This window comes from Juglans microcarpa x Juglans regia, chromosome 8D (genome assembly GCF_004785595.1).
Source record: "Juglans microcarpa x Juglans regia isolate MS1-56 chromosome 8D, Jm3101_v1.0, whole genome shotgun sequence".
Taxonomy (NCBI): Eukaryota; Viridiplantae; Streptophyta; class Magnoliopsida; order Fagales; family Juglandaceae; genus Juglans; species Juglans microcarpa x Juglans regia.
The window spans coordinates 1,149,374-1,210,321 of record NC_054608.1 but is presented as its reverse complement, the minus strand read 5'-3'; the positions used below and the strand labels follow the sequence as shown (position 1 = coordinate 1,210,321).

Genomic DNA, 60,948 nt, shown 5'->3' with positions numbered 1-60,948 from the left:
ACTTGAGATTATCTATAATTTAGTAACAACTAATTACTATAAGATGTATTGGCAAAATATATATTTTTTACTGGGTTAAAAAATTTTCGAGCCATAGACATTGAATGTGGACCACAAAATGCAGATATACATGCAAAATTCGTGCAAAAAAGGGGTAGATTTCACAACTGCACAGCTAGAAATTAGTCTACAAACAAAAAGCTTTTAATTTTGTAAAGAAACACGCGCGCAAAATCGATTCATTAAAAATCCACTTCTGAGTTGCAGCCATACCTGTGGTGACAGAAGGACCCACGCTATCCCTCAACTGAATCTCAACCAACCTCAGTTGGAAGCAACTGACCCAAATCCCACATATTCAAAGAGAGGAATCGAACGGTACAGTATGGCTTCGGAGATTCTGTCTCGACCGTAGCTTCCTCGGGAGGAAAATGTGGTAAAGGTGAAACCTTTGGGCAGTCGCATGAAAATGGAGATGAAATCATTCGGGGGACCTGGGTGGAGTAGCAGCTAATCTCTCGGAAAGGCAAATGGAAACAGAATGGAGAATTACAGAGAGTAGTGGAGGAGGAAAGAAATCGGGGGGAAAAATAAAATATTTTTAGAGGATTTGGCGCCCAGACCTAATTACAGCGATTTTGAGCGTTGCAACAGGTGTTTTATTTTTTCGGCAAAATAAATCGATGTAAAAACACTTATATTCGCTGCAACTAATTAAAATAAGGGGCCCACTTCCTACTGAATTGGCTTTCTCAACAAAATTATGTGTCGATCGAAAACTCGAGGCAAACACTAATCTACCATGACGATTCTTTTTGTAACACTATAAAAATCGCTAGAAAAACCCTTTTTTCTTGTAGTGGATTTTTGTAACCAATTGAATAATCATTACAAATTTCTTTTTACAACAAATTGAAAAATTGTTGCAAATATAATTATGCAACGAATTGAAAAATCGTTGCAAATTTCTTTTTCAATGAATTGAGAAATCGTTGCAAATAAATTTATGCAATGATTATAATAATTTCATTGCAAATATTATTAATTGCAATGGAAATATAAACACATTGCATGTCATGTGTCGTTCATTTCCAATGAAATAGAAAACTCATTGGAAATAAATTGTCTCAAGAAAATATGATTAATTGCAAAAAATTACTAAACTCTTTGCAAAGTATTTTCTGCAACAATTGCAACTGGTTTTTCATTTGCAACGAATTAGAGAACTCATTGCAAAATTATGAACTACAACATGTTTCCAACGAATTATAAACTCTTTTCAACTACGAATAGATCACTAATTTCTTTTTGCATTCAAACGGGCTCTGCAATTGTTGTTTGTAATTTTCTTACATACGCGCAAATGCTAATATTGATCTTGCCAATAAGCCCTAATTGCACTACTAGTACTAATTAGGATAAAACTATATGCCAATTTACAAGAATTCCGATAGGCACAAGAATTGCATCTATATAATGCAATAACATGTATTGCAATATATTTTGTATATACATCTAACACTACAGTACATGTTATTTTTACATGTACTACAAAAATAGTACAGTTGGAAGAAAACAATCTTAAATGATCACAATATTCCTCCAAAACTTATAAACTTAATTAATACATTTGTGCACAAGGACATCAATTTAGTCGCAACCGTCATGATCAACATACATTGCAATGCAATTGCACCATCAATCACTCCAAACATATGAACTTGAATACATGTACTGCACATCCAAACATTAATCCTTCTTAGCCCAATTATTTCTCTAGTCCAAACATCAAAAGCCTTCATTTAATAACAATAAAATCAAGCCCACATAAATCCAACAATAAAATAAAATGTCAATATGTACATACCACAAAATGTTGAAAGTTACAAACCCAATTCTTGTCTGTTTATCGAAACGTGGAGAATAACGCTCAATTTTTTTTTTTTTTTTTTTTTTTGAATATCTATTATCAAGTGTAAATGCAAGATTTTGGCTAGGACTATGTGACTAGATGGACAAAGTTTATTTGATGTTTATTGAATGTAAATCACCTTGAATTTATCTATAAACATATGACGTATATCTAGAAATCATCAGATAATGTTTTAGATAAATCAAGAGTGTATGTATCCAAATAATAAGGAGTGTAACACCCCGCATTTTAGTGTATTTTTACTAAAGGATTATTTTTATTTATTTAAAAATTTATTCTCTCATTTTAAAATTGGTTGGATTTTTAATGAGTTTATTTCTATGATTTTAATTTGGTGAAAATTATTTTTATGTGCTTTCTTAATATTTATTTATTGTTATGCATTTAAATTTATTTTCATATTTAATTAATTACTGTGAGACTTAATTATTTTAATTTCACTTTACCATTACGTTTAAATTATTTTATTTAACTTGTGATTTTGAAATCGTTTCCATTGGATCATTTTCGTGACCCAAGTTATGAGGATTGGACCTCATTTCTTCCCTATATTTTTTCCTTTTCTCTTTTTTCTTTTCTCCTTTTTCTTTTTTCTTTTTTCTTTCTTTTCTTTTCTTTTTTTCTTCCACTCCTGGCCATCTCCCGCGCGCGACACTCTCTCCCTCTCTCTTCCGTCCGTTCCTTTTTCACCACCCAGCGCCGCCGTGCATCGGCGGTGGTCGACACCGCCCAGCCCCCTAGCTTCCCCAGCCGCTGGCGACCTTACCCCACCAACCTCACCTCCATTCGCGCCGCCGTTAGCCACCACGAGCCCATTGAAGCCGCGGCACTCTTTCCGCCGCTGCGCCGCCGTCGCACCACCATTCGCCATCATGTTCTCACCACATCATCCTCGACCTCTTGGCAACCCGTTGGACCCAACCCCAGCTCCGATCCGCCAACGGTGAAGCTCCACCATCTACATTTCCGATTTGAGTGTTTTGGTCTTCTACCGCCCATTGCGCCGCCACCCACGGCCAACCTTCACCACCACTAGCTTCACCGACCTCCCTAGGCCCTACCCTATCAATCTCGGGTCTTCGTTTGCACCCATTGAAAAGTGGGTATTTGAGACCCATGGCCACAGTGCATTTTGCACTGTTGCGTTGCTCAGACGTCACTTCTTGCAGCTTCGTGATCCTTCGAAAATTGCTATATAGCGCTGTAAGTATTTTTCCAAAGAACTTTCGTAATTTAAATGTATTTTTACACTAATCCATTTCACTGTATTTTTGGCATGCCGGACTGAGTCCGAGGAGTTCGGGGGTCGGATGGATTTGTGATTGGAGTTGTTTGGTTGGTTTGGTTTATTTGGTTTGGTTGTTGATGAGTTGTTTTGATTGGATTTATTGGGATTGGTTCTGGATGGATGTTGGATCAGTGTTGGTGTATGTTCATATCATTATTTCATGCATGATCATGTTTGTAAAGAAAACTGGGTTTTCGTGTATTGCATTCATGTTCATGTGTTTATGAAAACTGGGTTTTCATGTGAGAATGGATTTTGGGTGCGTGTATAACACGACCCCAAGCCGAGATGGGGTATTATCTCGGTGGAGCTCCTCTGGTTACTCGGGAGCGGAATATACTGAGTAACGTCTCCTGGATTGTCGCCGGGCGACAATGGGATCGGACGAGATGGTCTCGTGCAGACTCCGTGGTCCTTCTGCTGGCGGGGACTAGAGGATGTCTGGCCACGTACGTGCTGGGCATGGAACTGGGCATCGCTCGTTGCGTAGTGTGGGTGCTTGGCCATGTACGCGCCGGGCGCGGAACTGAGCACCGCTACGAAACTAGGACGTGCGGATGGTCCATAGGGGAGGCCATGGTGCATATGGAATTAATGCATGGTGCATATGGAATTAATGCACTATTTTCTGGGAAAATAGTGCGAGTTGGTTTTCTGGGTAAATCATTTTTTGGCAAAATGTTTTATAGATATTTTGGGCCAAAATGGGATTTTGGCGTGTGTTGAAATAATTATTTTCGGGGAAAATAATGTGTTGAGTAAAATGCATATTTTTTCATGTGCATGCATGTTAGTTGCATTTAATGCATTTTATATTACGTTGTTATTTTGGGTCATACTTACCTGCGATACCATTTTGTGGTAACGCAGATTTTGATGTAGATGAGGAGGAGGAGGGTGAGCCTGAGGAGACGGCTCCGCCTCAGGAGTGATCTGGGATCACTCGTTTGTTTATTTGAAAACTATTGTAATATATTTTATGGATGACTGTATAACTGCTATTTAAATTTTTACTGATGTTTGATTGTAAATAAATTCTGGTACTTAGATGACTATCCGCTGCGTTATTTTATTTGTACACTGTTGCATGTACACACACTGGCACTTCGTTGGGATGTGTGACCGTGTTGTCACCATCCTGGTGTCTCAATCCCTGTGTATTTATATAAGGGGGATTGGGGGCGCCACAGGTGGTATCAGAGCAGTTCGACTCTGGGTAAAACCACATGTTCCTTAGGATAGTACCAGAAAATTATTTTTATTATTATTTTAAAATAATAAAATTTTTGTTTAAGTGGTGTAAGTTAAGTTATTTATTTTATATTATGAGTTTATTGCTATTTTATTTTATGTTAATTGATGTTATTTGATTTATTTGATTTTATTGCTTTAATTAGTGTTTACCTTTGGTTGAGTATGGTTTTATTGGCTTTATTTATTTTATTGTATGTCATTTTAATTTAATTGTTTTATTTTATGGCGGATTATTTTATTGTTTTATTTATTTTATTGTGAACTACTTCATTGGTTTTATGCATTTTGTCGTATGTTATTTTATTTATGGAATTTTATTTTATTTTGTTTTGTTCGAAATTGAAAGGCGGGTTAAGGGTTATGTTATGACAGGAAGATGGTACGACTGAAAAGGCCATTGTTAGGCTTAAACATTGGTGTAGTAGGCCTGAACTCTTGGTGATTGGTTGTTTTAATATCAAGGCTCGAACATCAGGGTCTGGGTGAACTCTTTGGATTAGGTACTCAAGTTGCTGCTAAGGAGGGGGATAGTTTTTAATTGCTTAGAATAATTGGGGTTTTAGGTTCTGTAGAATTTATGTAGTGAGTCTATGGGTAGGTGTTGTAAGATCAACGAATTTCAAGGCTAGATTTATGAGGAATTCATCTAAGGTTTGAGGCCCCATAGTTTTTAGAAAATAAGTTATGGGATTTAAGCTGGTAGGTTCAACAAGTAATTAAGGGATTACTTAGATTAAAAGTTTTTGATCTTGCCGACCTCGATAAGCAATTTGATAACATTTGGGGTTTTAGAATTTACAAGTTTTATAAGGCGAATGTTTTAGATTTAAGATCATCGATCTTGAGGATTTCAGGAAATGATTTATATCTGGGTTAAGGTTTTAGAATTACAGAGTTGAAGGGCTGAATTAAAATAGGATTGATGAGAGTTGAGTTACTGATATGAGAATATTTTTTCAGGCTAGAATTTTCTTGGAGATGGAAGGTAATGATCTAGTTTGTTTATTTTCTGAGGATTGAAGATGTTGATCTAATTTGGTTAAATAATTATTTTTAGCTTGGTGTTACAGTGACAGGTTAATGATTTAATCTATATTAAATTTTAAGGAAAATAGATGGTGCGGATTTAGGAAATGATTTTTGCTGATTTCGAGGATATAGGTCTAGTAATGGAAATGGTAAGGATGGTCACTTGCACGTTTGTAGGATTATTGGTTTTGGCTGAGGTGCATGAGATTGATGCGTAGAAATGGTGTGTACGCATTTCGGAGGGTATAGGTTCTAGTCTTATTTTGGTTTGGAGAAAGTAACTTTGGTAAGTGTTGAAGACGAGTCGACACAATAGTATTAAATTCAAGAGATTTTGGTTTGGAGTTTTTGGTGAGTCAATCGGAGTGTGCAGTCGAAACGGATTACTCAATGGAATGACGGTTGACAATAATTATTGTGATTATCTATAGGAATTAATTGTGACTTGAGGTTACCTAGGAATTTAAATTTTTCAGGCTATACTTTCTTTTGGAGTTTGAACATCTAGTTGGTTGAATGAAGGACATTGTTATTTAACTTGAAGAGAGATTGATGGGTCGTCATATGTGGTATATGATAAGATCTTGAAAGTTGAAGTTTAGACATTAGCGATGAATAATATGATCAAGTATGTGGGTTAATACAGCATTAGGATCCTTGGGTGTTGTGCAATGGCTTTTGGTGGATTGAATATTTGAGCAGTATGGCTTGCTTTGAGGTTTAATAGTGATGTGCAATTGAAGGAACTAGTTGTGTTAATACTAGCTTATTGGAGTAGAAATAGGTGGGCGAGTTACCAAGATGGTTTCGATAATGTTTTGGTGTACTCAATGGTGGTTCGTAGTGAGTTTAGTCACCGCTAGATCAGATGTTCAAAATGTAGATGATGAGCTTTCGGGTTTAGGTTGTTAGGTAGAAGTCTCTAGGCGCTCTTTTTGATTCGCTAGGTTGGAATTGAGTCTTTTAAAGTATGTTTCTTATCTTAGATGAGATGAGTGTATTTTGGGTTGAGGTTGCTTATTTCCAATTTGGGATGCTAAGGTTGTTTGATATTGGGTTTCTGTTTATGATCATGGATGTATTTTATGGAAATTGATTTTGATCAAGGCAGCAGGAGTTAATTGAGGAATTTGAGTTATAACTCGTGGTTTTGGGAGGGAGAGTATTTTTCTACCAATTGTGATAAGAGTTTTGGTTAGTAGGAATGGAGCCACCTTGTACTCGATGGTGTTAGTTTCATGAGGACGTAAGTTTTATGCATGTGGCGAATATCAGAGTGCGCAGCAGAAGCGTGATATTTTTGTTGTAGTCAGGAGTTTAAATTGTGCTGATTTGAAGAATTAATGGTGACTTGAATTTTGAGAAGATACTTGTGATTGGAGATTAATCATTTGGTTGTGCAAAAATCTGTTACTGATGGTTAACATTGGAAGCGGCTATTAGGTTTCCAATAGTAGAATTCAATGAAGGTTTAGAAGTTGGAGCATAGGAGTTGATTGCAGTTGGCACATATTATTGTAAGGGCTTTTGATCATTGGAATTTATTGGATGTTGTATTAAGGTTCTCGAGGAAATGAGATTTTTGGATAGCAGTCACTCTAGGAATACTGGTCGTGATGTGTCATTGGGGGACTAAAATGAATATGTTGGATAGTGCCATGTTCATTGAGGAATGTGCCACGTGCCGTCAAGTTAAGGCTGAGCATCAAAAGACCCACTGGTAGACTTCAACCTCTCCCTATTCCTGAGTGGAAGTGGGATAATATTTCTATGAATTTTGTTGTGGGTTTGCCGAGGACTCCTAGTGGGAAGAACTCAATTTGGGCGATTGTTGATTGGTTGATCAAGAGTGCTCATTTCTTGCTCATTAATAATACTGACTCTTTGGGTAAGTTGACTCGGACATATGTCAAGGAGATAGTGCGTTTGCATGGAGTACCAAGAGCATTGGGTCGGATCGGGACCCGCAGTTCATGTCCCATTTTTTTTGGAAGAGTTTACAGGCAGCCTTAGGCACTAAGTTGAAGTTTAGTACTGCATATCACCCCAAACGGACGGCCAATCAGAGCGTACTATTCAGACTCTGGAGGATATGTTGCGGTCTTGTATCATGGAATTCCAAGGAAGTTGGGAGAATCACTTACCGCTTATTGAGTTCTCTTATAATAACAGTTTTCATTCCTCCATTCAGATGGCTCCGTATGAAGCTTTGTATCGAAGGAAGTGTAGATCGCCTTTATGTTGGGATGAAGTTGGCGAGAACAAATTGTTTGGGCCTGAGATAATTCAAGAAATGAAGGATCAAGTTCAGTTTATAAGGACTAAAATGGCGGAAGCGCAAAGTTGCCAGAAGAGTTACACGGATACAAGAAGAATAGACTTATCCTTTGATGTAGGTGATTGGGTTTATCTTAAAGTCTCTCCTATGAAAGGCGTTAAGCGCTTTGGTAAGAAAGGAAAGCTTAATCCAAGATATGTCGGCCATTTTCAGATCGTAGAGAAAGTTGGGTTTGTTGCTTATAGAGTGGCCTTGCCAGACTATTTTGGTGGTATGTTCTTAGTCTGCTCTTAGTTGAATCTTATTCCTGTCTTAGTCTTAATGTTGACCTTGCCAATTTCGAGGACGAAATTTTATTTAAGAGGGGGAGGATGTAACACCCCGCATTTTAGTGTATTTTTACTAAAGGATTATTTTTATTTATTTAAAAATTTATTCTCTTATTTTAAAATTGGTTGGATTTTTAATGAGTTTATTTCTATGATTTTAATTTGGTAAAAATTATTTTTATGTGCTTTCTTAATATTTATTTATTGTTATGCATTTAAATTTATTTTCATATTTAATTAATTACTGTGAGATTTAATTATTTTAATTCACTTTACCATTACGTTTAAATTATTTTATTTAACTTGTGATTTTGAAATCGTTTCTATTAGATCATTTTCGTGACCCAAGTTATGAGGATTGGACCTCATTTCTTCCTTACATTTTTTCCTTTCTCTTTTTTCTTTTCTCCTTTTTCTTTTTTCTTTTTTCTTTCTTTTCTTTTTCTTTTTTTCTTCCACTCCTGGCCATCTCCCGCGCGTGACACTCTCTCCCTCTCTCTTCCGTCCGTTCCTTCTTCACCACCCAACGCCGCCGTGCATCGGCGGTGGTCAACACCGCCCAGCCCCCTAGCTTCCCCAGCCTTCGGCGACCTTACCCCACCAACCTCACCTCCATTCGCGCCGCCGTTAGCTACCACGAGCCCATTGAAGCCGCGGCACTCTTTCCGCTGCTGCGCTGCCGTCGCACCACCAATGGCCACCATGTTCTCACCACATCATCCTCGACCTCTTGGCAACCCATTGGACCCAACCCTAGCTCCGATCCGCCACCAGTGAAGCTCCACCATCTACATTTCCGATTTGGGTATTTTGGTCTTCTACTGCCCATTGCGCTGCCACCCACGGCCAACCTTCACCACCACTAGCTTCACCGACCTCCCTAGGCCCTACCCAATCAATCTCGGGTCTTCGTTTGCACCCATTGAAAAGTGGGTATTTGAGACCCACGGCCACTGTGCATTTTGCACTGTTGCGTTGCTCAGACGTCACTTCTTGCAGCTTCGTGATCCTTCGAAAATTGCTATATAGCGCTGTAAGTATTTCTCCAAAGAACTTTCGTAATTTAAATGTATTTTTGCACTAACCCATTTCACTGTATTTTTGGCATGCCGGACTGAGTCCGAGGAGTTCGGGGGTCGGATGGATTTGTGATTGGAGTTGTTTGGTTGGTTTGGTTTATTTGGTTTGGTTGTTGATGAGTTGTTTTGATTGGATTTGTTGGGATTGGTTCTGGATGGATGTTAGATCAGTGTTGGTGTATGTTCATATCATTATTTCATGCATGATCATGTTTGTAAAGAAAATTGGGTTTTCGTGTATTGCATTCATGTTCATGTGTTTATGAAAATTGGGTTTTCATGTGAGAATGGATTTTGGGTGCGTGTGTAACACGACCCCAAGCCGAGATGGGGTATTATCTCGGTGGAGCTCCTCTGGTTACTCGGGAGCGGAATATACTGAGTAACGTCCCCTGGATTGTCGTTGGGCGACAATGGAATCGGACGAGATGGTCTCGTGCCGACTCCGTGGTCCTTCTGCTGGCGGGGACTAGAGGATGTCCGGCCATGTACGCGCTGGGCGCGGAACTGAGCACCGCTACGAAGCCAGGACGTGCGAATGGTCCATAGGGGAGGCCATGGTGCATATGGAATTTTGCACTATTTTCTGGGAAAATAGTGCGAGTTGGTTTTCTGGTTAAATCATTTTCTGGGAAAATGTTTTAAGGATATTTTGGGCCAAAATGGGATTTTGGCGTGCGTTGAAATAATTATTTTCGGAGAAAATAATGTGTTGAGTAAAATGCATATTTTTTCATGTGCATGCATCTTAGTTGCATTTAATGCATTTTATATTACGTTGTTATTTTGGGTCATACTTATCTGCGATACCATTTTGTGGTAACGCAGATTTTGATGCAGATGAGGAGGAGGAGGGCGAGCCTGAGGAGACGGCTCCACCTGAGGAGTGATCTGGGATCACTCGTTTGTTTATTTGAAAACTATTGTAATATATTTTATGGATGACTGTATAACTGCTATTTAAATTTTTACTGATGTTTGATTGTAAATAAATTCTAGTACTTAGATGACTATCCGCTGCGTTATTTTATTTGTACACTGTTGCATGTACACACACTGACACTTCGTTGGGATGTGTGACCGTGTTGTCACCATCCTGGTGTCTCAATCCCTGTGTATTTATATAAGGGGGATTGGGGGCGCCACAAGGAGCCTGGAATTATCCTATGAAAGACATGTATGGAAATTATATTTGCTGAGAAGAATTAGCGACATGTGTCAACAGATGTGTCAACAGAGTTTTTCGCAGCAGAGTACTCCAATTAGCAAAGTCCTACTGCAAATCAAATTCCTACCAGACTGATCATTCCATGAGCAGAGTCCTACTACAAATGAAACACTGAGCAAATTATTTAATTGAGGATTTTCGGCTAAGGATTGGATCTGTTGATCAGTTAATCTTTCAAAGAGCTTGGTGATCGACATGAGATCCAAGACCTTGAGTGTGGTGAAGAATATTCTAGTGTTTTTTTCTTTCTCTATTTGAGTGCGTACTTACTCCGTATCGGAGTAGAAGTGATCAAGTTTAGTCACTGGAGTTCCAGGAAGGAAGTTAATAGTTTGAAGATCGCCAGAGGTTCTGGCTGCTACTGCGATAGAAGACAAATAGGTCGTTTATCTGGTTAAGTATAAGAGTCAAATTACTAAGTTTTTGTAATTGTGATTTACTTGTAATTGATTTTCAAATAATAAGATTGGCTTTTTTGGATTTAGCTGTCCCTTAGAGTTTTATCTTTGAGGAGTTTTTCAAAAGTTTTTCCTTCGTAACTAAAATTGATCTTAAGCACTTTTTTTACTTTATGTATTTGATTATTTATCAGATTATCATATAACAAGTAAGATTATCATATAACAAGTAACTAATCAATTTGATTAACTGTGTGGTGAAACGTGAGATCTAACTACAACGGTACTTGGGTAATTTCATCAAGTGATCCTATTCTTATTCAGAGCACACCCACCAAAATGGGTTGGATCTCATAATCTAGTTGGTTTAGTACTACGAAGATCATTACAAGTTAAACGTAAGAATTTATAAAGAGGTCTAAGGACAAGTACTTAATTTTTGTCTTATATATACACTAGTATATGCATGCCACTAAGGCAGAAAATCTCCATGAATATGATGTTCTTAAGAGATGATCCTTGCCTGGATAATTCTAACGTGCTAGTTAAGGGTATTAGATTTGGTTATCCACTATCAACAAAATCAACGTCTAAAAGGGCACTAGCTTCTACAGAGATCATGAAGATGAGAATGAGGCTTGAGAATGATGAATGTACACAATTTCTAGATATGTGGTGTCGTTGGGATTAGTGTTGACACATGATCATATCCATCCATGTCATGATAGCGACATGTATGGTGATTTTGCATACATACATGCATATATTGTTGGGAAACGATAATGTGAGAATAGTAAAGAAAAATCGAGGAACAAACGCACAACATAAGACTTACGTGGTTCAGCAATTTGCCTATATCCACAGAGATGCAAGAGATTTTATTTAGAGGAATGTTGAAGTGCATTGTGAAAGATAAAAAATTTTCACTCACTCAAGCTCTACTACTCTCTCTATTGCCTCACTCTCTCTTTGCTGAAAAAAAGCCACTTCCTCACGCCTCAACATTTGATATTTATATGCATAAGCCAGTACAGTGAAAAAACCCTAAAGCAGTGAAATTTTTCATATGTTCGTTCGAACGGTGTGTCGAGCGAGCCTCGAGTAAACTCTATGTCTGGTTTTTGCTCGAGTGCCAAGTCGAGTACCTGTCGAGCGAACTCTCTGCTTGATCTTTGCTCAAGCCCACTATCAATCGAGTTTTTTGTCTAGGCTTTACTCAAGCTGAATATCGAGCGAATATTAAGCCAACTTTTCGTCTGGCACTTCTCGACTCAAAACTAGTGCAAAATCTACCTACAAATGGTAACGAATCTTTGTCAGGTCAAGTCATTAAATCAAGCTGCCACAAGAGTAAGCTAGGCTCCATACTTGAAGATTGGTACAACCACAAGTATCAACTACCTGCCTCCAAAACTGAATCCTCCTCCTCTGCAACTCATATCCTATGCACTCAAATTAGAAGACCAATTGAAGATACACATAACTACAATAGTAGCACCAACCCAAAGTGTATACAAAACTTGTGGCACTCTTCCTACTGTTAGTTTCACCACTAGGTCAACATCAACATATCCCTATAGCTTTAGATCAGCTCCTATAAAACAAAGGCATGTATCTGAGGAGCCCCAAAGATACCTCAAGACCCACTTTACAACCTCCCAGTGTTGTTTTCATGTATTACTCATATACCTGCTCACAACTCCCACTACATGGACAATATCTAATCTTGTACAGACCATAGCATAAATCAAGGAACTGACAATTGAGGTGTAGGGTATCTTACTCATGTGATCATGCTCCTCTTCTGACTTTGGTGACTGATTCTTGATAAGTCTGAGTTACTTCCCAAGGGTGTACTTACTGGTTTAACCATGTCTGTATTGAACCTGTTGAGTACTTTTTCAACATAATCTGTCTACGAAAGTCTAAACATATCTCTGACTCTATCTCTAATAATTCTCATACCAATGATTTGTTTTGCAGATCCTAAATCTTTTATTGCAAACTACTTTGACAACTCCTTCTTCAGATCATTGATCTTCTCAATGATAGGTCCTACAATGAGCATATCATCCATATATAATAATAGAATGATACAAGAGTCGTCAAAATACCTCATATAACAACATTGGTATGCCCGACATCTGAAGTACCTTAAACCATACAAGAAGTTCATGCCAAATTCCTTATACCACTGTCTGGGTGCTTGTTCCTGACCATACAAGCCATTCTTTAGTTAGCAAACCCAATTCTTCTTCTTTCTATATACTATAAATCTCTTAGGCTCGTGCAGATTGATGTCTTCTTCTAAGTCTCCATGAATAAAAGTTGTCTTGACATCTAGTTGCTCAAGATATGTCTTCTCCAACCACCACTCTCAATACTAATTTGATAGTAGTGATTTTCACCACTGGTGAGAAAATCTCAGAGTAGTGAATGTCTTACTTTTGCTCAAATCCCTTCACAACAAGTATGGCTCTGTATCTCTTGCTATTGTCGTGCTTAGTCTTCATTCGGTATACCTACTTGTTGTGTAAAGCTTTATTTCCTGTTAGAAGCTCTATAACCTCCCAAGTCTGATTCCCTAGTAGAGAATCCATCTTATCTTTCATAGATGACTACTACTAACTCGAATTCTTGTCTTGAAAAGTTTCCTCATAATTCTATGGCTTGCCACCATCAGTCAGTAGAATGTAGTTCACTGCTAGTAGATTAGTGAATTGCAGTTGCAAGTGTAGACAATTCTGGTTCTATTTGTGGAATATTAGGAATAGGCGTGCTGGGCCCACTCACCCTGTCACTGACATTTCTACTATGCACTATAACCTCTGGCAGGTCATCTACAAACTCATACTCATACGAGACTGCATCTATTGATGTCCTAGACCTGTCTTTGTACAAAATCTTTTAGCTTCTGATGATTTTTTTGCCTTGCTCATCCTATAAGTGATAGCCAAATAACTCATCTCTATAGTCAATGAAATAACATTGCCTTGACTTAGCATCAATCTTGCTACGAGGAGCAGAACATAATAAACACAACCAAAGTTTCAGATCTTTCCCACTCCAGACTTCTTTAGGTAGTCTACACACCAATGGAACTGATGATCTTATATTTATTAAGTAGACTTCAATGCTAACTGCATGAGCCCAAAACATAGGTGGCAACCCTGCATGTAGTCTCATACTTTTGGCACATTCATTGATGGTCTCGTTCATGTGCTCTGCAACACTATTATGTTGTGAGATCTTACGAATAGTCTTCTCCATTCTAATTCCATGTGTTACATAGCACTTTCTAAAACTTTCATCAATGTACTCACTACTATTGTCTGATCTTAAACATTTCAACTTTAGGTCTATATTTGTCTCAACTTGAGCTTTTCATTTCTTGAACACATCAAATATGTGAGATTTAAATTTCAAAAAATAAACTCATACCTTTCTATTTTAGTCGTCGATGAATGTGAAATAGTATCAAGGATCTACAAGTGATAGGACTGGGGAAGGTTCCCATAAATCAGTGTGAACAAGATCTAGATGTTTGGATCTCAGTGCTTTGCCACCCTTTAAGAACCTTACCTTTTTCTGCTCGCCCATAATGTAACTTTCACACGTGAACAGATTAACTAACTTCAATTTTGATAGCTTTTCCTATGACAAAAGTGACTTCATCCCTTTCCGAGTCATGTGGCCATGTCTACAATCCCACAATTATGTTGGATTCTTAGCTGCAGTGGTAGCAATTGTGTCACTCGATCCTGTTGTAATGTACAAAGTACCCGTCTTCTGACCACAGCCCAACACCACTGCTCCTATGGTAACCTTCCAAGTGGCTTCTGAGAAAACCACTGAATGATCATAGTGATTAAGCTATCCTACAGAGATCAGACTCTTTTTTAGCTAGGAAATGTGTCTGACTGTTTGCAAGGTCCTCACATTCTTGTTCGAGAGTACAATATCAACATTTTCCACTCCCATTATACTTAGTGCCTCTCTGTCATCTAGGTACACCTTACCAAAATTATTAGCAACATAGTTCTGTATAATTTCTCTACGTGACATGGTGTGAAAGGAAGCTCCTGAATCGAATATTCAATCATCAACAGAGTTGTGAACTGTAAGAAGTAGAGCTTCCAGTAATTCCAAAGTTGTAGCATTTTTCACGTCATTCTCTATTTTCTTAGCAAGTAATCTGCTACCAAGATCTTGACTTGCTTATGCCCCAATTCCTGGACTTTGATCAACCCTTCTTATAATTCCTGCAATAACTTTTGCCCCTAGAATCAATGTTCAGGATAGTACTTGTACTAGAGGTTTCGCTAGAATCTCTCTTGCATACCTCCTTATCAAGAATTAAATATCAAATATCATGATATTTTAATTTCATTTTACCAGCATAATTACCTACAACTATTCTTGTGGCTGCCCAACTATTTGACAATGATGCCAACAAAATCAATGCTCTAATCTCATCATCAAATCCAATTTCAACAGATGACAATTGACTTTTAAGAATATTAAATTCATTCAAATGTTAGGTATCATACGTACTTTTAAACATTTTCAGATTGAACAATTTTTTCATCGAGTGCACCTTGTTATTTGCTAACGACTTTTGGTATATCCTAGACAATGCGGCCATCAGATCCGCTGTGGTCTTTTCCTTAATAACATTTGTGCAACTTATATGGATAGAGTCAACTAGACAACCCCTAGAACCTATCAATTTAATAGATCCCAATCAGCATCTTTCTTACTTTAAGGGTTCCTCCCTAGTAGAGGAAGTTGGAGTTTTTTCTCATACAGATAATCCTCAATCTGCATTCTCAGCATCCATAATCTGTACTGTCAAACTTCTCTATTCCCGGCACCTTCAGTTCTTCTCCAGTCATTGTTCTTACTTAATCCCGATGCTGAAGTTCTGATACCAATTGTTGGGAAACAATAGTGCAAGACAAGTAAAGCAAAATAGAGAAAAACAAACACATAAGATAAGATTTACACAGTTCGGCAATTTGCCTACGTCTACGGAGCTGCAAGAAATTTTATTCAGAAGAATGTTGAAGTGCACTATGAAAATTCCAAGATTTTCACTCACTCAAGCTCTCTCACTCTCTATCACCTCACTATCTCTTTGCTGAAAAATTGCCTCTTACTCACGTTTCAACATTTTATATTTATATGCCTCAATCAGTGTAGTGAAAAAATCTTGAGGTGGTGAAATTTTTCATATGTTTACTCCAGCGGTATGTCAAGCGAGCCTCGAGTTAACTCTCTGTCTGGTATTAGCTCGAGTGCCTATCAAGCGAATTCTCTGCCTAGGCTTCACTTAAGCCCACTGTCAAGTGAGTTTTCTGTTTGAGCTTTGCTCGAGCAGAATGTCAAGCGAACTTTCTACATGGCGCTTCTCGAGTAAAAAATAGTGCAAATCCACCCAAAAAAATCTTAACAAATCTTTATCAGATTGGATCATTGTATCGGGCTGTCACAAGAATAAGAGAGAGGACACCATCATGGATCCATGGTGCCTCTAGTCGCTACTGTCCATGTCAGACCATTTTGTACATAGTAGCCATTTGTGTTTACTTGCTATTTTCTTGACAGTTCACCACAATTGCTACGCCAGTTGCATTCCACAATTGCATTTCGTTCTGCATATGCCTATATTTTCAAAGTACTCAAGCCGCCATATGACTCTTCGAGTGTTGCCGGTCCGAAAATCATACAATTCCAACATGTAACACGCCCGCACAATGTTGTGTGTCTATCCACGTGCTGGAAGCTCTTTTGGTGCGTCAATACACTTGCGGCATGCTCCCCAAGTCAATTGCTACAGTTTGATCCATGTTTCAGCCCATTATAGTCCATCCTATCCCAAGTAAGCTAGCCTTTCTTATTGATTTCTTTTCTTCTTTTATTATTGCAAGAGCAATATTTAAGCCCATACCACTCCTAACCCAACCCATCCACCTCATCTGTCGGCCAGTCACCTGTATTTAGCTAGCCACCATGTCCCTCTTGACTGTTGACTTTGATCTTGACCTAGTTGACCACCAATTTGAACGAACCAAAAAAAAAAAAAATCTCTCAAAATGTCATGATCGATCTTTTTCCCACCTTTGATAATATTCATGTCCATCTAATTGATAATATTTTAGATGGATCCAATAATATTGTTTCAAAAATAGTCAAATATCTTTGCCTCTCTATATTATATGAACCCCTATCCATTCTTTACTTTACTATCTGTCCCTTCCATTTCTATTGTGAAAATGATCATGTCTGCCCACTCTTCAATGATGAGTAGCTAGAGAAGATTAGAGTGAAGAGCAGCCAAAGAAGGGTAGCTAGCTAGAGCAACTGCCCACTTTTGAAAACTTCTTGTATATGATATATGTGAATCGTTGCAACCTTAAATTTGTCTTTTTCTAAGGACTATATCCATAATTTATATTTCTTTTTGTTTGGGGGACCTCTCATGAGTTAGGTGATATATATTATATACACTTACATATATGGCCATATCATTAAGAACATTGACCTAACGCATAGTTAGGTGATATAATAAAGAGGATTCTTACCTATGCACCCGGAGGACCGGAAGGTGGACAAGGGTTAGATATTGATGTGAGAGTACGGCCATTTTATCCCATTGTTGTTAAAATCTGCATGCATGCTTGAGGCCGGCGTGCATTGAATGCACTTAATTATGATGATGCTGTAAATTAAAGAATCAATTATCGTGGTTTCCCATGAGGCCACGATAATAATGTTCCTTTAACCAAGGGTACTACTGGATGCATGCATATATATATATATATATATATATATATATATATATATATATATATAATTCATCATACGTACAGATCTAGCTAAGGAGAAAAAGAAAGGCTGTCATGACATGGCTATTTTTCTCATCTGTAATAGCCGTGTAGATTGTCTTCGGAGGTGCGCGCGGGATGCTATATATAATTTTGACGCGGCTGTGCAATGCTAGCTAGCTTGTATAATCTTTAGCAATTATAAAGTAGAAATTAAAGAAAAATACATGTTCGGTCAAGAAAAAAATCTTATAAAAATAAATTTAAATATAAATTAGTATACTTAACATATTAGATTGTAAAACTTTCTTCATTAAAACCTAGGTGGGATTTATTTTTTTGTAAGATTTCTAACTTTTCTAAAAGAAGTTCTACATGGCCACATGGGTTGGAAAATGCTGCGTTTGAATGTTGAACTAATCTCAGTCGAGTTCAGTTCTTTATGAATAGTAATGAGTTGAGTAGTGGAGAGAGTTATGTATGACCTATCTAAACTAAATTTAAATTGTGTTTGGATGTTAAGATAAGTTTAATACTTTTTATGAAAAGTTGAAAAATATTGTAGGCCCTGTAACACCCCGTATTTCAGTGTATTTTTACTGAAGGATTATTTTTGACTGTTCAAAAATTTATCCTCTTATTTTAAAATTGGTTGGATTTTTAGTAAGTTTATTTCTATGATTTTTATTTGGTGAAAATTATTTTTTTGTGCTTTCCAAATATTTATTTATTATTATGCATTTAAATTACTTTTAATATTTAAATTAATTACCGTGGGATTTAATTATTTCAATTTGACTTTACCATTACGTTTAAATTATTTTATTTAACTTGTGGTTTTAAAATCGTCTCCGTTGGATCTTTTTTGTGACCCAAATTATGAGGATTGGACCTCATTTCTTTTCCCTCTTTTTTTCTTTCCTTCCTTTTTCTTTTCTTTCTTTTCTTTTTCTTCCTTATTTTCCTCTCCTTCCCGCGCGATCTCTCTCTCTCCTCTCCTCCGCCCGTTTCCTTCGTCTCCTCCCAGCGCCGCCGTCGCGCCGCCGTGCGCGACACCGCCCAGCCGACCAGCTCCCCCTCCCTCCGGCGACCTCACCTCCCAAACCTCAGCCCCTACCTCGCCGCCGGTAGCCCACACGCCCCCCACGAAGCCGCGGGCCACCTTCACGCCAGCGCCGCCGTGAGCTGGCGGTGGCCCTCACCGCCCAGCCCATTAGCTTCCCCAGCCGCCGGCGACCTCACCCCACCAATCTCACCTCCATCCGTGCCGCCGTTAACCACCAGTAGCTCTTCGAAGCCGCGGCACTCCTTCCGCCGTTGCGCCGCCGTCGCACCACCATTGGCCACCATCTTCCTACCACTTCATCCCCGACCTCTTGGCAACCCATTGGACCCAACCCCACCTCCGATCCGTCACCGGTGAAGCTCCACCAATTACATTTCCGATTTGGGCATTTTGGTCTTCTACCGCCCATTCCGCCGCCACCCACGGCAAACCACCACCACCATTGGCTTCACCGACCTCCCTAGGCCCTACCCTATCAATCTTGGGTCTTCGTTTGTCCTCGTTGAAAAGTGGGTATCTGTGACCCACGGCCACAGTGTATTTTACACTGTGGTGTTGCTCAGAAATCACCACTTGCAATTTCGAGATCCTCCGGAAATTATTATATTGCACTGTAAGTATTTTCCTTAAAGAACTTTCGTGATTTAAATATATTTTTGCACTAACGCATATTATCTGTGAATTGGGTTGTTTTGCCGGACTGAGTCCGAGGAGTTTCGGGGGTCGGATGGATTGTGGACGGAGTTGTGTTTGTTTGCATTGTGAATTGTGGTTGTTGGTTATGACTTGTTCACGTACATCGCATATTGCATGCATGATCATGTTTATAAAGAAAACTGGGTTTTCGCATGATTGCATACATGTTCATGTATTTATTGGATTTGGATTTTCATGTGAGTAAAAGGAAAAGAGACTGTAGGGATGGTGGTAAGCAGGGATGGTGGTTGTGTCCCGCCTGTGATTCCCGCCTACAGTGCTCTGTTAAGTATTTAGTGTGTGTAAAGGAACTGTAGGGATGGTGGTAAGCAGGGATGGTGGTAGAGTCCCGCCTGTGATTCCCGCCTACGGTGCACGCGGTAGGGATGGTGGTAAGCAGGGATGGTGGTTGTGTCCCGCCTGTGATTCCCGCCTACGGTGCACGCGGTAGGGATGGTGGTAAGCAGGGACGGTGGTAGAGTCCCGCCTGCGATTCCCGCCTACAGTGTCCGATAAATGGATTGTTTGTGTGGATCATTTTTATGAGAAAATGTTTTACGGTTATTTTGGGCCAAATTGCGATTTTTGGCGTGTGTTGGAAATAATCATTTTTCTGGGAAAAAATGATATTTTATGGCTAAATGTATTTTACTATATTGTTGGTTGCATTAATGTATTTTTATCCCGAGAGTTGTTTGGTTTATACTTACCTGTGGTACCATTTTATGGTATCGCAGATTTTGATGCAGACGATGATGACGAGCCTTAGTTTGGCTCCGGTGGAGGAGTGATCTGGGATTGCTCCTGTTTAGTGAGTTATGTTTTTATCAATTACTGTATTTACCTTTTGTATTATATTTGGGATGACTGTATAATTTTTAAAGATAAATTGTGTTAAATATTTGTATTTAAATTCTGGTACTTAGTTGACTATCCGCTGCGTTATTATATTTGTACACTGTTGCATGTACACACACTGGCACTTCGTTGGGATGTGTGACCGTGTTGTCACCATCCTGGCGTCTCGATCCCTGTGTATTTATATAAGGGGGATTGGGGGCGCCACAGGCCCCAGTTATAAAAATGTGTTAAGTTGAAAAAAATTATAGGTCCTACGTATAAAGAGGTTTTAAGTTAAAATAAGTTTAATAATTTAAGAGTATTTGTATGTTAGATTCGATTTAAATTTTGACTGAACTCAACTGAAAGTTAATTAGGTGTGTTTGGATGTTGAAGTGAGTTGAGTTGAGTTGAGTTGTGATGATAAAATATTGTTAGAATATTATTTTTTAATATTATTATTATTTTAAAATTTAAAAAAATTGAATTGTTTATTATATTTTGTATTGAGATTTGAAAAAGTTGTAATGATGAATTGAGATGAGTTGAGGTGAGTTTGGTAACCAAACACACCTAAATGCAACCTTAGAGGATTTTAAGCCTTTTTTTTTCTTTTTGCTTGAAACCAAGACGATGAGAAAGAATATGAGAAAAACTACTCGGATATATGATTTTGATACTTTTTTTTTTATTTTTTTACTTAACAATTAAGAAAATATTTTTTAATATACTGTGAATTTTTTTATATATTTAAAAATATAAAAAATAAAAATAAATAAAAAGACCAATTGATCGGTCGGAGCCATTCTCGTACTACACCCACCGCTCAAAGAATATAGCGTAAAAAATATTTAAAAAAATCAATTTTTTTAATAAAATTCACTTTTGTATAAATAATTTAATAAAATTTATGAAACTTTGCATTCATTTGTCTGAAACTTGTCTCGATCCAATTACGCTCTCCATTATTGGGATTTGACATCCGACAAGCTCTGGCCATACTGTCATTAATTGGTTGGTTGGATTCAGTAAAGCGATTGAGGTGATCGGAAAAAGGAAAATAAAGTATCACGCGCATCATGGAAATACTTCTTTTTAAAGAAAAAAAGCTAGCTGCACCCTTAAAATCTTTGTATTTTATGTTTGGAAAAAATTCACGTGCTGCAAATTATAATTTTTTTTTATTAAATATGTAGTGTATAGATGATAAATAATATAATTTAATTAATTTAAAAAATAAAATTTAAAAAATAAAATAAATATGATATGTGATATGTAAAGATAATAGGTAACAATTTTTTTTTAATCTATCTTAATTATATTTATAATTAAACGAAGGTGTAATATTAATTTTTAATAGTTTAGAGGTACATGATGTCTCAATTCTGATTAATTAGAGTGCAAAGATGAGAGCACTCCAGATAATTACTTGGAGATACGAAGTGTATTTATTCAACAGAAAAGAGAGAGAGAGAGAATTGTATATAAAGATAACTAAGGTGGTTTTCGAAGATAGAGATTAAAGTTAAAGAATTTAAATATAATATTGTTAGAATATATTTTTAATATTATTTTTATTTTAAAATTTTAAAAAATTAAATTATTTATTTTATTTTATATAAGAATTTAAAAAAATTGTAATGATGAAACGTAAGATTTTCAAAATTTTTAAAATTTTGGATTAGTCTTGTGATACGTAGACCCTTTAATTATTAGAAATTATAAGGATGTAAATTAAAGACATTGACCAATATATAAATAAAAAAGAAATGTTTTAACCATAAAGAATTTTATAAAAATAAACTTATAAATTAGCGTGATTTAATATGGTAAGTTAAATTATAAAATTACTTTAATTATAAAGTAGATGTAAATAATCATATGAATTCATTTTAATTTTTGAATTTATTTTTGTGAGAATTTTTTATGACTGTAGCACTTCTCTAAACAAGAACCAAAATGATCTCTGTCGACTGACATACGTGTAATTGTTTAAAATATGAAATGTAAAAACAACATATATCAGTAAACAGGTACGAAAATGATCAAGTAGTTCTCACCAGCTAGCAGTCTGGATGGATGAAGATATAATTTGTACAGGGAGGAAAAAAAATGCTCACATTGTTTATATTATTCATACAACCGAGAGTGTCATGACCGACTAGCTACTGCTTGGACCATTATCTTAAAAATATTATTAATGGTCGAAACGACCGGGATTTTCCCTTCATCCCGATCTTATTCATGAAATATCAAACTATATCACGTTCTATATATGCATGCATTGATCCCCGTGAGATATTGAATTTCAAAAAACTAAGAACAAGTAGGCAAATTTGGTGGGGGTGGTCGAATACTTGTTTCCTTGGTCGGTCCATTCTTCACAATGATAACCGTGCTCATACCCCAAGACGCATGCCTTTCCAAATGACAATGCAAAAGCCAAACTCCTGAAAAACATCACCTATACTTGTAAGAGAGCCAAACTCATCTAAACAAAAGTAAAAACAAAATTAAGACCATGCACCAAAGTCGAAGACATTATTTTTTACTATAAGAAAAATTAATATTTGTAAATAATTATTTAAGACAAGAATAATTATTTACGATAAAAAATAGATTTATTTTAACAAGAAATGATATTTTTGCAAGAAATAATTATTTTAATAAGAGATAGTAATTTTCTCAGTATTATCTGTTGATAAGAGTGTGTACCTGGATTCTTGGCTACGAATCGAATTGCAACCCATCCATTCCTAGGAAGACCAACGGTGTTAACTTCCGGCGGATCCTTCAAATTGTATGTTTTTGGCGAAGTGGTCTCATCGTAATTGCCATAACCTGTCCCAACCCAATAGAAGCTATAACCATGAAGATGCATTGGATGAAACTCTCCAAACTGAACACTTGTCCCTTGGAACACCATTTCCACCGATGCCCCGTAATTTATCATCGTTACATTTGTCCCTTGGACCGGATATAATGTGTTATCAGCTACTTCTCCCGTGTAGTTAAAAACATATGGTGGCTTATCCGGGAAATCTTTCTTGAACACACCCGGCAAGTCCCTATATAATACAGGTTTTAAAACTATATTAGTTCCAAAAGAAAAATTAAATTTACAAGTCAGTCATGTGAATGAATGCTAACAAGTAGAATAAGTTGTAATTTGGATAGTGAGATGAGATGAGATGATTTTAAATAAAAGTTGAATAAAATATTATTTTTTAATATTATTATTATTTTAGAATTTGAAAAAAGTTAAATTGTTTATTATATTTTGTGTAAAAATTTAAAAAAATTATAATAATGAAATGAGATGAAACACTCTTCCTATCCAATCGGGCTAACTCTTTCCCATAACGAGATTAAGTTACGATTTTCAAAGAGGTAATGTAGATTCAGTGATATTGGGTGCAGAGTCTTATGTGATAAGAAGTAAACCTATTACAAAAGACAAAATTAAAAAAAAAAAAAAAGTAATTGCCAGAATACCATGGATTATATACATACGTACGTACCTGTAATACGCTTGCAGTATATCAATGGTTGAGGTCACGAAACTTATGTTGTTTAAGCTTGATGACAGCCTATTACCATTTGGACCGCCACATGTTGCATTAGCGCAAAGCATCTCGTTTAGACCAACCGTCATGAATATTTTTGTGTCAATTTTTTTGGGGACATTAACAGGGTGTGCACGACTTGCCAATGCCCTTATACGTTCTGTGAAGTTGTCTGCAGCAGCCCTGTTCCGTATATTTGGAAGGGAAGGATATGGTGGAGAGGCTGGAGGAGCGAAATTGCCGGTATACTCGAGAATCGCAGAAGTGTTTGAACTGTCGTATGTTGCAATAAAACCGGCATCGAAGAAAGGACTCCCAGCTATGTAATAATGACTTGGAGGTTGGTTTGCAATGAGCAGGATGTCCATGGTTTGTCCGGGACTTGTCATGATGTAATCTGTGGTTATGGGTTTTATGTATGCACCATCTTGGGCCACAACTGTGATCTTGTGGTTTGCGATTCCAAAGAACATTTCTTCATTCATCACGGCATTTACTAGACGTAGAAGATATGTCTTGCCATGTTGAACTTGTAGACGATATGTTGTTTCTGCAAAGCAAAAATCCGATTATCTTAAATATATAATATAAATAATTAAATCTATTTTTCTTTTATCTGTTTAAATATTTTTTGAAATAAATGATCAACTGATTTAATTGATCATCAATATTGTACTGCAGTTACTACTATATATATATATATATATATATATATATATATATATATTTTCATTTCACAGTGATCATATAAATTCTAGCATAAGTACTATATATATATTTTTGAAAAATTCTATATTTTCATCATCCTTACACACACCACACATCACATTTTTTATTTATTTTTTATTTTTTCATCTTATCAAATGTATAGTATATAAATAATGAGTAGAAGATTAATTTAATAAGTTTAAGAAGAATAAAAAAATAAAAAAAAAATAAAAAAAATAATTAAAAAATATATGGTGTACGGTGTGTAGAGATGAAGGGTAATAAAATTTTATATTTTTTGGTACCCTTGGAGCAATTATTTGGGAATCCTGGTTGGCCATTGATGGTGTAGGCAGTGGATTCTTCTGGAGCAGCACCGGTTTCAGTTGCCTTATCAATTATTTCCTTGAGATCTCCACTGTACCATTCTCCTGCATGAGTACAAAATATAAAGAGGAAAAATTAGATAAATAGACTCATTAACAGTTTTTGTGTTGTAAGAAAATAAATGGGGTCAATTCGTTTGTGTAAATATGATATGGTCAATAGTAGTACACTAATATTATCTCTTAAATATTGATTTTTATACCGAGTACAAGCACTTTTTCGGCATCGGGTTTGCGAAAAGGGTAAGTGGTTCCCCTTGCAGGCAAGATGACAATGGCACCGTGGACTGTTGCCCGGGACCAGTCACTGTGGGCATGCCACCAAACTGTTCCTACTTCGTCTGTAAATGTAACCTCATAAATGAAGCTTTTTCCTGGTTGAATAGGGCACTGTGTGACGTTCTCAGGTCCATCCGACCATGGATTTCTTGGCTGCTTCACTCCGTGCCTACATTAATACACAAGTTTTATCTTAGTTTTCCTGAAACTTTAGTTTGGACAATCACGAATGCATTTCTTTCAGGGTCGTAATGCAAGCCGAAGCTTCCTTTACTCTAAAAACTAGACATTTCTGTTCAAACTGAAGAAACCTTTTGAGAAAAAAGAAGTTAATCCAAAGAAATAAAATGTTAGCGACAACATCCAAGGGAAGAGAAAGGCTGAGCGAGTCATGTCATTACCAGTGAATAGTGATACCATATTTGCCGTGATTGTGAACTTGGACAAATGCAGTATCTCCTTTGCGAACTTGGATTGTTGGGCCAGGCCATTGGCCATTTACAGTCAACATGCTCTTTGTGAAACATAGCCTTGTAAAATTCGTCTCGCTCACCTGCAACCAGATCGAGCACAATGCAGGATATTAACAAACAAACAAGCACGCGCGCGCGCGCGCACGCGAGATCGAAATTTCTGCATCAAACCCTCGGTCCACGCCCATAATTAGAACATTTCTGCATCAAACCGTGCCACGCTCCTCCATTCCATAAGAAATACATTACGAACATAACATCATAATGGACAGTACTTACAATAAAGCTGTAGTGGTGGACTTTGCGAGTACTGCAAGCCAGAACTCCATGCAAAAAGAAAAAGCATAGGAAACCCAGGCCCAAGCCTATCTTGCTTAGTTCCATATCTGCCACCAGACTTTCTTCAGCGACTTTCAGCTGGCATTTAGCTTTATTTATAGGATGAACTTTTCAGAGACGCGCGTATCCCATTAATAAACAAGAAGTGATTTACAAGCTCGCATCCCAGTCCCACATCTGCAAGTCGCCCTATCTGCAAGTCACCCTAGGTTTAAATAATAAATTATATTTGCTCCTTAAAATATGGGATCAATAATATCGCATAAAGTATTAAAAGAAGTGTTATGCGTGATGGCAAAGATAAGAATTGATAGTGAATGAAATTTTATATTATTTAAAAAAGAAAAGTTTTTACTTTTTATAAGATTTTAATAAGATTTTAATTGTATTATTAATTAATCTTTTTAAAATATAGATTATATATTTTAGGCTTTCTATTAAGGCATTACAAATGGTATAAGAGTTTACCTTAATTAAAAATGTGAGATTTGAGCTGTGTCACTTACAACAGATAAGTCCAACGAGGACGTCGGGAATTTAAGGAGGGAGATTGTGATACCTTATATGATAATGATAAGGGTATGTGGTGAATATGATCCCATATTATTTAGGAATGAAAAATTTTTACTCTTTATAAGATTCTAATGAGGGCCTAATTATATTTTTGACTAGTCATTTTAGAGTATAGGTCATGTGATTTATACTTTCTATTTGGGTGTTACATTATGGTTACAAATAGATCACATAAAAATAAATCTATACATTAGTATGCATTTATAAAATATGTTAGATTTATTTTATAATAAAATAAACTTTATAATTTAATTAATATATAAAATTAAGTAACATCATTTTATAAATTAAGTTTTGTGAGACCTGTTTGCAGTTAAAGTAGATCTCTTAAGTTAATAAATCCAGGGTGTAATCATGACCAGTCAATAGCATGCTGAAGTTTTCATTACTTGCAAATTAATTAATACAACTACACATCCACCTTAAAATTTTGGGGCCAACAGTACTATCTTATAAACTGTCAAAATTATAAGCGTAAAGTATGTTTAGCGTTATAACTTATAGCATGGGTTTGTTTGGATAGTGAAATGAGATGAGATGAGATGAGATGATTTTAAATGAGTTAAATAAAAATTGTTAGAATATTATTTTTTAATATTATTATTATTTTGAAATTTGAAAAAATTGAATAGATTATTATATTTTATGTGAAAATTTAAAAAAATTATAATGACGAGATGATATGAGATGAAACTATTTCTGAATCCAAACATGGCCTAATGACTTGCACGTTAAAATCAAATTAATTACGATGCCTTTTAATTCGCAAGATTTGTTCTTTAATCAAGCAATCATTGCATATACATATTCTTTAATGTTCATGTATTTGTATATTACTTATAGCTTAGAGTACATATATGGGCGCAAACTTGACCAATCTCCAAGTTATACCGAAAGACCAAAAAGATTGGTTTTAGAATCCATTCATATGAAAATCATGGAATATGATGAGGATGAAGATCTCCTCACCCTCTTACTTGAGCTTGAGAACCTCTGCTAGTAAGTGGAGAGAGAGTTTTATGGAATAAATCCTACAATATTTATTAAGCATTTAATAATGCTACGCGTACCTCCGAGTGGACTTATTTGATCACGTATCTCTCTCCAATCTGAGCCTCTCAAATTTTAATAAAAACTTGAAAGATCATACTCATGTTGATCTCGGCTAAAATTTATCTTCAAATTTCGTTTATCTAATATTTATGAGTAATATTATATATAGTCATGAAATGAACAAGTATCGTATAATTATTTTGAAAAAGAATTAGATTTATAATTAAAAAATTAATTTTTTTAATATAAATATTATATTTATTTATTTTTCAAAGTGATTATACAATATTTACGAAATTATCATTTCTCAATGTTTATAATGTGTCCGCGCTACTTGTTATATATAGTATATACTGTTAGTGGAATATAATAAACATATGTTGGTTGTTTTATGTGCCCATGATTCTTTCTGATCATAATCGATGATGTGCATGATGGTTCAAATTATATTATTTTATCCCAATTTTGGAACCTTGTTCGGAATCTTTTATATATAAGAAGAATTCATAATTCATAGCAGTGGCCTGCTGTTGCGTTCCATCCACGTCAGGATAAGGAATGACATGATATAAGAGAGATGGAATGTTTTTTTAACCCCATAAGTACTATTCCTTTGGCCAACTAATTTTTTCAAAGAACGTTGACTGTTGGGTATCCATCCATACTTAATCGTCGCCTTCTTGGAAAAGAAAAAAAAAGTTATCTGCATGATTAGTTAAATGACAAGCCTGATCACTTACCTTCCCGCACTAGAAAAGTTAATTAATACAATAAAAGCCACGTGGTCGGAGCTGGAGATCACAAATATCGAAACAAAGAACTTGCACAGTAATTAACAAATTAAAATAATGAAAGAAGATAAAAATAAAAAAAATTATAATAATAAAATGATATACGGTGAGATAAATTGATAATATTTTTACTTAATTTTTTTTTAAAATATTAAAAAATACATTATAGAAAGGAAACTGCTACATTCAGAAGATTCCGAATCTTCACCCAAAGACAAATGTTTTTTTTTTTTTTTTAGTTTTTTTCAATATTTTTTAAACACTTTAAATATTTTTAAAAAATACAAAAAAAAGTCATAAATTTATTTAGAAACATTTTGTTAATCGAAGAAAAATACAATTCGGTAAAAGATTTCGGTAGAAATCTTATGTACAAATAGTATTTTCTTTAAAAAAAAAATAATAATCCACTGTCGGGAGCGCCAAGAGCCACTCGAAAAGAAAATGCATTGTGGATGGGAAGAGGATAAGCCGATAAGGTACTTATGACCCACTAGACCCTGCAGCTAGCTAGCTTTCTGATCTAATGTCAGGACATGACCCAGCATGCGCAGTGCCTGATATTTGGAGCACACTTATGACGATCATGATAAACTTTTGAAATCCCTTTAGAATTGGGCCATTCCACAGCCACGATCGACCAAAGAAGTAGCAGTAGAGAGAGAGAGAGATATATAGAGAGTCTGGACAGTTGAGTATCGTATATATAGCGGGCCATTTGACAGCTTGGATCGATCTGGTAATACTCATTGGATTCTTGACAAAACTTCGAAACACATAAAAATTATTCGAAGCAATAATGCGTGCAGTCAGCTCATGAATATAAGAAAAAAGCATCTGCAAATGTTCATGCGGAGTAGTGTTTTTACAGGGAAATAGAATGCATATAGGGACATCTCCTCTCCTGCTATAAAATTCAATGGCTCGTACTCCCTCTTTGCTTTTTTCTATTTCTTTGCTTGCTCTCTTTCGCGTCCAAATTACACTTCATGCAACGGCTTGCAATGAAAAGTGTTGGGCACATAAGAGATCAGTAGCCATTAGATCGATTTTATAACAGGAGATGTCCTGTTATACATGTTTGTTAAATATTTTAACATGAACATTAATAAATAGATCTTTAATTTTCTATGATCCACAATAATAAACAACAGCAGTAAAAGACGTACCTTTCTCCATCTGTTTGATGAAGAAATAAATCTAGCTATAAGAGAAGGATCATCCTAGCAACTTGGTCTCATTAGTGTCTTCTGATGGCTACAGGCACTCTAATGTTGTAGGTGAGAACTCTTTAACCCCTCAGTACTATTTATAGATTTCTGGCCATCATGAAATCTAAGTCTTTGAATTTGACTATAATTAGAGATCAAGAATTAATCTTATCTCTTAGGAGTTTCAATCCCATTATAACTCTAACAACTATTTAAAACTCTATCAGATATGGGTGAGTGGGACATAGAGTTCAAATAGAACTCTTACATTCTTCCACTTGGCCCATACGCCCATAAATGATATTTTCCGTTCATGAGTTTATTACAGGAAATTAACCATACTGCGCAAATTCATTTCCTGAAATTTTTTATAGCTCAAAATACATTTCATGAGTTCCGTAATATCAATGTCAAACTAACTACTAATGCAAGTCATGGCGGTCCTCTGTTATATAATCAACAAATTCCCTTCCATGTACCACAACACCAGTAACTTAATTTAACATGATCTTTGATTGGGATAATTAAGGCTAATACTATAATCCCTCGTGTTCCAATTCATGCCTATTGTAGACATTATCTTGTCATCATTCATCCACACATTTTAATGTACATATAAAGTGGAGAGACAAGAAAACATAAACAACCATAATAGATATCTTTCAATTTCCAGTAACAAAATACTCAACATATTAATGATCTTTTTAGCATGTTCACATCATGGTATAAGCATATGACCCATCTTTTCAACATGTCCTTTAAAGTATAATCATTAACACACTATTGTTATGAACATATTTGTTTCTATATTTTCTCCTTAACACTTATGTATTTAAATTTTCGTTAAATACTTTTCATTCAGAGAAAAATATTCTGAGAAATTCTTACAATACTTTCTTAGCAGCTTGGCTATAAGTCGACAATTCCAAATCCTAAGATAAATTTTCTCAGTCAGATACCATACATTGTGGCCTCAAAACATACCACAAACTCAGTCCCTATTGCACATGAAGCAGTAAAAGATTTGCATCATATTTTTCCATAAAATAACTCTACTAGATAGCAAAATGCATAATCATAACTGTATTTTTCATCATTAGAGTAATACCACAAAATAAGGTCTGAATATACAGTTACCTTAAGAGTATCAGTTCTTCTTAAAGCAGCAATATAGTGTTTAGTTTCTTGCAAATAACATTACACTCTTTTCACAGCTTTTGGGTCAAACATCATTGGGTTACTTTGGCAACAACCAAGAATGTCAACTAAAAAACTGACCTTCAAATTTATACAGGTTTGTGCAATCATCAGATTTATTATAACAATCATATACAAAATTTTCTTAACAACCTAATCATTTCGAGGACAATGTAAAATACTGAGCATGTCACATTTTATTTTTAAAGCATCTATTGAACAATAATTCTTCATATAAAATCTTTCAAAACTCTATGCAACTATACTGAGACAATCTTAACACTCATCGTTTTGGTATTAAATTCAATCTCAATTACAAAAGATGTCTCATTCATAATTTCATTTTTAAAGTTCCTTAGAGACATAACTTTAATACCATAATACAAACCATAATTCATACTTGCTAATAGTCATATACATGCATGACCATAAATACAAATATACTCCCACTGACTTACGGGTATATACATGAACAATATTTTTCTTAATTCCAAAACACTATTGGTTTTATCAAATTCCAGATACCAATTTTTCAGAAAATCTGTTACCTCTTTTAACTAATCCTTTTATTCGTTTCTTGTAGAGTTCATACTTTCATTCTACAATTATTTTCACATCTCTTTGATGTAACTCTAGACCATAATGAGCTACTCATGCCATAGTGATTCTTAATGAGTTTCATTCAAGTTTATTAGAAATCTCTTTCTAATTAATGCTCATTTCTGAGTAGAATCCTTGATTATAAGTCTGACTTTATATCGTTGAATATTACCTTCAGGGTTTTGTCTCCAACACCCATTTACATTCGACTTTTATACATTTCAAACAATTTAGACGAAATTATAGACTTTACATTGATTCATAGATTTCAATCACTCTTTTATGCATCGATCTTTTATAAAATCACTTATTTCTATAACTTGTGAAATCATATACAAACCTTCATTTATTGCTATGTCAAATTCAAATTTTGAAAATACACCATGCAACCTAACCAAAAAACAAATCGAGAAAATCATATGAGGTTACCTGTTCTGATGTCTCCATGGCCAATTCTTCAGTGGTATTTCTCTGATGAGGTAGATTATCATTTGCTTGTTATTTCATGTTATCATTAAGATAATCATAAAATGGACTATAAGCATTTTCGAAGTACAAAAATGCACTTTACAACAATCACATCTCTAGTTTCTATACTCCCACTGATTTTTGCCAACCATAAGGAATCTGACATTTCAATTTTCTCAAAATCAAAACTATGAATAGAGACAATACAACCTAAATCATTTGGATCTCCATGAATAATTAATAATGTACCCATTAACTATTATACGATCCAACTTTCTTTCATTTGGATTGTAAAACCTTATTTTAAATTGACTATTCATATATGTATAAGCCTTAAATCAAGTTCCACAACTCAAAAGTCTTTGAGACTACTCACTAGGAACACAATTTAAGATATATACAATTGTCTTTAATAATTTTACTACACATCTTTTCAAGAAGTTACAAAAATAGGTCAAGATTAGAACCTGACTCATAATATTTTTTCTAGCACTCACTACTTCAATCCAATTTGATGATTTTTACCTTTCTACCTAGCTGCATTTCCTTCCCATGAGAAGTGTTTCAAGAATTACTAATGGCTTGAGACTTCTCATGTAGCAAATAGATATATCTATACCATGAAAATCATCCATGAAAGTAATGAAATATTTATATCTATCAAACATTATAGAAAAAAGGTCTATATGCATTATTTCAAAAAACTTTCTATTCCTTGTACCATCTTTTCTTGATATGTTTGATTTACTTTCCTTTTATACAAATCAATACACATCCTAAGATTAGAAAACCTAAATGCGGAAAATATTTTATTTACTAATCTCTACAACTCTTCTTGGAGATATTCTCCAAACTTTTATGTCACAAATTATGTTTCAAACTCTATGCCATAAATTGTAAAAAGTTTTCATAAATCATTTTTCATTTGATTCCAATACATGCCTCACAAGTAAAACTTTAAACAAAAACGCTAATACGAAGGCATGACAAATAAAAATTTTATTGGAAGGAAAAATGGAACAAACATAAATGGCATTTTTGAAACAATTTGAAATTTGAACATTTGTACTCGAGTTTAATCTAAAGAAAATGTTTAAACATGTATAAGATCTGATTCGAAATTTATACAGACAGAATACACATGAACATTTACACTCAAGTTCAATATAAAAAGAATGTATAAATATGTACAAGATCGGATTCAAAATTTATACAGAAAAGCGGTTCACTCTTCCATTCGAATCATGTCTCATGCTTACGGCACCTAAACCTTCATGTGTCATTGTTTCTTTCAAACTTCAATGGACACAGTGCTTATATTTTCATTACCATCATTTCCCTCATTTCTCAAAAGATACAAATGATTTTTCACACAAATTAGCAAAATAAATTTGTATCTAGCTAGCAATCATGCAACCAACTTTTTCATATCTCATTAAATTAATGAAATAATAATGCATCTGAAGTAAACCATTATGTACAAAACTAAGAAATTCATATAGTTTGATATATAGTAATTAATCCAATATTCTAAAACATTATACTTTTCTGACCCTTATCACTATTCTCAATAATAATTGATGTTAAGACTTAAAAAAGGATAAACCAGAGTCTAAAACTCGTAGTATAAATTTGACTTGCTCATGTTTCTCTATACTAGAGTCAATTTCGTATAGAAAACATTGTAAAAATATTCGTGTACTTACTGCAAGAAAAGTATTTTAATCACATTAATGCTTTGAGTTCGACACTCAGAAACAATAATTAGAATTTAATCAATTATGGATGAACTAATAGTGTCATCAAGATCCTCCTTTGGGAGTAGATCTTTAATACACAAAGTGTTCTCACCAGTATTAAATTATGTGGATGAACTAGTTGTATCATAAGAATTCTCATTTGGGTGTAAACTCTGACATACAAAGTGTTCCCTCCAACTTTAAATTATATGGATGAACTAGCTGTATCACCAGAATTCTCCTTTGGGAGTAAACTCTGGCATACATAATATTCCTTCCAACTTTAAATTATATGGATGAACTAGCTGTATCACCAGAATTCTCCTTTGGGAGTAAACTCAGGCATACAAATTATTCACCCCAACTTTTACTTTAATGAATGAACTAGTAATGTCATCAAAACCTTCATTTGGAAGTAGATCTTGACACACAAATTGTTCACTCCAATTTTATCCACCTTACTATGGAGTTTAATCATTTTTCACCAAAATTAAGAAAATCTTGTACATTTAGGCAACCAATCTTTTCTTTAATTTTGATGTAAATCATTTGCCCCATATTAGATAAACAAATATACATGGCATGATAACGAGAGCCAAAATAAACAATTCATACATGTATTTAATAATAACATGTACAAAAGATTTAATACATATATTTAACAATAATAACATGCATATGACATTTAATAAAATTTAATACATGTATTTAACAATAATAACATGCATAAAATTTAATTTAATACATGTATATACTAATAATAACATGTATAGAAAATTTAATAAACTTTAATACATGTTTTTAACAATAATAACATGCATATAAAAGGAAATTAAAATTTCAGATTTTTTTTTTAATTCTTTTTCGAGCTGGGCCACAACAGTGGCCCTTAACTTTCTCTCGGGTTGGGCCAAGGCCCAGGCCCAAGCCCAGATCCTTAGTCTTTAGAAGAAACCCTACTGGTTTCTTTTCATCTTCCCTCAACGCACGTTACACACAGCGCCACAGTCTTCTTCCCTCAACACGCAGCGCCGATCACCTCCTTCGGTTTTGATGCAACGGTGGACGTCTTAGGCGAGGAAGAGACGAATGGCTTCCCCAGCCTCCTCCCGCTGCCGAGGTCCACCTCCACTCATAGTTTTCCTCTTTTTTTTTTTTTTTTCTCATTTACTATTATTGCCACAAACTGCCGCGGCCAATGGGCTTGAGAGCCCTCTGCCGCCGTTACAGAGATGCCGGCGAAGAGGTTCACTCCTCCTCCCAGTGTCGACCTCACCATACGTAGCTGACGAAAACCATGAATAGGCAAGGGCGGCGCCCATTCGGGATTTCACGGCTCCACTGTGCCGCCGGCCACCTCCTTTACAGCGCCGCGTGTTGAGCTACCGGCTACCATACGTGGTGCTCTACCCCACACCCAACAGCTACCCTATGACTCACTATTACAAGGCTCTTTTCTCCAACACAGAACCTCTAAATTTCCATACAACACAGCACTCGGCGACTCATGGTTTCTCAACACACAATAATGTAAACAATACACAGGAAAGTAAAATAAAACCCAAACAAGGAGTTGGAATCGTGAACAATTATGAGAGCTTTTCTCTTTCTCCATCATAGACACAATACGGCAAAAGGGAGAAATAAAAACACCGAAATACATGTGCATAATGTTATTGTGTGGGTCTTTCACAGAATAGATGTAAAAGAGAGTATCATCGTAATTTCTCTTCCAGATCAAAAGGACAGTCTTTTTAGTCTTTCGCAATTCGCAGAATGATAAAATCACAGATACGAAAGCACATATAAAATCAAATATTTATTCACTGTATGCTTTATTGAGATCATAAAAAATCTATCAACCTGGAGCTCTGATACCACGTGTTAAATATTTTAACATGAACATTAATAAATGGATCTTTGATTTTCTATGATCCACAATAATAAACAACAGCAGTAAAAGACGTACATTTCTCCATCTGTTTGATGAAGAAATAAATCTGGCTATGAGAGAAGGATTACCCTAGCAACTTGGCCTCACTAGTGTCTCCCGATGGCTACAGGCATTCTAATATTGTAGGTGAGAACCCTTTAACCCCTCAGTGCTATTTATAGATTTCTGGCCATCATGAAATCTAAGTCTTTGAGTTTGACTATAATTAAAGATCAAGAGTTAATCTTATCTCTTAGGAGTTTCAATCCCATTATAACTCTAACAACTATTTAAAACTCTATCAGATATGGATGAGTGGGATATAGAGTTCAAATAGAACTCTTACAATGTTTCCAATAGGAGGCAAGCTAGCCGGATCCGAATGCATATATAGTGCACATGATGCTATAATTGCAAACAAACTATATCGATCACCAATCTGCATCGATCATCATCTTCTCTTGATCTAGTACATCAATGCATTATATATTTATGGATAAATATATAATAAGTAATATTAATTAATTTCTCTGGCACGAATAACTTACCATGAGTGTAATCACCCCTTGGACCATAGTACATACACTAAATCAGCTTAATTGCCAGCAGTCTTCGGCCATCGGGCCGATTGCAGAGAGATATATAAACGCTTGATCCGGATATATAAACCCAAAAATATTACTCATCGCTCGATCCCACTTGGTTTTTTTCTGATGATTGGCATTTTATAATATTTTCTGATGATTGGCATTTTATAATACACAGGAAGACATCATGATCAGATATTACTAGGGCACGGATTGAACTAAAAGAGAGATTATTTTGGAGGTCAAAAGCAGTTGTACTTGAAGATGGAGTGCTGCTAATTAAGAGAGAGGAATGAAGAAATTGAGGGTACGTAGATCGTCAAGGTCGCATTCATGCACGGGGTTTCATATATAGCATATTTGATTTTTGCAGTACTACATCAAAAACAGACGTACAGGAGCATATGTACTGCACGACTTTATAACTTAGAGAAAAAAAGGCACTGCATCATAAATATTTATTTGATATCTATTTAGGTCATCCTTCACCAAACCAAGCATCTTAAACCGCAGTTTAACTTCTCATGATTATATGGAAAGAGAAGTGGACAAAAGATGGAGAGATATATGAGAACTAAAGGTTCTAGAGAAGGTCAAGCTTTTTATGTAGAGAGCAGGAAATGAGACCCTAGCTACTAGAAGGAATTTGCTATTCAGGAAAATTACTGATGATTCAAAATGCCCTATTTGCAAACAGGAGGAGGAAACTGCCATGCACGTTTTATGGCAGTGCCTAGTTGCAAGCGATGTTTGGTCAGGTTTTAGCAATGTAGTACAAAAGTGGAGCAAGAGTGAAGAATATATGTTGTCTCTGTGGGAGAAGCTATTGGAAAAGGTGGATAAAACTGAGTTGAGTGAGATAGCCACTGTAATGAGGTGTTTATGGCTGAGAAGAAATGAATATATTTATGAAGGATCATTCAAAGGCCCAAGTCAAGTGCTAAGAAGAGTAAAGGAATGTTTCTATGAGTTTCAAATGGCACAACAGAAAAACTTAGAAAGACAAGGCAACAATTCTGAGTGAAGGAATCAAGCATGGAAGAGACCAAGAGAGAACTATGTCAAGGTCAATTGAGATGCAGCAATGGATCTAAAAGGAAGGAAGATAAGGATAGGAGTTATTATCAGAGTTGAAGAGGGGGAACCGTTGGTTGCAGCTGAAGGCCAATAGAGAAATGTGGATCATCCAGTAGTTGCTGAAAGCTATGTCTTGTGGAAGGAAATGGAAATATGCAGGGATTTGAAGATGGAAAGAGTGGTCTTTGAAGGAGATGCCCAATCGATAGTCAAGGCAGTGAATAGCCAGGAAGAAGATAGCTCTGTGTATGGGAGCATTATTGAAGCTGCCAATAATTTGATGTGCTTGTGGAAAGACTGGAGTATTGAGTTTGTGTACAGAAATGCAAATGAGGTAGCACATACTTTAGCAAAGGAAGCTTTACATTTAGACACATATTTGGTTTGAATAGAAGAGATACCAAATTGTATTAGGAATATCATTGAGAAAGAGAGAACTCGTAATGAGTGATCTTGTTGATTAGAGTAAAGATTACAGAATTTCATTTTCAAAAAAAAAAAAAAAAAAAAAATTCCATGATTATAAAACTTGACAACTGCTTTTTATTTTTAATGAGATACGAACTAATCAAGGGTTGGGATTCAAAACATTTTCTAAGAACAGTGACATTGGCTTAGCAATAAGAAATTTAGCTAATTTGAGGTAAAAATTGTCTGCATTTTGTAGTGAGCTAGCTATAGATAAAATAAGCCAAAGTTTGGCTAGCTAGCTTGTAACACCTGGCTCCAGCACCAAACCCGTATTCTAAACATTTTTGGGTTATACATATGAAAAGACCACATGAGATTAACGATTAATTATTGGGATAGGCTATAGGTTTAAAATTTTACTTTTGTAGGATGTAGATTCTTATTAAGCCTGATAATTAGGTTAAAATCATTTGATATTTTATGGATTAGGTGGAATTTTTTTTATTTAGTTATAGGCCGAAAAATTTGTGTAACAAGTTTGATTATTGTAGAAGCTGAGTCGAGACCTATTAGTGTTGATTAAATGCCCGACCCATGGAAATATTATTAAACCAAAGAGATGATTGGGACTACGCTAAATAGTCCAGCCCATTTATTAATTCCATATACAATTCTAGACGTGGGCTCAAATACTTTGGAAGAAGTCAAAAAGCCTAACCCCGTGAAAACCAAGAATCAGACCCCACGCCATGCACGACTCCTCTTTCACTACGGTTTTCAGCTACTATACACACACACACTACTCCCTTCACACACACCCTCCACATAAATCATCTTCAACCTAAACTAGGTTTGCCGCTGCTTTAGTTTTCAGTGAAGCAACTCCTCCATGTAGCTGCCGCCAGCCACTGCCCAAGGCCTAGCCTACTCCACCTCCACAAGCGGCCAACCCACGTTACCGTTGACCCATACTCTTTTACTGTAGCAACCTACGTTCAGCAGCTTCACCACGCCTACTTCAAGAGTCGTTGATAGCGCCAACCTTCTCCTCAACTGCTCATGGTGCCATCACTGTAACCCACAAGTGGTGCCATCGTAGTTCATCACACGAAGGTCTCTATTTTCACTACACTAAAACAGAGCAACCCCATCCTCCTACCTTTAGATCCCGTTTGATGCCACCAACCATGGCACATTGAAGTCTAGAAACGCCGACCAACCACCCTCCCGTCACCCACGTGCCACTCCCGTAACCCCATGTCTGACCTTCTCCCCCATTGTTCTTTTTTTTTTTCATCTCTTTTTCTCACATCTCTCTTCCTCTCTCAAACAGCACCATCACCCATAAGGGAAGCCTTCATGAACTTAATGTTGTCTGACCTCTAGGTCTATCGTTGCACAGCTCCGTCGCACAGGTTGTTTTTCCTCTCATAAGCCACTATTACTTCTCTATTCCTCCCTCTCACATTATTTCTCTATCTCTCTCAATGCGCCCAGCTCGTTGGTGTCTTTGCCTCACCACCCAGACCCGCCGCATCTCCTTTCCCTCTCAATAAGCCTCAGCTGCACCACCCCTCTGCTAGTGTCTGCCTTGTTTTCAAAATAGCAAAGATTCCTTTGTCTCCCGTAAATCTTCGTATAAAGTAGAGTAATTTTATGGAATTACACTTATACCCTTTGAGTTACAAGCCAAAACAAATGTGTTTTGGACTTTTATTTTTAAGTTGGGCATGATTTGTTTACTATGGGCCTCAGTTGGTTTGTTGAAAATTAGTATAATATTTTAAGTGGGCCTAATCTCGCTTTACACTGGTACAAAATTTTATTTTACAGAAATATTTTAGAATTAATGTATTAGTCAGAAAAATTAAGTAGATATCGATGAATTTGGGAAGTAATTATATTTTAGGGTTAAGAGAATTTTATACATTTAGGAAAAATAGGTTATTTTTGTATTTCAGGTTGAAGTATCAAAATATCTGTTCGATTGAAAATTTATAAAAGTTACATGACTATTTTCTAAGTGACGATTAATAATTGCTTGTCATTGTTGTGGAAACTTTGAAAAGCTAAAAAGTCCAAGTAAGTGGGGTTCCTATGTAGACTTTGCATAAAAGAAATGAACTGAGGTCAATTTTGAAAATTTTGCATGTTTTGTTATGAAAAGAAATTTGAAACAATTTCAGTTATTTGTTCTGCATTATTCATGAAACTTTTGTATAAGAAGATGTATTTTCTATTATATTTCCAACAGGAGATGTCCTGTTTATTTCCAACATGAGGCAAGATAGCCAGATCCGAATGCATATATATATATGCACATGATACTATAATTGCAAACAAAGTATAATCCCATGTCCGACCTTCTCCCCCATTGTTCTTTTTTCTTTTTTCATCTCTTTTTCTCACATCTCTCTTCCTCTCTCAGAACACCATCATCACCCATAAGGGAAGCCGTCATGAACTTAATCATGTTGTCCGACCTCTAGGTCTATCGTTGCACAGCTCTGTCGCACATGTTGTTTTTCCTCTCGGTAAGCCACTGTTACTTCTATGTTCCTCCCTCTCACGTTATCTCTCTCTCTCTCTCTCTCTCTCTCTCTCTCTCTCTCACAGTGCTCAGCCGCCCAACTCGTTGGCTTCTTCGCCTTACCACCTAGACCCACCGCATCTCCCTTACCTCTCGATAAGCCTCAGCCGCACCACCTCTCCGCTAGTGTCTGCCTTGTTTTCTAAATAGCAAAATTTCCTTTGTCTCCCGTAAATCTTCGTATAAAGTAGAGTAATTTTTATGGAATTACACTTATGCCCTTTGAGTTACAAGCCAAAACAAATGTGTTTTGGACTTATATTTTTAAGTTGGGCGTGATTTTTTTACTATGGGCCTCAATTGATTTACTGAAAACTAGTATAATATTTTAAGTGGGCATAGTCTCGCTTTATATTAGTACAAAAATTTTATTTCACAGAAATATTTTGGAATTAATGTATTAGTCAGAGAAATTAAGTAGATATCGATGAATTTGGGAAGTAATTATATTTTAGGGTTTAGAGAATTTTATACATTTAGGAAAAATAAGTTATTTTAGTATTTTAGGTAGAAGTTTCAAAATACGTGTTTGATTGTAAATTTACTAAAGTTACGTGACTATTTTCTAGGTGATGATTAACAATTGCTCAGCACTGTTGTGGAAACTTTGAAGAGTTAAAAAATTCAGGTAAACGGGGTTCTTATGTAGACTTTGCATAAAAGACATTATGGTTTCCACATACTAGCATATGAAATTATTAAATTTTATCGATTAATAATCATACAAATTATAAAATATACCTATGAATTATATTCACTATATAGACACAAGTAATTAAATTACATATTACATATTCAATTATAAAAGTGATATGCTCATGTTATTAGCTAATACATACATATATATGTAGTATATATGCATAGGTGTATATATGTATTTATCAATATATGAATGAGTTTTAATCGAGTCAAGCTAACGAGTCGACCCGAGTATAAATGAGTGGGCCTTAAAAAGTCTTAGCGGAGTTGAGTTTTGTCGGGTATGTGTCGTTTACAAATTGAGCAGTTATCTGCTTTCACAAACAAGCTTTTTTTTTTTTTTTTTTTTTTTTTCACGAGTCGAGTTCGATTTGAGTTTAATCGAACGAGTACTAAGCAGGTTATCGAACAGATTGGTTCATTTGCAGCCCTAAGATCTATGTTGTGTGAGATTCAAATGTAGTTGGGTGCATTGATTGGCCTTAAATTAGAGAATAACTTCAAATCGGACGTGGCGTAAGAAACAGATTTACACATTCCAATAAAATTGACACACATGTACTTCCTAAGAAGTTAAAAATACATCCAGACTCAAGGATTTCATACATGATCCCATCGCCCTGTTGCTAATTTATGTCTTTGTCCCATTTCTCTCTCTCTCTCTCAAGCCGAACGTTTGCTCGATGGTAATGAATTTACATATATAGCCACAAATGAAGGTATGTCCCCATCAGAATTTACAACTAAAATATTTCCATTTACAGAAACTTTTGAGTAGTGAGCGATTTTCCTTGTTCTATAAAAGCTAGTTGGAAGAACATTTCTCCATTAATCAGTGCCAAAAAAGAGCACTATAATGAAGAGAGCATCGAACAAAAAAAAAAAAAAAAATCTTCTAGGCAGTTCAGAAAGTCTTGCATTTAAACTCTAAACACAAATAGAATACAATAGCTTGAGGGAGAGAGAGAGAGAGTCAGCGAGTGACGGGTGAGAAAACGTGCTCTTGCTTGTGGAGAGAGAGAGAGAGGAAAAAAAAGAAAGAAAGAAAAAAAAAACTATAATCACTAAGCCTCCGAATTTTCAATCTCAACAATATATATCGTAATTCCTAGAAGCCCCAAATTTCCAAAGTCAAAATCCTAATACCAAGAAGCCTCAAATTTTCAGGCTCAAATTTGTACGTCACAACGCCATATCTAACAATTCAATAAAGTTTTTGGTAGATCCAATTTCTCTTGATGCAAACCCAAATTTCTCTAGAAAGAGAGAAAATAGTGTGAGAGCAAAGATATCTCAAGGTATTTTATACATTCAAATACATCTCAATGAATCTACAAAACTCATTCAAGCATCTTAACTCATTATTATTTACTGATCAATTTAGATTATTTGAGATCACCTCATGAGCACCCAAACACAGCCTAAGGCATGACAAAATAATATTAGATATGATTACATTAATGGATTTCAATGAAAATACACGTCCCGATAACCAAAAATTAATCCTTCTCGGCCCAAGTACTAATTCGCAAGTCCAAGGAGTAAAAGCCTTCATTTAATCACAATAAAATCAAGCCCACTGAAATCCAAAAATAAAATAAAATAAAATATCAGTACTTGCCATTGAAAGTTATGATAACAAACCCAATTCTTGTCTGTTTATATTATATGTAGAATAGCGTTCAAATGGTTTTTTTAATATCTATTAACAAGTGATCCTGTTCTTATAATTTTAAACACACCCACCAAAATGGGTTGGATCTCATGAGCTAGCTGGTCCAGTACAAAGATTACTTGTTATACGAACTTAAGAGGTCTAAGGACCAAGCAATTAGTACTTCTTGTCTTATTTACAATATATATATAGTAATTAAGATTCTATCAATATTATAATTTTTTTCATGTCACATTTGGTCTTCCGGATCATCAAGTGATCAATTAATTTTCTAGCTATGAGTTCTATCCAAAACCACATGAAATTCCCTTAAGGAATTATATATATATATATATATATATGGAGAGAGAGAGAGAGAGAGAGAGAGAGACAGAGAGGGGGGGGGGGTTCAAATTCAGTCCAGTTGTCTCTCGGCCAACAGGACATAAGGAGGGCCACCTTATTAACAGTGACTTCGGGAAGAAGATGAACCAGAGGCGTAATCGAGAATAACAGAATTGTATATTCCAAAAGTGTGTTTACATGCACGACGTGTGCTGCTATATATAGATTACCAAATGAGCTAAAAATGAATAATGAATATAATAACAAATCATGCTAACGATCCTAACAGAATGTACACAGCGTAATGTTATTGCTCTGCCTTTTTATTTGGTGGAACCGTGTGCATTGAGAGCAGCTGTAAATTCAATATCCCCCGGCAAGATAGAGAGTAAATGTTTATTACTCCCATCTTGGATAAGAGTTTATTAAATGTTGGAGAATGGAGTGGCTTAGTGAATAAATCGGCTAGCTGATGAGCAGATGGAACGTGTGCTGTAACACCCCGTATTTTAGTGTATTTTCACTGAAGGATTATTTTTAATAATTCAAAAATTTATTCTCTTATTTTATAATTATCGGATATTTTAAATAGGTTATTTTATGATCTTTAAATTGTAAAAATTAAATTGTTATGTTTTCTTAATATTTATTTATTGTTGTACATTTAAATTGTTCTTCTTTTTAAATTAATTGATTGTGAGATTTAATTATTTTATTATCATCGTATCATTACGTTTAAATTATTTTAATTGATTTAATATTTTAAAATCATTTTCGTTGGATCATTTTCTGTGACCTAAGATGTGAGGATTAGACCTCATTTCTTTCCCTCTATTTTTCTTTTTCCCTTTTTCTTTTCTTTCCTTCCTCTTTTTTCTTTTTCTTTCCCCAGTTTTCCCCCCTCCCGCGCGACGCACCCTCTCTCTCTCTCCCCGTCTGATTTCTTCTCCACCTAGCCAGCCGTCGTGAGCCGCCGGTGACCGGCACCGCCCCTTCCGTCCACCTCCCCATCGGCCGGTGACCTCACCTCCCAAATCCCAGCCCCTATCTCGCCGCCGATAGCCTCCACGCGCAACACCCAACCGCGGCGCATCTTGAGCTCCAGCGCCGCCGTCACGCAACCTCCGGCCACCATCTCTTCACTACTTCATCCTCGACCTCCTAGCAACCCAATGGACCCAACTCCAGCTCCGATCCGTCACCGGTGAAGCACATCCAACCTCATTTCTGATTTGGGTATTTTTGGCCTAAAACCACCCTTTGCGCCGCCACCCACGGCAAACCACCACCACCATTGGCTTCACCGACCTCTCTAGGCCCTACCCTATCAATTTCGGGTCTTAGTTTGTCTCTGTTGAAAAGTGTGTTTTTGAGACTCACGGCCACAGTGTATTTTACACTGTTACGTTGCTGAGCTGCCACTTCTTGCAGCTTCGTGATCCTTCGAAAATTATTATATAGCACTATAAGTATTTTTCCAAAGAACTTTTGTGATTTAAATATATTTTTGCACTAACACATATTATTGTGATCTGGTTGGACATGCCGGACTGAGTCCGAGGAATTTGGGGGTCGGATGGATTATGGACGGAGTTGTGTATTTGGTTGGTATTGTGAATTGTTGGTTGTTGTGGTATTGTTTCATGTATATGGCATATTTGCACGCATGTTCATGTTTGTAAATGAAAACTGTGTTTTCACATGATTGCATACATGTTCATGTGTTTATCTGAAAATTAGATTTTCATGTGAAATGATTTGGGTGTGTTTGAAACAACTGGATTGATTGGTTTGAGAAAAAGGAAAAGAGACTGTAGGGATGGTGGTAAGCAGGGATGGTGGTAGAGTCCCGCCTGTGATTTCCGCCTACGGTGCACGAGATAGGGATGGTAGTAAGCAGGGATGGTGGCTGTGTCCCGCCTGTGATTTCGGCCTACGGTGCACGCAGTAGGGATGGTGGTAAGCAGGGATGGTGGTATAGTCCCACCTGTGATTCCCGCCTACAGTGCTCTGATAAGTATTCATTGTGTGTGATAAATATTCATTGTGTGGAAAGGAACTGTAGGGATGGTGGTAGAGTCCTGCCTGTGATTCCCGCTAAACGGTGCACGCGGTAGGGATGGTGGTAAGCAGGGATGGTGGTTGTGTCCCGCCTGTAATTCCCGCCTACGGTGCACGGGCTAGGGATGGTGGTAAGCAGGGACGGTGGTAGAGTCCCACCTGCGATTCCCGCCTACAGTGTCCGATAATTGGTTTGTTTGTGTGAATCATTTTCTGGAAAAATGACCGATTATGTTTTTGGGCCAAAATGGAATTTTGGCGTGTGTGTTGGAAATAATCATTTTTGGAGAAAAATGGTATTTTATGACTAAGTGGATTTTGTCGTATGAATGCATGTTGGTTGAATTAATGTATTTTTATCCCGAGAGTTGTTTGGTTTACACTTACCTGTGGTACCAATTAATGGTATCGCAGATTTTGATGCAGATGAGGATGACGAGTCTTACCTTGCCTCCGTTGGTGGAGTGATCTGGAATTGCTCCTGTTTATCGGGTTTCACTTTTATCAATTTATGTGTTGCCTTTGTAATATATTTGGGATGACTGTATAACTCTTTAAAGGTAATTTGTTTTGAATATTTGTATTTAAATTTCTGGTACTTAGATGACTTATTTTTATTATCCGCTGCGATTTTTTGTTGTGCACTCTTGCATGTTGCACACACTTGAGCACATTTCGTTGGGATGCGTGACCCGTGTTGTCATCATCCTGACGTCACGATTCCCTTATTTTTGTACGTGGGAGTTGGGGCGTCACAGGTGGTATCAGAGCAGTTCGGCTATGGGTAAAACCACATGTCCCATAGGTGGTGTACCAGAAAGTTTTAAAGTTGTGATTTGAAATTATTTGATTTGAAGTATGTTATTTTAATGGTTTTAATTTATTTATGTTTTTATATTTTGTTGGTTTTATTTATTTTTTTGTATACTAGTTGTATGTTATTTTATTTTATTCGTTTTATTTTATGGTAAGTTATTTTTTTTATTTTTTTATTTATTATTTTATTGTGCACTACTTCATTTGTTTTATTCATTTCGTCTTATGATTTTTTATTGTTGGTTTTATTCATTTTGTCGTATATTATTTATTTATGAAATTTTATTTATTTTGTTTTGTTCGGAGTTGAAAAACAGGTTAATATTTGTACTATGACAGGAAGACGGTACGACTGTGATTGCCATTGTTAGGCTTGAATATTTAGTGTAGTCGGCTTGAACTTTTATCGACTTGGGTTGTTTTTATTATATCGAGGATTGAAGGGAACGGCATGGTCTGGGTGATCTCTGGGGAATAAGATAATTGAGGTTTTAGATTTTGTGGAGTTATGATAGGGTGTTTTAGAATAGAAGGTTGTAAGTTCAACAAGCTTCAAGGTTAGATTTATGAGAAGTTTATCTAAGGTTAGTGGCTTTATAGTTTTTAGAAAATAAGTTTATGAGATTTAAGGTGGTAGGTTAAACAAGCAATTAAGGGATTACTTAGATTAGAAATTTTCGATCTTGCCGACCTTGATAAGCTGTTTGATAACATTTGAGACTTTAGAATTTACAAGCTTTATATGGTGAATGTTTTAGATTTAAGATCGTCGATCTTGAGGATTTCAGAGAATGATTCTTATCTGGTTTAAGGTTTTAGAATTGCAAAATTGAAGGGTTGAATTATAATAGGATTTGAGTTCTTAGTTTTGTAGACTTGGTACGCTAGCTTGGTCTATTCTATCAATTGATTAGTTGGTAACCATTAAATTGGGATTGATCAGAGTTGAGTTACTGATATAAGAATTTTTAGGAGAGAACTTCTTTGGAGATGGAAGGTAATGATCTAGTTTGTGTATTTTTCGGAGGATTGAAGATGTTGATCTAGTTTATAAAATGATTGTTTTTAACTCGAGGTTAGTGACAGGTTGATGATTTAATCCATATCAATTTTAAGGATAATAGATGGTGCGGATGTAGGAAATTATACTTGTTGATTTCGAGGATATAGGATCAGATGATGGAAATGGTAGTGTCTGATCACTTGCACGTTTGGAGGATTATTGGTTCTGGCTAAGTGTGCATGAGATCGATGCGTAATAGTGGTGGGTGTGTATGCATTTCGGAGAGTACAGGGGTTCTTGTCTCATTTTTGGCTTGGAAGAAGTGTCTTGGGTAGGTGTTGAAGATGAATAAATACAAAAATATTAAATTCAAGAGATTTTGGTTTGGAATTTTTGGTGAGTCAATTGGAGTGTGTAGTCGAAGCGGATTACTCAATGGAATGATGGTTGACAATAATTATTGTGATTATCTACAGGGATTAATTGTGACTTGAGATTACCTAGGAATTTAAATTTGAGGTTATACTTTCTTTGGAGATTGAGCATCCAGTTGGTTGAATTAAGGACGTTGTTATTTAACTTGAAGAGAGATTGATGGGTCGTCATGTTTGGTGTATGATAAGATCTTAGAAGTTGAAATTTAGGCATTAGCGATGAATAATATGATCAAGTATGTGAGTTAATCAAGCATTAGATCCTTGGGTGATTTGCATTTGGCTTTTGTTGGATTGATGATTTGAGTAAAATGGTTTGCCTTGAGGTTTAATAGTGATGTGCTATTGAGGAATTTGAGTTAACTCGTGGTTTTGGGAAAGAGAGCATTTTTTTCTACTAAATTGTGATAAGAGTTGTTGGTTAGTAGGTATGGAACCACCTTGTACTCGATGGTGCTAGTTTTTATGAGGACATAAATTTTATGCTTGTGGTGAATATCAGAGTGCGCAGCAGAAGCGTGATATTTTTTCTATAGTTAGGAGTTCGGATGTTGTGCTGATCTTAAGGAATTAGTGGTAATTTGAATTTTTGAGACGATACTTGTAGTTGAAGATTAATCATTTGGTTGTGCCAATTATGTTATGGATGGTTAACTTTGGAAGTGGCCATTAGGTTACCAAAGGTAGAATTCAATGGAGGTTTATAAGTTGTAGCATAGGAATTGATTGAGGTTAGCATGGATTATTGTATGGAGCTATTCATCATTGGAATTTATTGGATATTGTATTAAGGTTCTTGGGGAAAGGAGATTTTGGATAACATAGCCACCATAGGAATATTAGGCGTGCTGTGCCACTGGGGGACTAATGTGAGTATGATGGATTTGCCTATGGGAGTAGACTTGGGAGAGCATTACTTATGCTTTTGGGCGTTGATGATGGTATGTTATCTCAAGCGTGTTCTGGTCGTATCATGTATCCTGTTTTAGCATAATGTATGGCCTTACAAATTTCGAAGACGAAACTTTTTTTAAGGGGGGAGGATGTAACACCCCGTATTTTAGTGTATTTTCACTAAAGGATTATTTTTAATAATTCAAAAATTTATTCTCTTATTTTATAATTATCGGATATTTTAAATGGGTTGTTTTATGATCTTTAAATTGTGAAAATTAAATTGTTATGTTTTCTTAATATTTATTTATTGTTGTACATTTAAATTGTTATTCTTTTTAAATTAATTGATTGTGAGATTTAATTATTTTATTATCATCGTATCATTATGTTTAAATTATTTTAATTGATTTACTGTTTTCAAATCATTTTCATTGGATCATTTTCTGTGACCTAAGATGTGAGGATTGGACCTCATTTCTTTTCCTCCATTTTTCTTTTTCCCTTTTTCTTTTCTTTCCTTTCTCTTTTTTTTTTCTTTCCCCAGTTTTCCCCCCCTCCCGCGCGACGCACCCTCTCTCTCTCTCTCCCCGTCCGATTTCTTCTCCACCCAGCCCGCTGCCGTGAGCCTCCGGTGACCGGCACCGCCCCTTCCGTCCACCTCCGCATCGGCCGGCGACCTCACCTCCCAAATCCCAGCCTCTATCTCGCTGCTGATAGCCTCCATGCGCAACACCCAGCCGCGGCGCATCTTGAGCTCCAGCGCTGTCGTCGTGCAACCTCCGGCCACCATCTCTTCACCACTTCATCCTCGACCTCCTAGCAACCCAATGGACCCAACCCAGCTCCGATCCGTCACCGGTGAAGCACATCCAACCTCATTTCCGATTTGGGTATTTTTTACCTAAAACCACCATTTGCGCTGCCACCCACGGCAAACCACCACCACCATTGTCTTCACCGACCTCTCTAGGCCCTACCCTATCAATTTTGGGTCTTAGTTTGTCTCCGTTGAAAAGTGGGCTTTTGAGACCCATGGCCACAGTGTATTTTACACTGTTACGTTGCTGAGCTGCCACTTCTTGCAGCTTCGTGATCCTTCAAAAATTATTATATAGCACTGTAAGTATTTTTTCAAAGAACTTTCGTGATTTAAATGTATTTTTGCACTAACACATATTATTGTGATCTGGTTAGACATGCCGGATTGAGTCCGAGGAGTTCGGGGGTCAGATGGATTATGGATGGAGTTGTGTGTTTGGTTGGTATTGTGAATTATTGGTTGTTGTGGTGTTGTTTCATGTATATGACATATTTGCACGCATGTTCATGTTTGTAAATGAAAACTGAGTTTTCACATGATTGCATACATGTTCATGTGTTTATCTAGAAAATTGAATTTTCATGTGAAATGATTTGGGTGTGTTTGAAACAATTGGATTGACTGGTTTGAGAAAAAGGAAAAGAGATCGTAGGGATGGTGGTAAGCAGGGATGGTGGTAGAGTCCCGCCTGTGATTCCCGCCTACGGTGCATGCCATAGGGATGGTGGTATGCAGGGATGGTGGTTGTGTCCCGCCTGTGATTTCCGCCTACGGTGCACGCGGTAGGGATGGTGGTAAGCAGGGATGGTGGTATAGTCCCGCCTGTGATTCCTGCCTACAGTGCTTTGATAAGTATTCATTGTGTGTGATAAATATTCATTGTGTGGAAAGGAACTGAAGGGATGGTGGTAAGCAGGGATGGTGGTAGAGTCCCGCCTGTGATTCCCGCCTACGGTGCACGCGGTAGGGATGGTGGTAAGCAGGGATGGTGGTTGTGTCCCGCCTGTGATTCCCGCCTACGGTGCACGCGCTAGGGATGATGGTAAGCAGGGACGGTGGTAGAGTCCCGCCTGCGATTCTCGCCTACAGTGTCCGATAATTGGTTTGTTTGTGTGAACATTTTCTGGGAAAATGACAGACTATGTTTTTGGGCCAAAATGGGATTTTGGCGTGTGTTGGAAATAATCATTTTTGGGGAAAAATGATATTTTATGGCTAAGTGGATTTTGTCGTATGAATGCATGTTGGTTGCATTAATGTATTTTTATCCCGAAAGTTGTTTGGTTTATACTTACCTGTGGTACCATTTTATGGTATTGCAGATTTTGATGCAGATGAGGATGACGAGCCTTACCTTGCCTCCGTTGGTGGAGTGATATGGGATTGCTCCTGTTTATCGGGTTTCATTTTTATCAATTTATGTGTTGCCTTTGTAATATATTTGGGATGACTGTATAACTCTTTAAATGTAATTTGTTTTGAATATTTGTATTTAAATTTCTGGTACTTAGATGACTTATTTATATTATCCGCTACGATTTTTTATTGTGCACTCTTGCATGTTGCACACACTTGAGCACATTTCGTTGGGATGCGTGACCCGTGTTGTCATCATCTTGACGTCACGATTCCCTTGTTTTTGTACGTTGGAGTCGGGGCGTCACATGTGCAGTGGAGATCTGACCAGCCAAGATTTTCTCGCGAACAAGATGATAGTTAAGTTCGATGTGTTTCGTGCGTTCATGGAACACTGGGTTTGCAACAATGTGCAAGGCTGCTAGGTTGTCACAATATAAGGTGGCTGGGTCTGTGATGGAGATGCATATGTCTTGAAGGAAGTAACGAAGCCATGTGAGTTCACAAGAAGCCGTTGCCATGGCTCGATATTCAGACTCGGCGAAGGATCTTGAGATAGTACTCTGTTTCTTCGATTTCCAGGATATTAAGGATTGACCAAGAAGGACGCAGAAGTCAGTTGTTGATCGACGTGTGTCGGGGTAATTTCCCCAGTTTGCATCAGAGTATGCAACCAGTTCTAGTTTTGAAGAGGCTGGGAAGTATAGTCCTTGGCCAGGGGTGGGCTTAACATATCGAAGGACTTTTAAAATTGCATTATAGTGAGGGACCCGTGGTGTTGCCATGAATTGACTGAGCAAATTCACACTATAGTTAAGGTCAAGCCTCGTATTTGTGAGATAAATCAGCTTCCCAACGAGTCTTCTATACAAGGCTGGGTCATGAAATATTTCACCATCATCTTTTGCCAGTTTGATGTTGGGTTCCATAGGTAAAGGAGAAGGTTTAGCTGCAAGTAACCCAGTTTCAGCTAGGATGTCAAGTGCGTACTTGCGCTAACATAGTTGGATACCCGCTTTGGATCGAGCTACTTCCATGCCAAGGAAGTACTTGAGAGATCCGAGTGTTTTGATCTTGAATTTTGTTGCCAAGAATGCTTTGACAGCATCACTGGAAGCAATGTTGGAGCTGAGGAGGATGATGTCGTCGACGTATATGAGAAGAGCAACAAAAGAGGTAGCTGTGTGCTTTGTGAATAAGCTATAATTTGCTTTAGACTGTTTGAAGGCAAATTCAGCCAAAGATGATGACAATTTGTTGTTCCACTGATGAGATGCCTGTCGTAAGCCATATAGACTTTTGTGTAGGTGGCAGACTTTATTGTTTTTGGCAGCTGAATGACTAGGAGGAGGCTTCATATACAATTCTTCATCTAGCTCTCCATATAAGAAAGCATTGTTGACATCTAATTGTTGGAGGTCCCAACCTTTGATTGCTGCCATAGCAAGAAGGCAGCGAATAGAAACTAATTTTGCAACCGGAGAAAATGTGTCATGAAAATCAATTCCTTCACGTTGAGTGAACCCTTTTGCAACCAAACGAGCTTTGGCCAGTTCAACAGACCCATCAGCTTTGAATTTATATTTATAAATCCATTTGCATGCTATCGGTTTCTTGTTGGGAGGGAGATCATTTACGGACCATGTCTTATTAAGCTCAAGTGCAGTGAGCTCTTATTGCATTGCTTCACGCCATATAGGGTGTTTGATGGCTTGAGTATATGAAGTGGGTTCAGTGTGGGTAGAGATGGATGTGGTGAAGGCTTTGAAACATGGTGAGAGTGACTGATATGAAATGACAGAAGAGAGAGGGAAATGTACCTTTTTATCTAGAAGATGAGAAGCTCCACTGCCTTTCTACCTGGATGCCGATTGGAGTGAGTTGGTGGTAATGGCTTGATTACAATGGAAGTCTTTGAGGTAAGCTGGAGCTTTGCGAGTTCTGGTAGATCGTCTTGGAAGGGATGGAGGTGGATTGATAGTGGTGTCTAATTGGAATGAGTCAGATGTTGGACAATTGGGCGATGAAGGTATGTTTGAGATGGTTGGACTAGAGTCGTGAGGCATGTCGAGGTAAGGCTGTACAAGTGTGGTGTTGATGGGAGGGTTTGGAAGTGAGTGCATGGAAGTGTCTGAAAGATATGTGTTAATGGGTTGTTTTAGAGGAAAGATGGCTTCATGAAACACGACATCTCGTGAGAGGAAAATTTGTTTGGTTTGGAGGTCGAGTAGTTTGTATCCTATGACTCCATAAGGGTAGCCAAGAAAGAGGCATTTCCGAGTTCGCGGGGCAAATTTGGTGCGAGAAGAGGAAATTGTGGAGGCGTAGCATAGACAACCAAAGACTTTGAAATGAGTATATGATGGTTTTTTGTTAAAAAGGAGTTCGAAAGGAGTTTTATAGTGAAGAATGGGGGTGGGAGTTCTGTTGATTATGTACACAGCAGTGGTGATAAAGTCTGTCCAGTATTGCAATGATAATCCTGACTGGAATTTTAATGCTCTGGCAACGTTGAGTATATGTTGATGCTTGCGTTCAGCCAAGGCATTTTGTTGTGGTGTAGCTACGCAAGTGAGCTGATGTAAGGTACACTTAGATTGATAAAAGGATGGCATGTTGAATTCAGCGCCATTGTTAGATCGAATGGTTTTTATTTGAGTGTCAAATTGAGTTGCAACCAGGGAAAAGAAATTTGGAAGTGATTGTCGAGCTTCTGATTTGGATGACAGTAAATAAAGCCATGTACATCTGGTGAATTGGTCTACTATTGTGAGGAAATATTTTGCACCATTGTAAGCTTGAGTTTGATTGGGCCCCAGATGTCCACTGATATTAAATCAAATGGTTTGTTAGCCGTAAGTACAGATGTAGGAAATGGCAATCGATGTTGTTTTGCAATGGGACAGATTTCACAAGGATTTTGAGAAGATGCCGTAGCTTTAGAACTATCTTTGAGAATATCTTTCAAAATATGTTTGGTCATGGAACTATGTCCAAATCGGTAGTGCCACAAAGTAAAATCATCAAATTTGGAAGCATTGGAATTGTTCACAGAACTAGAAGGAAAAGCATTAAAAAAGGAAGATAAAGCTGTCGGGTGTGGTCTTGAAATCTGGAGGTGGTAGAAGCCATTAGTCACCGTCCCTAGTCCAATCGTCGTCCAGGATGAAAGGTCCTGGATATAACATAGATTCGAAAAAAAATTAGACAACAATGAGAATGAGTTGCTAATGATTTTGCCGAAATTAGATTAAAGGATAAGGCAGGGACACATAAAACATTTCTGAGAATCAAACATGCATTAAGCCGAACATCACCAATATGCGTAGCTTGTGTTGTGGATCCATTTGGAAGTTTGACAGTGTGTGAAATAGGAGTAATATTGTGAGAAAAAAGAGTGGAGTTACAGATCATGTGATCTGTGGCTCCTGTATCAATGATCCAAGGGGTGTTGGTGGTTGTGACAGTGTGCTGTGAGTGAGCTGAGTTGCAGTATGAGATACCAGACTTGGGAGGATTAGAGGTGCTAGCAGTATTGGCTACAGGGGCAATGGTAGGAGTTGGATGAGGGTGAAGCAAAGCAAGTAGTTGGCTATACTGCTCCTGAGTGATAAGCGGTCCATTGTTGATTTGCTCCTGTTCAAGAGTAGACTGATTAGCATAAGATTTAGATTTAGAGTTATTTTTATGGCCAGGAGGAAAGCCATTGAGTTTGTAACATTTCTCTTTGATATGCCCTGGTATGCGGTAGTGGGAGCACACAGGGAGACTGGGGTTGGCTTTGAAACAACGTTCCAAAGAATGTCCAGGAATGTTACAATGGGAACAAAATAGTCGATCCTTGCGAGACGACATTGTGGTGCGATGGTCTGGTCCTCTAGTAACCATAACAAGTGGTGTTGAGGGGGAGTGAAGCTGCCGACGTCGTTCCTCCTGTTGAACAATTGAGAGAACTCGATTTAATGTGGGAAGTGGATCGTGGAGTAGTATTTGAGCTCGGATTGAATCAAATGAGTCGTTGAGACCCATGAGAAACTGCATGACTTTGTTCTTGTGTGTGTATTCCAGTAATGTCTTCACAGAACCACACGTACATATCGGCATGGGCTCATAGATTTCCAATTCATCCCAAAAACACTTGAGTTTGTTGTAATACTGGCTTACAGAATCATCCTCCTGTGTGAGAGAAGAGATGGATTTGGATAGTTGGAAGATGCGTGGAGCATTTTGGATGGAGAACCTCTCACGGAGGTCATTCCAAAAGTGTGTAGCTGTGTCTGCATGAGCAATGCTTGATCGATGTTCTGAACCAACAGAGTGCTGGATCCAAGCGATTATCATATCGTTACATCGTTCCCATGGGGATAGAGGGGATCAGAGTTGCTTGTAGGCTTAACAATTGTGCCGTCGATGAATCCAAGTTTGTTTTTTATGTTTAGAGCTCGCCGCATGGTTCTGGCCCATGTAACATAGTTTTAAGTGTTGAGGAGATCGGGAACAAGAGGAGAGGAAGCTCCTTCGCCTGGTTGGATGAAATAAGGACTGGCCGGGTGATGGGGGTTGGTGGTGGGATTGGTTTGCATATTTGAGTCTGTGTTTGACATACTGGAATTTGTGCTTGCGGATGTTTCTGAATCTGAATCTGTATCAGAGGTTGGGGGTGTCATGCTCTTGATACCATATTAACAATGACATTGGGAAGAAGATGAACCAGAGGCGTAATCGAGAATAACAGAATTGTATATTCCAAAAGTGTGTTTACATGCACGACGTGTGCTGCTATATATAGATTACCGAATGAGCTAAAAATGAATAATGAATATAATAACAAATCATGCTAACAATCCTAACAGAATGTACACAGCGTAATGTTATTGCTCTGCCTTTTTATCTGGTGGAACCGTGTGCATTGAGAGCAGCTGTGAATTCAATATCCCCCCGCAAGATGGAGAGTAAATGTTTACATCTTAATTAAGGTGGTTTTTGGATCCGCAATTTCAGAGATATATACTTTAAGAATGACCTGTAATAATAGCAAGGACTAAGGAGCCTTGTTTGCTGTAGCGAGATGGATAGTGCTGTTGGATATGCATGCTGACACTACAACACAATTGCTTTTTAGTGACGGTTAGGAAATTGTGACAGTCCCTAGACCGTCACTAAAAGGCATTTTCTGTGACAGTTTCTGGAAACCGTCACTAAAGATAGAATGAGATTTTTTTACGTTCCAACGTATGGGAAATATGAGTTTGAACGTTACATATACGTTCGAACATTATGTCTGTTTACGTTTGAACGTAAAATGTTTTGGCGCAACCATTCGAATGTTATTAATTTTACGTTCGAACGTAAGATGTTTGCACCAATGTTCGAACGTTAAGTAATAACATTCGAACGTTCATTGTAAATTTAAATTAAATGACTTTAATTTAAAAATTATGTGGTTTTTATTGTGCATAATTTGTGAACAAGTCTAAAAAATTGAATTGTATATATTTATATATACACACTTTGTAATATATAAATATATATTATTGATTTATATATATTTGAAATGCAGTGATTTAGTATTAAAGTTGAAAAATATAACATCAAAGAAGATTAAAAATTAAAATTAAAAAACGATAGAAATATTCAATAATATTTTTCGTTACAAATATTAAAAATAAAATACAAAATTTGATATTAACAGTCAGATGATAACGTTATCCGCAAAAGTCGAACTCCGTACCTCCTCAGTCAAGGTATCAACCTTGTCGTTGAGGATAGTTACACGATGGGTGAGTTCGGCAACAGACGCCGATATAGCCTCGAGCGATCGATCGATCTTATGATCGATATGCGCAGTCAGCTGTGAGATGACCGCATCAACCCAAGCAGGCCGCACATCTCCTGCAGATGTACTCGGCGTATGCTGACTACTACTCCCGACATGACCTGGCTCAGGCTGCGTCGGAGGAACTAGATCCTCTACAGGGGTGGCTGACGTCCCCTCGCCTGTCCAATGCTACGTCGATGCGTGGTCATGTCGAGGGGGCTCATCTGATCTTTGACCCGCTCCTCTGGCTGGGTCGGCACTCCCCGTGCAAGTAATAGTCGGCTGATGAGGACACCATATGGGAGATCCGTGGAGACGATGCTCGCTCGTAACGGATCCTCTGAAAGATGTGCAATGGCAAATCTATAGGATCTCCACGTGCCACTCTTATCAAAAATTGTGCCCGAAGCCGACTAAATGTGGTTTTATGAGCCATAGGATCGACATTTGTTGCAACAATAAGGTGCAACATGCAGAAGAAATGCAGCAGATGGTTCTGGTTGAAGGCGTTCTTCCGCTCGATCTGCATGCGATCCCTCCCGGTGAGGATGTAGAAATCCTCATCTCGGTCATCATCCCGAGCCTCGACGCCAGTATCCTCAGCCTCTGACTGGCCTGCATCTCTGGCTGATGCTGGCTCACATCCCCGACCAGTAGATGATGTATAAGTGCCTACATCCTCACGGGGTGTCGAGTGTGCAAATGTCTCCACTCCTCGACGAATCCCAAGGTGCTCGCCGATGACATCTGTTGATACCTCAATGGAAACACCGCGTACAGTCACGGTGTGAGAGGATGCATCCTGAGGCATGTCACACATCCCCATATAGAATTCTTGAACCATTGAGGGGTATACCTTCCCCCTCAATGTGCAGATATTTCCCCAGCCTCTACTGAGGAAAACATCTCTCAGGTTCGTCTGCTGCCAACAGAGTTCGTCGAACTCATTAATTAAGACCTCTCGCTCTACCATAACAGTACGAGCTCCGATACGGCAGTGTCCGACGTGGCTCCTTCCCTCCCTCGTTTCCTAGTATGCAGTGGAAGAGCCATATCCTGAAAATAGAAAAGGAAAAAAAAAATTATTTACAATAATGCATTTTTTTGTATTAATTTTAAGATGCTCTGCCGTAACGTTCAAACGTTTTATCTTTAACGTTCGAACGTTAAAGATAAAACGTTCGGATGTTTATTTATACGTTCGCACGTAAAATAATGTCAATATATTTACATTCAAACGTAAAACAAATACGTTCAAATGTAACAATGTACGTTCGAACATAAGCAGTAAATAAAAATTGGCTGACGTACGTTCGGACATTAAAACAAATACGTTCGAACGTATTTGTTTTACGTGTGAACATAAATATGAACGTCCGAACGTCAAAGCATGAATAATGTAGAAAATCATTACGTTCGGATGTTATAATTAAACGTTCGAACGTGGAAGCCGTAACGGCTGTGTAATTTAAATGTCGTACGTTCGAACGTCTTGGTGAAACGTTCGAACGTTTCGACGCAGAATGGCTGAGTCAACTCAGCCATTATTGAAATCTCAAAAATTTCTCTACACGGTTCTAAATACCGAAATGTCACCGTAGAAATGAAGTATACACTTCAAGAAACATTTCTACGGTGACTATTCGGCCAATGACTAGCCGTGGTGGCCGGAAAATGAAGTTGAAAATCCGGCAACCACTTATCCGGTTTTAAACAAAACTCAATCCAAATCTCAATAAAATACATGTTACTTGAATAAAAGATGAATGCCTACCTTTAGTGACAGTTGTGGCGGAGTTGACGGCGGCGGTGAAGGAGGCGTGGCGGCATGCAACGGAGTAGACGATGATACGTATTGGAAATGTCGTTTCGACGTTCGGTTTTGGCCTTATATACACAGAACGTTCGAACGTACTTATTATTACATTCGAATGTTTTTCAATTTAATATTATATTATAAATGTTTATGTTATATATTAGGATGTTATATAATATTATTGACAATTAGATTATTGATTTTTTTGTGAGTGCTTGTTATATTTTTAAAGTTTAGCAATATGTTTATACATGTTGTTGTGATTTTATACTTACTCTTGAAATAATTGTGATTATTGTTTGTGAATTTTGTGAATAGTTTATGAGCTTATGGCGTTTATTGATTATTTAATAAGTAGTATATAGATATAAATAGATATATAAAATGTAGTATATATATTATATTATAAGTTAGTATATAATAAAGAATTTAATAAGTAACAATTTAATATATATTATTGATTTATATATATGGTATAATTTATATATTATATACATTTATGTTCTCATTTAAAGTATTATGCTATCATACTATACAATGTAGTATATAGTTATAGATATATAAAATACAGTATACATATTATAGTATAAGTTAGTATATAATAAAGAATTTAATAAGTAACAATTTAATATATATTATTGATTTATATATATGGTATAATTTATATATTATATACATTTATGTTCTCATTTAAAGTATTATGCTATCATACTATACAATGTAGTATATAATTATAGATATATATATAAAATGTAGTATATATATATATTATATTATAAGTTAGTATAGTAGGAATCGTACGTTCGAACGTTAAAATAAGAGCGGGAAATTTCCCGCTCGATTAAGGTATCTGTGTGATTATTCAGACGTTCGGACGTTTAGACTATACGTTCGAACGTTATCTGATTAAAATCACCAGAAAATTATGTACATCCGAACACCAAATATGTTAACGTTCGAACGTTAGTTAAATTAGTGCGGGAAATTTAACGCTCAAATATGGTAACACTTTGATGAAATGTACGTTCGGACGTTTAAGTTAAATGTTCGAACGTTTATCTGTAAATTTACGAACGTTTGAACGAAAAATTGTGATACATTCGAACATATATGAGGAAAGTGCGGGAACTTTCCCGCTAGATTTTATGTTATAAATAAGATGGGTACGTTCGAACGTGTACTGTAAACGTCCGAACGTTATGAGCGGGGGAAATTTTAGCATATAACGTTCGGACGTACAACTTAAACGTTCGAACGTTTAAACTAATAATTTGCGGTATTAATCAGTACGCGCACGGGAGGAAGCGGATCATTTCTTCTTCTCCCGTGCGCGCAACAGACAGAGAGAGAAAGAGAGAGACAGAGAGACAGAGAGAGAGAGAGAGAGAGGGTGTTAGTGTGAGAGAGAGTTGAGTTAGAGAGTTAGAGAGAGTTGAGTTTTGGTAAGAAAAAATTTTTATTTCTTGTCTTTATTTGAATTTTATGATATTTATACAATGTGTTTTTGTTATAGAATATTTCTAATAAGTTAGTGTTGTATTTTTTTGAAGGATTGCTTGTTTTGGGAAGTTGGAAAATTTTGATTTGTAAGAGGATATTGTGAGTGCTAGGTATATTTCTAAACTTTATCAATATATTGTTGTGATTTTATACTTACTCTTGAAATATTGTGATTATTATTTATATAGTTTGTAAATAGTTTGTGAGTTTTTGTAAATATGTTGTGATATGAATTTGAAATATTGTGTTTCTTATTAGAAATATATTTTCATTAGGCTTTGTTAATACATGTTTATTACTTACTCAACTTTAAAAATATGTTAATACATGTGGCATGTTATTTTGTGAATATATTATGAGTTATTATGAATATGTTGTGATATGGACTTTAAATATTTAAATTATTATTTGTGAATGACGTTTGAATATATTTACACTATTACAAATAAGCAATAAGTTAGTATAGTAGGAATCGTATGTTCGAACGTTTCAAGTTAACGTTCGAACGTTAAAATAAGAGCGGGAAATTTCCCGCTCGATTAAGGTATCTGTGTGATTATTCAGACGTTCGGACGTTTAGACTATACGTTCGAACGTTATTTGATTAAAATCACCAGAAAATTATGTACATCCGAACACCAAATATGTTAACGTTCGAACGTTAGTTAAATTAGTGCGGAAAATTTCCCGCTCAAATATGGTAACACTTTGATGAAATGTACGTTCGGACGTTTAAGTTAAATGTTCGAACGTTTATCTGTAAATTTACGAACGTTCGAACGAGAAATTGTGATACATTCGAACATATATGAGGAAAGTGCGGGAACTTTCCCGCTAGATTTTATGTTATAAATAAGAAGGGTACTTCGAACGTGTACTGTAAACGTCCGAACGCTATGAGCGGGGGAAATTTTATCATATAACGTTCGGACGTACAACTTAAACGTTCGAACGTTTAAACAAATAATTTTAGCATATAACGTTCGGACGTACAACTTAAACGTTCGAACGTTTAAACTAATAATTTTAGAACTTAATCAGTACGCGCACGGGAGGTCCATTGAACATTTTTTCTTCTCCCGTACGCGCAACACAGAGAGAGAGAGAGTTAGAGAGAGTTGAGTTTGGTAAGAAAAAATTTTTATTTCTTGTCTTTATTTGAATTTTATGATATTTATACAATGTGTTTTTGTGATATGGATTTGAAAAATTGTGATAATAATATTTCAAATTAAGTAATAACAAATAAAAGTAACTCTTTAAGAATTATAATAATTAAAATTATTGTATAACCATTGAAATTTAGGAATGATAATTAAATATTTATAATAATATTTGAAATTAAGTAATAACAAATAAAACTAACTCTTTAAGAATTATAATATTTAAAATTATATTATACTTCTTTTACAATTTAAGTATAACAATTAAAATTATATTTTAAGAATGATAATAATTAAAATTATAATATAACCTTTAAAATACTCTTCAATAAAAAAGTCT

At 36.4% G+C, this 60,948-nt stretch overlaps 1 protein-coding gene across 1 annotated transcript; it reads right to left on the bottom strand.

Annotated features, from left to right (window-relative positions):
• Positions 1 to 22,267: 22,267 nt before the first annotated feature.
• Positions 22,268 to 26,174, bottom strand: LOC121242707 (laccase-14-like). Its single transcript, XM_041140643.1, has 7 exons — positions 25,937 to 26,174; positions 25,586 to 25,737; positions 25,109 to 25,353; positions 24,825 to 24,950; positions 23,767 to 24,361; positions 22,961 to 23,313; positions 22,268 to 22,695 (listed from the first exon to the last, which is right to left on the bottom strand). The coding sequence occupies exons 1-7, from the start codon at positions 26,039 to 26,041 to the stop codon at positions 22,562 to 22,564; spliced, it is 1,710 nt and encodes a 569-aa protein (XP_040996577.1). The 5' UTR covers positions 26,042 to 26,174; the 3' UTR covers positions 22,268 to 22,561.
• Positions 26,175 to 60,948: the final 34,774 nt, after the last annotated feature.

Bases quoted from the DNA above. Each gene is read 5' to 3' on its own strand.
- LOC121242707 (XM_041140643.1), bottom strand. From the start codon at position 26,041: ATGGAACTAAGCAAGATAGGCTTGGGCCTGGGTTTCCTATGCTTTTTC. The intron at 25,738-25,936 runs GTAAGTACTGTC...ATCTGGTTGCAG, and splicing joins TCCACCACTACAGCTTTATT to GTGAGCGAGACGAATTTTAC. The intron at 22,696-22,960 runs GTACACACTCTT...GATGTTTTTCAG, and splicing joins ATTCGTAGCCAAGAATCCAG to GAGTTTGGCTTTTGCATTGT.